At 34.5% G+C, this 55632-nt stretch overlaps 4 protein-coding genes and 1 pseudogene across 4 annotated transcripts; 4 read left to right on the top strand and 1 right to left on the bottom strand.

The window, feature by feature from the left end:
• The first annotated feature begins 442 nt into the window (after positions 1 to 442).
• On the top strand, positions 443 to 2475 carry LOC120149285 (annotated as a pseudogene).
• Positions 2476 to 15350: 12875 nt separating this feature from the next.
• Positions 15351 to 15958, top strand: LOC120149316 (putative glycine-rich cell wall structural protein 1). Its single transcript, XM_039162142.1, has one exon. The coding sequence runs from the start codon at positions 15384 to 15386 to the stop codon at positions 15837 to 15839; it is 456 nt and encodes a 151-aa protein (XP_039018073.1). The 5' UTR covers positions 15351 to 15383; the 3' UTR covers positions 15840 to 15958.
• Positions 15959 to 22576: 6618 nt separating this feature from the next.
• Positions 22577 to 23260, top strand: LOC120149333 (ethylene-responsive transcription factor ERF105-like). The gene has a single exon (XM_039162152.1). The coding sequence runs from the start codon at positions 22592 to 22594 to the stop codon at positions 23243 to 23245; it is 654 nt and encodes a 217-aa protein (XP_039018083.1). The 5' UTR covers positions 22577 to 22591; the 3' UTR covers positions 23246 to 23260.
• Positions 23261 to 26617: 3357 nt separating this feature from the next.
• Positions 26618 to 37411, bottom strand: LOC120149331 (ATP-dependent 6-phosphofructokinase 4, chloroplastic). The gene is made up of 14 exons (XM_039162151.1): positions 37061 to 37411; positions 31905 to 31951; positions 31752 to 31791; positions 31530 to 31592; positions 31316 to 31453; positions 30156 to 30314; positions 30030 to 30083; positions 29840 to 29908; positions 29178 to 29307; positions 29016 to 29056; positions 28591 to 28815; positions 27926 to 27974; positions 27226 to 27380; positions 26618 to 27025 (listed from the first exon to the last, which is right to left on the bottom strand). The coding sequence occupies exons 1-14, from the start codon at positions 37298 to 37300 to the stop codon at positions 26858 to 26860; spliced, it is 1578 nt and encodes a 525-aa protein (XP_039018082.1). The 5' UTR covers positions 37301 to 37411; the 3' UTR covers positions 26618 to 26857.
• Positions 37412 to 40161: 2750 nt separating this feature from the next.
• On the top strand, positions 40162 to 50251 carry LOC120149284 (uncharacterized protein At3g06530-like). Its single transcript, XM_039162126.1, is given in 28 exon segments — positions 40162 to 40463; positions 40569 to 40782; positions 40892 to 40987; positions 41077 to 41194; positions 41275 to 41448; positions 41591 to 41761; positions 42320 to 42375; positions 42481 to 42570; positions 42653 to 42801; positions 43059 to 43141; positions 43240 to 43368; positions 43446 to 43520; positions 44705 to 44873; positions 45428 to 45567; positions 45664 to 45756; positions 46422 to 46665; positions 46980 to 47074; positions 47163 to 47306; positions 47391 to 47571; positions 47878 to 48011; positions 48127 to 48208; positions 48291 to 48435; positions 48771 to 48846; positions 48984 to 49157; positions 49289 to 49310; positions 49313 to 49353; positions 49432 to 49536; positions 50090 to 50251. Coding segments are annotated over 28 exon segments (3522 nt in total). The 5' UTR covers positions 40162 to 40303.
• Positions 50252 to 55632: the final 5381 nt, after the last annotated feature.

Below are 55632 nucleotides of genomic sequence, written 5' to 3'. Positions count from 1 at the left end.
TCATGATCACTAAATGAAATATGTGTTACTATTTTATATCAATATGATTCATGTTCACTTTTTGGATCTTTCACTTTTGTACCTAAAATTTATAGGAAGTGGCACATAGACAGCAATTCTCTTTTGGAAGAACTACCGAAACAATCGGTTGAAGTTCATTTTGCCTAAGCCTCCACCTGAGGAAGCTCCTACACCTGCAGCCCGCCCCCTGCTGCTGCTCAACGTCAGCTGCCTTGTCAGCTAGCAATATCGCCATGACAACTGCTCCTCAGCTCCTGCTTCAGCGCCTTCTCCAATGCCTTTTGGCCTTCCATCTGGATCCGCTCTTGTGAAAAATGATATGAGGATAGTGGAATTGATCGAAGAAAAAGGAAGCATGTAAGTTTGTACCCACAAAATCAGCAACTTACTGTTAGTCAGGCGTTCAGCTAGCAATATCGCCATGACAACTGCTCCTCCAGCTCCTGCTTCAGCGCCTTCTCCAATGCCTTATGGCCTTCCATCTGGATCTGCTCTTGTGAAAAATGATATGAGGAATAGTGGAATTGATCGAAGAAAAGGAAGCATGTAAGTTTGTACCCACAAATCAGCAACTTACTGTTAGTTAGGCATTCGATATCTTTTCAAATAAATGTAAATATATATTTATATTGCTATCATTAACGGAGGATCTTAAAGACCCTCATTCTGATGATATCACTTTAATCATCACAGGAAAGAGCTTAACTGACGAACCATCTACGTTGAAGTAGTCGGATGTGTATTCATGAGGTAACACTTTTGTAATTAAACTGATAGCCTATTCTTATGTTCCTAAACATTGCTTGTTAATAGCACTGTGACCATCAAGTGAAAGCTCTACTCTGCTGAGTTAATACTTATATATGCTTTAGTGACTTGTAGCATTCACATGTGTGTGTGTGTGAACTTTTACATTACACCAAGGGCTTGCCACTAGGTATGTGTGATTTCTGCAATATATCCGTGCTGATCAATGGTCAAGTGAACACATAATCCTATTTTGTTATATCTGTGCTTTTGGTGTAGTGTTATTAGTGAAACAACGTTAACTATAGCAACTGCACCAAAAAGGGTTTAAAATCAATGTTGAAAGCCAAAAGGGTTTAAAATCGATGAAAAGAGAAATCATCTTCGCATATTAATAAGCCAAAGGATTCTGTAGACAAGTCGACGGATGAGTCGAGATCGGAGCTTCAGCTAGGAAGTTCGAGGACGGACGAAGGAGAATGGAACATGGGATTTGAATATGTTTGTTAGAAATGGTAGGATGGACTGGGATGGTGTGATTGTTGCAGGTGAGCTTCCATGAATATCTAATTGATATCTACACACTACATGTTGTTAGGCATGTAAACGAATCGAACGTTCAGTGAATCGTTCATTTATGTTCGTTTATTATTAAATGAACGAACATGAACAGATTTCTTGTCGTTTAATTAAATGAATGGACACAACAAATGGCTCGTTCGTTCTTTTATGTTCGTGAACGTCGTTTTGTGTTCATTTACATTCGGTAATCTATTCGTTTATGTTTAGTAATCCATTCATTTATGTTCGTTCGTTTAATTAAATTTATATTTATGTTCCTTTATTTATATTCTTTTAAGAATTTTTATTGATTTAAAGAAAGTTACATTTATGTTCGTTTATCATTTTTAACAAGGAACATGAATGAACACGCTACATTTCTTAATGAACGAACACAAACAAGATATTTGTTCGTTTAGTTGTTCGTGTTCGTTGTTTGGTTAATCATTTCTACGGTTAGAGTTAAACGAATGAACATGAACATAACTCGTTTATGTTCGTTCGGTTCGCTTACAGACGTACTTGTATATACATATGAGACTCAACTGCAATTTTCTCTGGTTTAATAGAAGCGAAGAGGAGAAAATACTTGGAGATATACCAGAAGCTTGTTCAAACCAAGAACCAGTCCACTTCAGAAGCTCAATCATACCCTGGGGGCATGGTTCATGCGAACATATCTTCCCGAGGCTGAATTGCTCAATGGTAATTTCCAATTCGATCGATCAAGTTAATTTCGGATCTGTTCGATTTGTGTTTTAAATTTTTTGAATTGCTTGCAGGTCAAGCAGCAATGATAGGGTTCTTTATGGCTTACGCGGTGGACGGTTTAACCGGGATGGATATGATTGGGCAAACAGGGAATTTGCGTGCAAGACGGGATTGTTTGCAACGGCCATGGTGTCGTGCTCTTGAGGAAATCCCAAGACTTTGACAACCTGAGGAAGCTAGCGGATGAGGCTTGTTGCTTAGAATGTAATCATCATTGTAGGTTTTAGAATTATTAGCTGAAAACAACAGTTGAGGCTTGTTGAATGCAATGCTGTCAATAAAAGTAATCTATATAAAGACGGTAGGGTTGTAAATGAGACGAGACATATCGTCAGTTACTCGAGATTAACTTGATCAATACTCGATTCGAATGGACTCGCGCTCGACTCGATTTATTAACGAATCGAAACGAACTATGATACTCGACTCAAAAAAAAATTTCAAACAACTCAAAAAAATTATATAATAATATTTATTTTAAAAAATAAATTATTAATATATAAATATTTATTAATATTAATATTACGAGGGAAGCTTCTGACTCGGCTGGGCTAACCGGTTTGCAAGAAATCCGACGATCCTTTTGATTGTCAAGAAAAAGGAAACAGTTGATGGCATAAAAAAGGAGTCAAATTCACTAGAAGAAAATCATCGGAAGCAAGTTCGAATTACCGGGAATTGGGAGGGTGAAGGAGAGAAACAGGAGGAGGAGGGAGAGGGGATGAGTGTGGCTCCTTCTTTTAGGGTTTTGATTTGGCCAGAAGATTCGGCGGAGAGGAGTCGCCGGAATCGGAGTCCGATGAGGCGTCACCTCCATATGTTGTTGTTGAGTTTGTATTCAGTTTTTCTGTTATAAATTAGTTAGAAGCAGTTTTGAGTTACTTATAATTCAATTGAATAGATTCTGGATTTTGGAGCAACTGACCATATTTTATCAGATTTTAAATGCATCTTAATCCCTTGCCCTGTACATCCACTCCTAAATATGTTCAGCTGCCTAATGGTAAATCTCTTTTTGTCTCACATATAGGTTCTGTTAGGTTTCCAAATGGTCTTCAATTGTCTAATGTTCTTCATGTACCTCAGTTTACTCACAACCTTATTTCTGTTTCAAAATTGGCCCATGAGTTAAACTGTGTTGTTTTGTTCTATCATGATCTTTGCAATGGCATGATGAGGGTTATTGGTAAAGAATATAGAGGTCTTTACATGCTCAGGTTTCCTGCAGATTCTGTTTTTTCTGTTTTTGCCTTAAATCATTCGGTTGCTGCATGTAATTCTTTTGTTCGTTCTGAAACTTTTCTCAATACTTGTAAGTATGTCGATGCAAAAAAAAATCTTTGGCATGCCGTTTAGGACATGTTCCATGCCCGTTTAGGACATGTTCCAGCTTCTCATTAAAAAATTTACCTATGTTTCATAATATGAATTTGCATCATGAATCTGTTCAAACTTGTTCTGTGTCCTTTAGCTAGACAATCTAGGCTTCCATTTCCAGTCAGCAATTCTAGGACCACTACTCCTTTAGGACCACTACTCCTTTTGCATTGATTCATATTGATTTGTGGTGGCCTTATCGAATTTCTACTCATGTTGGTCAACGGTTTTTCTTAACTATTGTAGATGACTACACTAGAATGTCTTGGGTGTACTTATTGAAGCTTAAGAATGATGATGTTTCCTGTCTTAGAACATTTATCCTAATGGTTCAGAATCAATTTTCTGTCTTATTTAAAATTGTTCGTAGTGATAATGGTCGTGAATTCTTTAACTCTGAGTGTTCTCCTTTGTTTGCATCCTTGGGAATTATTCATCAAAGTTCTTGTGTTCGTACTCCTCACAGAATGGAGTTGTAGAACGTAACATAGGCATCTTTTAGAGGTTGCTCGGGCTCTTCGTTTCAGTCTCGAGTTCCTTTTAAATTTTGGGAGAATGTGTGTTAGCTGCTTGTTATATTATCATAGGTTGCCTTCTTCGTTTTATCTTGGAAAACTCCTTTTGAATTACTATACTATAAACTCATTCTTATTATCATTTCGAGTTTTTGGGTGTCTCTGTTTTGCAACAAATCTTACTCTCCATGATAAGTTGATGTTAGAGCCTTTGCTTCTGTTTTTTTTTTTGGGATATTCTCCAACCCAAAAAGGTTATTTGTTGTTCAATCTTATTCTAAAAAATTATTCATTAGTATGGATGTTTAAGTTTCATGAAAACCAGTTTCCCTTTCACCAATCTTCTTCATTTTATGATTCTGATCCAATTTTTTTCCCATCCACTACATTTGTTTCTGATGATGATTTCTTGGTTCTAAATTCTCCAGTCCTCAACATTCTAGCTCCCTTCCTAATAATACTACTGAATTGAGTACTGTTACTGATGAACATCATTCTCAAATTCCGTTCAGTCTTCTGCTTCAATAAGTGCACCTGTTCCTTCTCCTCTCGAGTATCTAAGCCTCTCATTTGGTTGAATAATTTTGTTTGCTCTTGTCATTCTTATTCTCACCTGTCTATTCATACTCAAGTGTTTTTGTCTTCTATTCTCAAATTTCTAGCCTCAATCTATTCTGAGGCTGTTCAAAATCCACTTTGGGTTCAAGCAATGAAAGAGGAAATACATGCTTTAAGTCTAATAGAACTTGATCTCTTGTTCCATTACCACCAGGAAAAGTTCCTATTGATGTAAGTGGGTTTATAGAGTTAAGTACAAAGCATCAGGTGAGGTTTGAGAGATATAAAGCTCGCTTGTTGCTAAAGGTTTACAACCAAAAGGAGGGAATTGATTTGTTGATACATTTTCTCCTGTGGTTAAAATGGTTAATATTCGAACCATTTTAGCACTTGCCTCCATCTTCTATTGGCCATTATTGCAAATGGATGTCTTCAATGCCTTTTTGCAAGGTGATCTTTCTGAGGAAGTTTATATGCAACTATCTGAGGGTTTTTGCAGTCAGGGGGAGAGGATTGTGTGTAGACTGCAAAATTGTATGGCCTTAAGCAAGCTTCCAGGCAGTGGAATCTAAATTGACAGAGGCATTGGTTTCAACTGGCTATGTTCAGAGCAAATATGATTACTCATGTTTATCAAGAGGCAGAAGGTAAAATGGCCTTGATTTTAGTCTATGTTGATGATTTGGTAATCACAGTGATAGTAGGAATTGATTGTGAATTAAAGCAAATGTTGAATAGCCATTTTAAAATGAAGGATTTGGGGGCTGAAGTATTTCTTGGGAAGATATTGAGGTCAAAGGGAGGCATACTTTTGAATCAAGGAAGTATGCACTCCAACTAATCAAGATACTGGTTTGAGGAAGCAAAGTCAGTTGTTACTCCACTAAGCAGAATCTGAAGTTGGCTACTTTAGATTATGACAAGATTGTGCAGCAGAATAATGAAGATGACAATCTGGTTGAAAAATCAGTTTATCAAAGACTTATTGGGAGGCTGATTTACTTGACATATACAAGACCTGATATTACATATGCAGTTAATCTACTCAGTCAGTTCATACAGCACCTAAGAGATCTCATATGGAGGCAGCCTTAAGGGTAGTTAAGTATGTGAAGAATAACCAGGAAAGGGAATCTGCTGAAGTCTTCTTCAGGTTATCAAGTTTCAGCTTATTGTGACTCAGATTGGGATCATGTCCAATGACAAGAAAATCTGTGACTGGTTTTGCATAAGATTGGTGATTCACTGGTTTCATGAAAATCAAAGAAACTGAATGTTGTAGCTAGATCTTCAGCAGAAGCTGAGTATAGAGCTATGGCAGTTGTCATATCATAGCTGATATGGTTGCAAGGCTTACTTGCAGAACTTAGCATGAAGGGCTGGAAACCTGTAAAACTTTACTGTGACAATAGAGCTGCACTTCAAATAGCTGCTAATCCTGTGTATCACGAAAGGACAAAACACATTGAAATTGACTGTCATTTCGTGCGTGAAAAAATACAGGGGATGATTCAAGACATTTCAACACACGAACAGCTTGCAGACATCATGACTAAGGCTTTGGGAAGTCAGCAGCACAGTTATTTGTTATCCAAGTTAGGAGTTGAAAATGTTTTTCAACATCCACTTGAGGGGGAGTGATGAGTATTCAGTTTTTCTGTTATAAATTAGTTAGAGGCAGTTTTGAGTTAGTTAGGTGGTTAGTTTGAAAGGTTGTATAAATAGAGGAACAGATTGGAAGTTATTATTATTGAATATACGAGAAGTAATTTTTTCCATTTTCCTATTATACTTTAACAGCTCTATAAGGGCTTCCATTTTCGAACGCTTTGAAATGGACGCTTAGTGAGCACGCGCGGCGAAGCTGATAAAGATCCCCGACGAGGCAAGAAGGAGAGCTCTTTGTTTTCTAGGCTTTCCTTTTATTAATCATTGTATGGTAATTAATCATATATTTTAATTTAGGATAAATTACATTCGTAATCACTTAATTATTTTTCGATTCTATTTCATCATCTATTTTTAATTTTATCAAATCGATAAATTTTAAGTGTTGTCAATCAAATGTCAATTAGGAAAAATTGATGGGATTGTTAAAAATGATAAATTATCTATTTATACATAAACTATAAGTTTTAGTATCTAAAATTATAATTTTTTAAAATCATACCTAATGTTTAATTTTCATTTTATTTTAGTGCCTAAATTGTTAGTTTTGGTTCGTTTTTTACCTAAACTTTCAATTTTTCAGAATTTAACGTTGAATATTGAATGAGAGTACTAAAATGAAACAAAAACTAAAGTTTTGAACGACAAAGTAATAAAACGAAACAAAAACTAAAAGTTATGTATGATTGAAAAATTAGAAGTGTATATACTAAACAGATCAAAACTTATAATTATAATTTACCTTTAAAAATAGTATAACTAAGTTTTTAATCCTCAAATTAAATTTAATTTGATTTAATAAATTTAATCTACAAAATAATTTTAATTAATGCAAAATCATCAAGAATTAGAAGGATATCGAGAAAGCACTTGAAATCTAGGGATGGGCATGGAACCCAAAACCGACAGATTCTGACCCGACCAGATCCGATGTTTTTTAAAAAAGCACTTTCTATGGTTGTCGGTTTTTTTTAAAAAAAATTGGTTTCGGGTCATGTCAAATTCAGGTTTAGGATGAAAAATATCCGACCCGGAAAAATATAATTTTACCTTATATATTTAGTAATAATTTCAATAATACTCATTTATATTTTTTCAATTAAGTCACTATTTTTATTGAATAATAATAATAATAATTTTATTATTATTTCGGGTCGGGTTCGGATTTTCTCTCAAAAAATCATTAAATTTTTTGATCGAGTCGGGTTGGTCGAAACCCGACTTATTCCCATCCATATTGAAATCCCTAAATAAAACACGAACCAACACCATGTCACTATTGTTTTCAACAGCATTATGCTCCAATTTAGCCGAAAATATGCCATTGAGCACAAATACTCCTATTGTCATTGGACTCTAGGGTTTATATTGATTTTATCACTCAACTCTTAAATATTTCATTTTAGGCATTTAATTTAGTTTGCGTATCGTTTGGTCCAGACAAACAATTGTCAATTCCTCTCCACGTCATAGCCGGTCAATCATTGTCTATCGCATGTCATAATCATGACAGATTGGTACCGAAACATTCACATTTCACCCATCTTTTTTTTTCTTCATATCGATTTTATATAAACACACTAAAATCAACGAAAAACTATTTAATTAAATGTTTCGAAGAATATCGTTCGTCTTTTAAACTAAGGTTTCTCATTATTAGAATTTTCGAACAAGTGCCCAAAACCGAAACATGTAAGGCTGCATTTCATATGATCATGGAATAAGAACCGTTCCCTTAGGAATCATACATTACTTGAAAGGAAAATATGATATTGAGACTTGTTCTTATCACGTAAAGATAGTTTGTGGAAGTGGCAACGTCTTCACCGATGGTAAATTCGACCAGCTCTGTTTAATATCGATCTCGTAATTAACTTACCGATCAATTTAATTTTTAACTAATCGAATTAATTGATTTAAGTTCTGTTAATATTTTTAATATATTAAAAATATTTTTAGATTCGTGACCGATAGGTGCATTATTGAGAATTGAATATCAGGAACATCGAGTTTCAGCGTTGAAGTAATGGAAATTGGGTCCATTTCTTAGAGCAAACTGTGATTGGGAAATGGGGCTGTCGCCTGTTGCATAGCATGTTAGGTGGTCCGGTGTGTAGGGGTGGTTACCCTAAAGGTAGGGGTGTTTGGTTCAGATGTTCTCTCATTCCGTAATGTTTTATTACCAATAATAGATTTTTTGGGTATATTACCGGGAAGTCATACATCCCTTCCCTTAGGAATTGTAACATTACCGGCGTTTTGGACTAAAATACCCCTTAATTTTTATTTTTTTTCAAAAATATCATTCTTCTGTCATTGAATAATAAAAATTCTACGAAGGTTAATTACAAATTTATCCTTAAATTATTTTAGATTTACAAAAAAAAATCTATAATTAAAATTTTATATGAAGTTCAGGGGTTAATTTTTTTTACCCTTTCATAAACCTTTTTTATATTTTTAATTTTGTAAAAAAATTATATAAATATTATGAATTTAATTTTTTAAAGAATATATAAATATTTTACAATTTGTAATATTATACAAATATATACAATTTAGTCAAATATACATTCCAATAATCTTTTATTCCTTTAACCAAACACGTAATCTACATTCCTGCTAAACCAACCAAACACAAAATGCAACATTCCCAGTAATCTTATTCCCTGGTAATCTTTTATTCCCACTGATAATCTTACATTCCGTGAATTAAAACCGTTTAGGGTCACCCTGACTTTACATGTTATTCTTTCTTTAAGTTTATAATTATTTTTATATTCAGGTATTAATATCCTAAAAGGGGTCTCACTTATCTACACTTTCATACCCTAACCTCATCTTCTTCGTTAGCCTGGATTTTTTGTTCTATTATTAAACTTGTCCATTGACTTGCGTATCGAAAGTGTCCCAAAGTATAAAACCAACCCAAGTCTACTTGAAGATTCGATTCACATTGGGGACAAATATTTGATCGAGTTGAGTTAATTCGAATTTAAAAGTTCGAGTTAATCAAGCTGACGAAATATTTTTTGGATTTAAAATTTATTCTTTTTCTGAGTCGAGTCGAGTCAAATCAAATAGAATCTTCGTTTTTGTTCAAATTTAATTATAATATTTATAATGACATGGTGAATTGGTCCAATTTAATAACATTTTAAAACCATATAAATATAAGATATACATATATGTTTTTTTTATATTTTTTTTCATATAACATTATTTAATAAATCAATATCATCTAAAATTATAAAATATTTATAGTTTTATTTTTGGAATAATATTTTAACCACCAAATTTCATAATACAATGATTATTATATTTCAATTTTAATACAAATTTCATCAATGAATAATAATTTTAAAATCTATTTTTATATATATTTTAACATAATCAAAATTTTCTAGTGTATAGAAAATTAACGAATAATTTAAAATTTTAAAATTTAAATTTTCATAATACAATGATTATCGTTTCTAATTTTTGATTTTTTACTTTGTTGTTTAAAAATTTAAAAATTATTAAAATTTAATTAATTCAGAAACAATTTCTTTCATAAAATTTAATTCGATTTGATTCGATTCAATTAACGAAAATTATCTTATTTGGCATTTGTGAGGGAGTCCCACACGGATTGAGGCAGTTGAAGGTCAAGTCGAGCATGTAGATTTGGGCTCTCTATTGTCCTTACTTTTTCACCAAGTGGTGGTGGTGAATAGTTAGCTTTTAGTAGTTTTCGGTTTAACGAATTCATGAGAATTATCAAAAGCATTATTAGGCAAAAGGGTCATTTTCTTGTCTCTGTATTAGATGAATTTATCATTTTCGTCAATATCGTATATCATATTAATTTAACATTCGAAGTTGTTCAATTGCAACCAATGTTTAAAATATTTATTTTGTTTAGAGTTGTAAGTTAGGGTTTAAGATTTGTAGTTTAAGATCAAGGGTTATAGTTTAGGATTTGGGTTTAGAATTTAGGTTTAGGTATAAAATAATATAATTAAATAATTTTAGGACTAAATTGATGTGAAAATACGATAGAAGCATTGTCCTGTAATAGACTGAATTTATCATTTTCGTCAATATCGTATATCATATTAATTTAAACATTCGAAGTTACTCAATTACACCAATGTTTAAATATTATTGTTGTTCAGAGTTATAAGTTAGGGTTTAAGATTTGTAGTTTAGAGGTCAAGGGTTATGGTTTAGGATTTGGGTTTAGAATTTAGGGTTTAGGGTATAAAATAATATAATTAAATTTTTAAGGTTAAATTGATGTGAAAATACGATAGAAGCAAAAATGACAAATTGAGTCTATTATAAGGGACAAGTGGTCATATAGAGGTGGAGACCGAAGACATACATCTTTCATCCTTTGGTGGCGAGTACACAATCACTATTGAAGATGTTATACTATAATTAGGTCTCTCGATCAATAATCGTGTTCTGACCGATAAGATTATCAAAAGATATCATAATATGTGTCAAACTTAACTAGGAAAGCCCCAAAGATATTAAACCAAAATTATAACTTTGGTAATTATCCCTAATAAAAAAAATTGGAATGGGTAGGGTGGATTGGGACCAAATATGGCTTTTAAACTTATCCCACTTACTTCTTGTGGTCAGGCCCGTCCAATATATATTCTAGATGGACCTTAGCCCAGGGCAGCATGTTTGAGGGGGCATCAGTTTTCTAGTGCTTATAGTGTGTATATATATATTTGGCTCAAAAAAATTACTCCAAAACACCTGATCGGTTTTAGGTGATATTTGTAGCCTTGTAGGTTTTGGTTTGTATTAGTATTGATATTGTTTGACTATAAATTCTATTACATTTTTTTTTTAAAAAATTATTTAGTTTTATCTATTATACGGTACAAGTATAGGGGCATAAAATTATCTCGCCCAAAGGATTAAAACTCATTGGACCGACCCTGCTTATGGTTATATGCAACTTTTGGCCCCAAAAAAATCTAACCTAACCGGCTTTTAGGATTTTAGGTCAATGATCCCTACTATGTTTCTGCAAATTGATATATGTATTGGTACTTGAACTTCACTTCAAGTTCAATTAGGTACTTGAACTTCACTTCAAGTTCAATTAGGTAATTGAAGTTGACTTTAAAGTTCAATTCAACTTTTCCAGTTCAAACTTTGGTCATGAAAGTTGATTAAATAAACGAGATTGCAAAGCAAAGACATACATTTTCACTCGGAAAACCCTACATGAGAAAAATCATAGATAGAGAAGAGAAATTCACAATGTTGGCAACAAAAATAATAGGGTTTCGTAAAAAGCACGTAAAACCCTAGAATCCAAGTCTAGGGTGATTACAAGATAACTTTTCTTTAGATTTTTCTTAGTCTATTGACAACGCATATATACCATGCAGACGTAGCTACTTGAGCGCATGTACTCTAGGGAGAATAATATTCTTTTTTTACATATATATATTTTTTATGAACAAAAACCCCTAGTTTAATTCAATTGTACCGTTAATTTTTAGACCGGATCATACAAGATTTGGATCATAATTTAACAATTCATATCGGTTAAAATCGTACGTGTGAATTTGAATCAACAACTAAGTTCAGGTACCAGTTTCAATCAAAAAAAAGTTCAAGTAACTAAATTGACCATTAAAAAATTAGGTATCAAATTGAACATAAAGTTGAATTCAGGTTCCTGTTCGACCAAGAAAATCGAGTACCAAATCGAACATCCAAGCCGATTTCGAGTACCAAAATATATATTACCCAAAAAGAAAAACAAGGAAGAATGGAAGGTGGTGAAAGAGAAAATAGGATTCACCGTGTCAAGATCATGTCATTTTCGTGAAAGGGATGAGAATTCATAAATACAAAGGTGAGGAAGTCGAAAGTTCATCTCCTCCCACAACACCACAAGCGAAAAAGGTCAACATTTTCTCCTCAATCAACTCATCACTCACCTTCGGCTTGTGATTAGGCTGAGCAAGAAACTGAGAAAATTAAAAATCGACACGAATTGAATAAACGGTTCAATTCGTTCGTTTTTGGTTCGGTTAGGTTTCGGGTTGATTATGATACTCAAGTGTCCTAATTCGGTTCTGTTCAGATTTTTCATATGGAACCCACTTTCTATATTGAACCGAATAAACATGTTTGCACTTCAAACTAATGTACAGTCAATTACTCACTTACTCCTAATGGCCTAATATTAGCCCCAATTAAAGTATGTCTAATAATATTTTCGTTTTCAAAAACCGCATTACGAACCGAATCGAAAAATTCGGTTTCACATATTTCGGTTTTTATACTATTCGGTTTCGATTTTAATTTTAAAACACCGTTTATTGCGGTTCGGTTCAACTTTTATTAAAAACCGAGCCAAACCGAATACACCCTACTTTATTGCTTACGTATTTAGGGATGGACCAGGATGGCGAGTGGGCAATCGTCCATTGAAATTTCAAAATTTTTGTATATTTTAGATTTTTGTATGTATTTTCTATTGAAAATTTATTTCCGCTCCCCTGAAATTTTATAAATTCAAGTTTACCCCTCTAAAATTTTATAAATTTAAATTCGCCTCTTGACATAAAATACTACGTCGTCTGTCCATGTACATATTGTTATCCCCCATGTGCCCCTTTGTGGCTTGGCCTGTTAAAGATACGACCACTCAATTTGGTGCACCGTTGCCTTTCTCCATACCCTCCCTCACTTGCTCTACATCACACATCCCTCAAATTCAAGCACATGAAATATCTCTAGTTCCCCTAAATATCTTCTTCCCATTTGCAATGGCACCATGGGGTTTGATGGACCCTAGCATGACTTACACATGTGGACTTACACATGTGGTTCAAGCTTCTAAGATTAACATTTTAGAAGGATGTCATACGATATGGAATTAGGATTAAATTGTGAGGGCCTTAATTGTTTAACTTCGAATCAATCATCGATAGAGTCTTAATTCGGTTGACATCGTTATTATTACAATATCTTAGAAAGACACGAGTTCAAATGTGTAATATCAATACGAATCGAATTAATCGTTAATCTTTTAAATTTCTTCTCATCCTTCCAAGTAGGATTAGGGATGAGCACTCAACCCGAACCCGAAGGGTTCCGACCCAACCCGATCGGGTCGGATTTTTTTTAAAAAATTGGGTTCGGGTCGAGTTCGGGTTTAGAGTGAAAAATGTCCGACCCGAATCGACCCAAAAAAAATATAATTTTACCTTATATATTTAGAAATAATTACAATAATACCCCTATATATATAATATTTTTCAATTAAACCATTGTTTTTATTGAATAAAAATATATTTTTTAATTATTTCGGGTCGGGTCTAGTTGGGTTTCTAAGTCATATATTCGGGTAGGGTAGAGTCGGGTGAAACCTTGTTTTGATCGGGTCGAGTCTCGAGTGGAGGCTCTCTTGTTCTCGAGTCGGGTCGGGTGGACCAAAAATCCGACCCATGCCCATCCCTAAGGATCATTAATCATTTGTTTGGTGTTACTAAAGTGAAAGGCTAGGGACCTTTTTGTACTTACAAGTTCAAATTAGATGGACTTATAGTGGTTTAGCAACGGATCGAACCCATGTTGGAAATATAATTATTACTCAACCTTATTAGTCAAAAACACTAACATAATCATGAAACCTGGCCACTCTATGTCCATCTGTGGGAGGTTTTTATGTTATAATTTAGTTGAAAGGGCGGTGGTGCGGTTCAATCGTGGTAGTGCCTCTTCCATTGTGGCCAGGAAACACGGTCATACAGGGACGTGTGCACTCGCATAAAAAGTGGACGGTAAACTACGTATTTAGTCATCCACCTATTTTCGAGGTTTTATTTTTGTCATTCATCTGTTTTTTTCCATCAAAAAAGCTTAATTATAAAATAAGTTTCTAAACTATATCGTTTTTGTCAAATATGTGCCCAAACGTTTTTTCGAATCATCAATGTGTCTAACATTACAAACGTTATCATTTTTGGTGATCGAGTCGTAACTATTGTTAAATTTCTCGGTTAAGTGACACGTGTCACATTCTGGTAGTTTTTGAAAATTTTATTTTTTTAAAAAAATATTATATTTATTAAAAAAACCTAATTTCTCTTAAATTAAAAAAACTCAAATCCCTAAAAATCCTAAATCCCTAACTTTTAACCTAGTGACATCGTCCTTGTCGACCACGACCACTGCCCTCGATGTAGTCTTTGTCATCTTCCTAGTCATACGCCGCCATACTTATCGTCGATTGGTTGTCGGGATCGCGATTTGCTGTGTAGTTTCGTCGGGGTACAAAAGTCGATTGGTCACGATTTCATAGGGTTATCGATCGTCGGGTGGGGGTGTGATCGGGTGGAGGTGTGATGGGGTGTAGCTTCGTCGATGGCAAAGAGTGGTAGTTGACATGGGTTTAGGGGTTGAAATAAGGGATTTCAAAGTTTAGGATTTTTAAATTATTTCAAAAAAATTTATGTTTTTTAAACATAATTTTAATTTTTAATTTAAATTAAAAATTTTAAAATCACTATAAAGTGACACGTGTCCAATAACGACAGTGACAGCCGAGCTCCTAAAAGTGATAACATTTATAATGTTAAGCACCTGGATGATTCAAAAAAAAAGTTTGGGCACATATTTGGGAAAAGCGGTATATTTTGGACTCTTATTTTATAATTAAGCCTTTTTTAAAACATACTTAATGTTATATTTCGTTCATCCACCTTATGTTGTATGCTGACATGTTATCATACGGTAATGTCAAAAAAAATTATCATGTCAATAGTCTTATTAATTTTTTAACGACGTGTGATCAAAATGAAACCAAAATGTAATATTATGTATGATTTTGATAAAAATATTTTTTTGTACGAAGCAAACGAGCTCGATGATTAAAAGTGTGGTTATTATCCCTAGAAATTTCGAGTTCAAGATCAAGAGTTGTTTGAGAGTTACCTTATAATTGCTTGAGTGTCTAAAACAGAACTAAATAAATAGATGAGTGATTAAATACGTAATTTAACCGAAAACTAAATAGCATCACAAGTGGCCTTGATGTCAAAATCAGCACCCCCATGATAAATAACCCCACTCACGAACATCATCAACCATCCACGGCAAAGGAGCTTATTAAATCTTCAAAAAGTGAAGAAGAAAATGCAACTCAGTTCTCTTCATTTCTCCTTGTTTCTTTTCTTCTCGTTGGTTTCGTTTAACGTCGCTGGTGCTGGTGGTTCCGGTGGCCGGAAAACGCTGACGACCTCCATGGAGGGCTCTAATGCTCCGAGTGGTGCTACTGGTTCTGCCCATGGTCCTAACTGGGACTACAGCTGGGGATGGGGTTCGAGCCCCGGGAGTGGATGGGGCTACGGTGCGGGCTCGGGTAGGTCACCCAATGGGTTCGGGAGGGGTTATGGGTTTTGGTTTGGGTCCGGGACTGGGTCTGGGTATGGATATGGGTTTGGAAGTGGTGGTGCTCATGGCGGCGGCCACGGTTCTGGAAGTGGACAAGGGAACTCTGGGGGCGGCGGCTACGGTGGAGGAAGTGGTGGTTCGAGTGAGAACTGGAATGGAAACCGTTGGCCGTCTGTTGACAGAAACCACCATGGTTAATTGATCCAAATTCTTAGGCTTCGCTTGTGAGGAGACTGCGCTTGGTATGTAATATGTAAAATAGAAGGTGTGTAAAATTATATATATAATTAGGTCGTCTCTAACCTTCATTTCTACTCTACAACATCTCTATATATATATATATTATAAAAATAAAACAGAAATTCATCTCGTACTATCTCCAGTAATATCTTTATATATATAATAATAAAAAAAAAAATTACAAAAATTACAAAAAAAATACAGTGCAACCGTTTTATGCCTATGTACTTAAAATATTGTTATCTTTAGAGATTTTAATTTCGAACATCGAAAAGTATACGAGTGTTTAAAGCCCACAAATGTAAAAAAATAATATATATTATTCTTTATATTTTATAATAAATTTAAAAAATTGTAAAATAAAATAATTGTGTCTATATGACTTCATTAAAGTGTTAATTGTTATTAGTAAATTTTTATATTAATATTAATAAATTATTCAACTTATCATAAACTCTAATTTAATATTTCTTTCCTAATTTTTATTAAATATAAGTTTAATTTGGGTCTTTCCAAATTCCCATCATCAATTCATCAAATCTATTTCTCGATTTTCCATATCAATCAAAAAATTTCTTTCTCTTCTACTTTTCACAGGTCATCTGAAAATTATTACTCTCAGGTTTTAATTTCTTATATTTCTCACAAACACGAAATCACAATTGTTTATCATCAATTGCGTTGCTTAAATCATATTAAAAATTATTTTTAAAACTTTAGGTAGGTCATATTTCCATATTATTTCTTTTGTTTTTTTTATATATTTCTGAATTCTAGATAACATCGTTTTTTATTTCCAAATGATATGTTTCGAGAAAAAATATGTTGGAAAACATTGATGTTGACACTATCATTGATGATTTATATCTAGAAATGCTCGAAGGCAAAGTTTATTTTATAAGTATTTATATTGACACGTCAATATTAATGTTAGTTTTTTTAACGGATGATAACCAAAACGTGGCGATAGACTTGAATTTTCAAAAAGATAATAATTAGATGATCAAAATAGAACTACATGAATAGTTGAGGGATTAAATACGTAGTTTATCCTGAGATAAAAGAAAACGGGTCATTTGTACGTACCATTCCACTGTCAGAGGTTGGAGTGCAAAGAAACGCAATTAACAGATGAGGGAATTCAAGAAAATCAAATATTGGATGAGTGAACTACGAGTTTATCATTGAGAGTCTTGTCTGTCTTTGAACGGGCAAGGATCTAGCCCTAGTTGTGCATTTGAGATTAAGGACGCAGATTTTCCTTCGGAGGGCAAGATCGTGATTGAATTTGAATTGGGCGAGGTTGGGCAGGCTAATTTGGAGTCGAATCCCACAAATTCGACGCAAGATGTGTGCGTGAATTGAGGAGATCTAACAGGCAGAGGGATCTAATCCTATCAGCGCTGTTGCGATTAAGGATGCAAATTTCCGTTCTCTGGACGAGAAAGTGACTGAAGTCTACTTGGAGTTGAACTCCACAATGAATCAAACAATAGTGGTAAGTCATCTGACTGGAAGTCTTTGTTTTCAGTGAATTCTAATCAGAATTATAAACTGCGATTGGGCAATTTTTTGGGAAAATCTTCTAATTATAGTTTGTTCCAAAAAGTGGCTGATATGTTACGGGGAAGAGAGGATTCTGTAAATATAAAATTTATTGTTCCTAATGTCTGCTTAATTGTTTTTCCCTCCCAAAATGATTGGAGACTAGGTGCTGGAAACTAGACCATGGCACATCCAACATGAAGCGATTATATTAAAGGAAACGGGTGTCAAAAATATGACTTCAGAGGTTTGTTGATAGAAGATCGGTTGTTAGTGGTTCAGTTGTTGATGGAAATAAGTTTATTTTTCTCTATAGTAGGCTGTTCATTCGTTTTGGTTTGTATGAAGAGTTACATTTAGTGAGGTAACGACTGCTGGCCGATATTTCTCGATGAGAGAGATGAAGACATGAGAGGAAGATGGGTGTCTAGAAATAGAAGGAAGTAAAGAGAATCTCCTCTCAATCGTGGTTGAGAAATGAGAGGTATTTATAGGGGTCCTAGTTGATGGTGTTAGACTGTCATTAGGGCTACTTGTAAGTCAGCGATAAACAGATCTGACCGTTAGATCTTAGATTTCACTCTAGTACATCACATGAGACAGTTAGATGCCTTATCTTGTCTATGCATTATAGTTAGATCGGAGGCTATGATACTCGTGTCTGGAAGATATTGGTCCGTTGGAAACTTTGATAAATAGAAGATTTGTCCGAAGATGTCAGCCGACGGGGAACCGGTAGTTTCCAGTGGTAACCACCGGAGGTGTAACAAGATTAAAAACAAATAAGGTCCCTGTGTGGGTTAAACCTTAGTTTTCAAAAGCTTGTCTAGGTGAACAAGACTGTTGCTACTGATCAGGTTATTGATATGTTTAGTTCAATCTGGTGATGGAAAGTTTTATCTCTTTGCAGTTTATGATTGTAATGGTGCTGAAGAAAGGGAAAGTTTATGGGTGGATCTTCAGCATGTTTCTGGAATTATAGGACTTGTCCTGTCCACCACTGTAATAGCACCTGTTATATAACGGTCCCGTTCGAAACTATTATTGTTTGATCGTGATACTTGCAACCGCCGCAATAGCATTTATTGTCTGCAATCACAATAAACACAATCGAAAACGCTACTTCAACCACAATTTAAATCCAAGTTATATTGCTGAGTTTTTGTTCTCTTAACTTTTGGTTTTTTCCATAAAAGTTTACTAGTAGGTAAAAAATTTAAGGGTAAAGTACAAAAATGTTTCCCAACTATAGGATGTTACTTTATTGAGTCATCTGACTATGAAAGAACTACATGGAGTCGAACATTCGGATGAATGGAAAGATATAGAGATGAACTGAGGGGATTCTAGGGTATGGTCATACTCCTAGAAATATTAAATTTTATTGTATTTTAAGTATTTTAATATCTAAACTTTTTTTTAAATCATATCTAGCATTTAGTTTTTATTTCATTTTAATACATTTCCGTTGAAAACTTAATGCATTTAGTACCTAAACTATCGGTTTTGGTTCATTTTAGTATTTAAACTTTCATTTTTTTTCAAAACTTAATGTTAAATTTTGAAGGGGTATTAAAATGAAATAAAAACTAAACTTATGTATGCTTTTTAAAAAAAAAAAGTTTAGGTACTTAAATAAATCAAAATTGATAGTTTAAGTACTAAATGTGTCATTCACCCTTAAGTTTTTGGTGAGAGAAAAATTGCATGTTGCTTCGGAAAGCTCCTTTGCTTTAGTCTTGATATTTTGGTAAAGTAAGCAAATAACCTCTCGACTATAGTATGTTATTTCATTGAATCCTTCAATTATTGAAAGTTATAAAATGCTCCATTAACCAAAAAGATTTATTTTATTGAGTCCATCAACAATTAAAAGTTATAAAATATTATATGACTATTTATGTGTTCTAAGCTCGTCCTTATCCGTTAAAAAGTTGACGTTCATCTGCGTTGGACGTTAACCAGTTAACCTGCCCACTGGGATGTGATAAAAATAATCCCATAACTATTTTTTAGCTATATATTGTGGATCGAGTCTGTTTACATTATATCGTCGAGTCAATTCTTGAACATTACGTCATAAAGCCAATGTTTAAAAGTAATGACGCTATTAGGCATAATTAAAATATGAATTTATCATTTTCGAATTAGCAGGTTAACATCCAACTCAGACGACCGTCGACTTTTAACAAAACAATGACGGATTTGAAACATATAAATAATCGAATAATTATTTTATAAAAAACTTAACAAAATGATACTCTACGTCGAAAAATAATTTTGTAACTTTTAATAGTACACCAAATCAACGTATTTGCAAGCATCACGTTTCGTTGGTTGCACTATTCTTCTCATGCCCTAAGATAAGATAAACCTTTATCCAATCACATGAACTTTATAATATAGGGCAAATTATATCAACAGTCACCGACTTATTATTTCTTTTCTATTTCGATCATCAAACTGATTATTTTTACAAGAGCGTTATAAACATCATGGCAGATCCATGTTATGTTTAGGGTGCGCCAGTCCAAATTCCTTTCGATTAGTTATATTCTATTGAATGTGTTGAATTTTATTTTATTTACACGTCCGTGTATAAAAATCGTGTTATTAATATATGTGTATACCATAAATTACTTTTAACACTATTTTTTTTCCTATAGAGAGTGTCGAATCTAGAATTATTTTTTAAGGTTGACGCATAATATTAATAACATAAAATTTTTTTATAAGATGAGCACAAATAAAATTTTAGGTTTGACACAATTGGTAAAGTCAATAATTAGCCAAAGAAAATTTGAATTTCAAGTGTGCACGTGTCCATTATAATGCCTTAGTACATTTGCTACTAGGGGTGAGCCTTTGATCGAGTTGAGACGAGTAAAAAATTTTTGAGCTATTCGAGTTGACGAGTTCTATTTAACAACTCGAAGTTGACTTGAAATATTTTCGAGTCAAGTCGAATTTTTGAATTTCTATTTAAATTTAATTACATATATTTATAATATTATGATATTTTTTTATTCTAGTTTAATAGTTTTTATGACTATATATATATATAAAGTCGAGGGACTCGACTCAAACTTAAAAATCAATTCACTAATTACTAAAATATCGAGTATTCGAGTTGTATTTTACAACTCGATTTGAAGTACGTGAATTTTTTCTGGGTCTAGTTGAAAAATCAATTTTCGAATAGAGTTGAGTTTACCCGCCCCTATCTGCCACTATATATAAGGTAATATTTGTTGTAGTTATCGAAATAAGATTAACAACAAACAAATACAATCCAAAAAGAAAATTAAAGAACACCAAAGTTTACGTGGAAAATCTAAAAAGGATAAACCACACTTCACTATGTCAAAAGAGTACAAGATTTATTACAACTGTTCACACACAAACAAGAGTGGAGTTCGAATTAAATTTATTAGGTATTTAAACTCGAAATTCAGTATGAATAAAGCGACCTTAGTTCACAAGACAACTTCTAATCTATCTAATATTTAAACTTACAATGACATAAGTTATAATTAGACAAAAAATTTGAGATGTCAGACTTATCATTCTTTAGTTTAACTCTTTGATTAAATATTTAATAAATTTTTATTTTTTAAATTTAAATATTTATTTTTACATTAACAAAATAGTAAAAATATTATATCGAATATACAAATTTTAACAGGAGTCGGGACATCTTGGACCCTAAGGGAGCTCCATCCCTACACAAAACCCTAAACCTTAGTTCTTATTTATAGGAATAAGAAACAAAGGAAACTTGAATAGAAAGAAACTTAGGGGATGTTTGTCTATCTCAGAATGATTAAGAGTTGAATGATTCAAATGTTGAATGATTCATAAACTCTGTATGAATTAGCTCTGAATGTGACATGTTGTTTGATAATAGCTCTGAATCATTCAGAATGTACTTCTGTGCTGAATCATTCAACACTGTATTGCTGAATCAGTCAACACTGAATCATTCAGAGTTGCGAAACTAACGCTGAATGTTGAACGATTCAACATTCAGCGCTGAATGGTTCTATTAAGAGGCAAACAAACAACCCCTTCCTCTAACTGAATTTCTCGTTTTTGATCAACATAAAGACGAGAGAAGAATTGAAGTTTCTAAATAAATTATACTGCTCCGTATTTGTAGGCCTCACAATATTACCACTATCTTGATTTTAATTTCGTGGTCCGAAACTCTAACAATATTAGTGATGCTTTTATAAAAGAAATTAATTCAATGACCGAAATAAAAAGGAAATGATAGATTGATGGTTAATGATGGAGTTTACCCTCTTATATGTGCACTTTTATAAAGGTTACAATCAAAGCCTTTGAAATGTAGGCATGGAAGTAAAGCATGGGACCCAATGACAGTAGAGATAGATATGGATCGGGTTTTTGGTTCACCCCATCCGATATGAGATTAATGAATCCTTCACTCAAGACCTGATCTGATCCGACCAAAACAAGATTTCACCGACCCGACCCGATCCAAAATAATAATAAAATATTTTTTAAATAAAACCATTGATTTAATTGAAAAAAATATATATAGAGATGTATTATTATAATTATCCATAAAAATATAAGGTAAAATTATAATTTTTTTTAAGTTAGGTTATTTTTATCCTAAACCCAAACCAGACCTGAATATCATATTTAAAAAACCGACCCAAACCTGATTTAAAATAAAAAAAACTAACCCGAACAGGTCGGGTCCAGTCAGAACCTGTCATGTTTAGGTCACATGCCCATCCTTAAGTGACAGGTCCATTGATAGTTAGGTTGATATTGAAATTTGAATTTCTTCGCTTCGGTTCGGTTAGTTATTTATTGTATTGATAATGTCTATTTTAAAATTTTATTTATTTCTATTTTAAAATTTAAAATTTATTCAATTAATTATATATTTTAATGATGATACTCATCCTATTTAAAAAAAATTATATTATTAATATATATCTATGCGAAAAAAAATTATTATTAGATGAGCCATTAAGGTAACCCGTAGGAAAGTATTAAAGATGTAGAAAGCAAACGCAACCAGTTTGCATGGATACTTCCGGTGTGTATCATGGAAGCTCGTCTGCCCATCAACTTGTCATCTTCTTCCTCTTTATATGCCGCTCTCTTCTTTTCCACTCAATTCATCAATGGCTTCTCACGAAGAAACATCCGCCTTGGAACTCATCAGGCAGCACCTCCTCGCTGATTTTGCTTCCACGGAACCCCAGAAATCGTCGTCTTCTCTGAGCCAACGCCGTCCTTCTATCAACGTCACCATCCCACCACCACCACCCAAACAGGTTAACGTCACGGCGGCGGCGGATGCAGACGAGAAAAGGCGTTACAGGGGCGTGAGGAGGCGGCCGTGGGGCAAGTTCGCCGCCGAAATCAGAGACCCCAACAGGAGAGGTTCCAGGGTCTGGCTCGGAACATTCGACACCGCCATTGAGGCCGCCAGAGCTTATGATGGAGCTGCCTTTAAGCTACGTGGATGCAAAGCTATATTGAACTTCCCTCTCGAGGCAGGGAAATCGAGCTCGGCCGATGACTCGTTTTCAAAGAAAAGAGAAAGGGAGGAGGAGGAGGAAGAACCAGAGAAGAGCGTGGAGTGTAAAGTAGTGAAAACGGAGGAGTCGGAAAGTGTGACGGCGTCGGGGGTGTGTTTAACTCCGTCAAATTGGAAGGGGTTTTGGGATAGTGAAGATATGGAGGGGATATTCAGCATCCCTCCGTTATCACCTTTATCTCCGTTATTTAGACGTTTACTAAATCAGGAACGGTTTGCTGACGACGCCGGTTGAATTATAATCCACCGTTAACGGCCGTGAAGAAGGAAGTGTTTTGGATTGTTTATTATTGGTGAACATAGAGTGTAGGGTTCAAAAGGAATGTTAAAGGATAAATCATTATCCCTTTGTTGAATTAAAATTTCATTTATTTTTTTATTTAATGAAATTATTGTTATTATTGTTTGAAGTAAAGTGTAGGGGATTTGGATTTATAAAAATACAAACTCAACTTTAGATTGAAATATGTAGGACTGAAGAAAATTCGACTCGATTTGAAAAATCAATTTTTTGATACTAATTGACTTCGAGTTGTAATTTCATAAACTCGATTAGACTCGAAAAAAATTTCAAGGTCAAATTGAGTTGTGAAATTTTTAGTAATTAGTTGATTGATCTTCAAGTTGGAATCGAGTCTCTCAAGTCTATATGATATATGTACATCACATATGAAAATAATATGAAGAAATATATGTTTATTGTATATGATTATAAAAAAAAATCATTTAAATTGGAATAAAATAATATCATGATATTATAAATATTTACAATTAAATTTAAACAAAAACTCAAAATCGGACTTAATTCGAATTTTACAAACTCCACTTGAAAAATTTTCAAGTCAACCTCGAGTTATAAAAAGGAGTCCTCAACTTGAATAACTTGAATTTTTTTTTACCCAATACGATTCGACTCGATCGAGAATGCTCAACCCTAGGAATAATGAACCTTTTAACGTCCCAATTCATATTTAAAGCCTTAAGTTTCTATTGAATCTTTTTAGCTCTTAATTTCTTTTTCTTTAGAATTGAGGCAAAAATATATTGACACTATTAAGTTGACATTAATTACTTTATATTTTTGTCAAAAAATAAAAGAAAAATAATTATTTTATTCTTATTAAAATATTAAAATAACAATTTTTATATATTTTTTAATATTTTTTATGACAGGACAAAAGAATAACTAACGTTAACATTTCAACAAGAGCTTAATGCATCGGCAGATCTAGATGTGGTTGAGGGTCGATAACCTATATATATACTGTGACGAATATAAAAATATTTTTACAGTGAATACAAATATATTAACAACATAAAATTTTTAAATTGGTGCGTACAAATAAAATTTCAGGGTGAAAACCGTTAATAAAAGAAGTAACTCATAAAAAAACTCAGATTTTAGGATGAACACGAAAAAATTTTAAGGTATACACCTTCAATAAAATAAGTAATTAATTTAAGAAAATTTGAATTTTAAGGTAGGCGCATGCCCACCCTCACCAAGATGTGGCTTTGCCACTATATATATTAAGCTAAGTTAATTACAAAATAGTATTTGTTCTAAATACCCTTAGCCATTTGATAATGAATGCTCAATCACTCATTAGTGCTCGAACCTGAGACCTCTAAATATATATATATATATATATTAGTTACATGTTTTATTGGATATGTATATTTTAAAATTTTATTTATATACACTCGCATACAAAATTTTATGTTATTAATACATGTGATCACCTTAAAAATTATTTTTGTATCCGCCATTGACTTAATGATTCATTATTGTTCTATCGACTTAAGGTCAATTTGACAAAATATAAAAGTTTGAAAGCTAAAAGAGAGGCAAAAAATAAGTTTAGTTCAAATGAGTAAATTAATAAAGTTGGGGGCCAAACATTTTATTTTACGTTTTAAACTATACATTGAGTATTTGAATCTACATCAATCAAATATGCTAAAATTCTGGATCACCGAGGTTCAAATTCTCTTAAAATAAAAATGTTCTGTTGGGTTGGATTCAAATATCCAAAAATGTTCTGTTGGGTTGGACTCAAATACCCATTATTTTTAAAAAATTAAAATTAAAATTTTAAACCCATTCTTAAATTTCTAGATCCGCCACTAATTCGGCATAAACAAGGATGGAGTCAAAAAATTTAGGGTAAACTACACAATAGTACCTAAACTATCAGTTTTGATTTGTTTTAATACTTGAGCTTTCTTTTTTCCCCCCAAAACCATGCCTAGCATTTAATTTTTGTTTCATTTTAGTATCTCAGTATTAAAAACTTAACACGTTTAGTATCTAAACTATCAATTTTAGTCCGTTTCAGAAACTTAAACTTTCGATTTTTTCAAAACTTAACGTTAAATTTTAAACAATGGTACTAAAATGAAACAAAAATTAAACTTTAAGTATGATTTTGAAAAAATTAAAAGTTTAAGTACTAAAATGAGACAAAACTGATAGTTTAGATATTGACGTGTAATTTACCCAAAAATTTATATCACAGTGTCAGAATTTAAGAAAAATAACACATAATATTGTTTTTAAATAGTGTTAATATATATATCGAGGGTGTTTGACAAATAACTAATAGCTGGTAACAGATTCAAATAGTTAGTTTGACCAATTGATTTGAGAAACTTGTTTGATTAACTGTGTATATATATATGTGTTTGGTAAAATTTAACTGATAGTTGATATGGGTAAAATAACAAATAAGGGTATGATACATTTTATTGTTAAGTACATATATGTTTTATAATACTTTAGTCTTTATTGGGGTGAAATTATTTGGATAAAATGCTTTTGACAATAAATTAAAAATTCCTTAAGAAAATTAATGAAAATTTTTGAAAATTTTTAATACATTTTTTAAATTTAATATTTACAAATATTAACCTTGTGAAATTAATACATACTATTAATTTTGTATAAAATATCAACATTACATTTTTTTATTTTCATATTTTGCTATATTTTCATATTTTGCTATATTTTCTTAACTAAAATATATTTGAGAATCTACAACTAAAAAATAGAATAATAAAATAAAATTCCAACTTAAATAAATTAGGAGGAAGGGTATTTCATTATATTAGGTTTTATGGTAAGGATGTAATTATGAAAAACAAAATAAGGTCAAATATATCATTTAATATCTTATTTTGCAATATGCTCTTCCAAACTGCTGGATTTTCCAATGTTTTCAATTTTAACTTATTTTGCATAATAAGCTCTTTCAAAAAAGATATTTACCAAACACTAAAAATAGAGTGTTTGACTACCAATCAGCTATTTATACTCAAATAAGCTAAAAGCTCTTCAAAAAGTTGTTTGCCAAACAGCTTGACCGACCGATAAGTGCTCCTAATCTAATCTTACTTAAGAGGGGAGGGGAAGGAGGACTTTAAGAGAAGGAATGAGAGTGCTCCTAGTGGGTCTAAAATTCATAATCTAAAAGAATACGAGGAATCAAAGATGAGCGGCTTGACCAACCGACCCAATGTAATAGCTCTAGTGTCAATATTTTTTAGAGTAATGTTAATTTTTATTTTTTATATAAGATTTATTTGTAAAGTTTACAAATATAGTTTACAAACATATTGGCGGTGTGTCATGATGATAGTAAATTGTCGAGGCACAATCCGAATGGAGGAGAAACATGTAGCAACCAAGATATGCATAGCTAAATGGCAGGTGGTAAATCTACCAGATAAGAGTGTAGGCTAAAGAAAAGGATTTACCGGATAAGAGGCCGTCTAAGATCAATCCTTCCTGCCGAGTTTGTGGTGCAAAACAAATACGTGTTCGAGTCGGAGCATCGATCGATCGAATCTAAATAGATGTAATCTTCATGTTGTTGATCAAGTCGATTGTATCTTTACACACTTTCCCCCCTCTTGATTCATCACAGTTGAGGAAACTGGGTTGGTTTGTCGAAGCAAGAAGTCTAGCCCACATCCTATCAGTCAACTTCACAGTGTTATGAGTCTCGGTAACATGCTGAAACAGAAACACCGTAAAGAGCAATACCATGTCAGAGATCGACTCGAATATACTACAGAAACTTGATTAATTCGCTACCAGGCGACAACAGTGGAAATAACTAGTCGAGCTTCGAATAAATTAGTTCATGGAAAGATATTTTAACTTCAAAAGGTAGAAGCAATTAGACATCAAACAGTGCAAGAGCTAAAGCTTACAGAAATTGGAATATATGAATGTCTGCTGTTTACAGGTCCAACTGTGAACCCTGTATATCCAGCCATGGCCCCGTGCACGGCGCTTTGAGCAAGAAGAGTGCAGTAAATGTTGTCTGAGGCATTACTCGGGATAGCTCGTATCATGTATGTTGGATCTGGAGAATGAAAAAAAAATTAGTTTTATCGCAATGCAAGAGAAAAGAACAAGCACTTCCGATCTAGAAGAGAGTTAAACTTTGTCCACTAACTTCCACATTAGAACTGAAGCAAATGTTCTTAAAATGAAAAGATGTCTCGTATGAAATTCGACGTTCATGCAGGTAGATGATTTCAAACCACCTGCATTTATGATAAACACTTAATTTTGGTAAATGACACCGAGAAAAAAGGTTTCCAAGATGTTTGCAGACCGTCATCTCATGACTTCATGTTTGGCCATAGTATCTGAACAAGGAATCATTTAAAGTACTATGGATAATTAAACGGACAGAAGAATCTTATTTCATGAGGGGAACACAATCAAGTGCATACCATATCAAGCAATTGCGGCACTAACCATAGTATACCTAATTATTTGCAGAATATGGATTAAGAATACCTAAGAATTTTCTCGACTACAAAAGTAACTGATCAAATAAAATTACACCAGCCACAAGGACAAGAGTGGAGGTGAAAAAAATGATACTATGTTGGGACTCACCGATGTATTTCATATTTATTGCCATCTTCCGCTCCTTAGTAAAATGATCCTACATTAAGTGGTAATTATCAAGGGGAAATGATAAAAGCACAGGTGAAAACAACAAAAAGAACGTTAATCACCAAAGACCCTCGGTAACACAATATAGTTACAATATGCTCCAAAATTATCACCGTGAATTGTCATGTTAATACGCTAAAAACCTTTCGTTGTGGATCTCAAGTAAGAAAAGTATTCCAATAAAAAAAATCAGTCCATAGAAAGTTTTCAGCTCAGACAAAAATTGTTAGATTGAACATACTAGGACATTCTTGTGATTCACAAAGATTTTGTTTCATCTCATGGTATATATTTCAGAATGCATGAATGAACATTTCTGATTTCCCTAATCTATAGAAATTTTTATACTAAATTGCATTGATAAGTAATCATATAAAATGAAATTAAACACAGAATCCAACAAAGGAATATTAATTATGATTACAACCAACTTCATTGTACATTACTACATTTTCAACCAAAAAGCTTCTGGAGAAAGGTTGCTTAAGGAAAGGAGAAATCAAAAAGCTTTTGTTTGTTTTTTTCGTAAGGTATTGTGAAGTCTGTGATACCATTAGTTACTGGATTAAAAATCAAAAGCTGATAAGAGAGTTTACGCACCCCACCTTGATGTTTTGAGTTAACCAGAGACCAACATCGAGGAGAAGCCTGTTTCCAGATGCATCTTTCTCATCAATTCCATGCATACTCTGAGCAAGATATTCCTGACCAGCCCCTTCAGCAATAACAATAACTATATGCCCATTCTCTTTTAACCGCTCTTCAACAAACTCAAAGAGTCCACCTTTGCCCTCTAGATAGAATGGTGATTCTGGAATCAAGCAGCAATCCTATTGCATGTCAATGTTATCAGATCGTTAGTGACATCAGTCATGCAAAGATGAAGACACTTTACTCTTTACTTAAATTGAATGAATTCAAAGAAGATACAAAGAAGAAAAGAAAGGAGATAGTCATCGAATATTTAGTGTAGTTCATAGGTATTTATCATACGAAGCGGGTTGCATACAAAAAGGGACAAAGACCTTACCACATCTCGACTTGCCAGCGTTGCAAACATAGCAATGAAACCTGCATGATTAGTAGTTAAAAAGCAATGCCAGCCACACCCACACACACGCACATAATATATGCTACCTCCACATATAATAAGTAATTACTACGTAATATCTATAATATTGAAGACACTAACCGCTGTATCTTCCCATGAGTTTGACAATTCCAATGCCATTTTCTACACTTTCTACCTCCACATGCGCAGCATTAATGGCCCTTTGAGCTTCTTCAACAGCAGTATCAAAACCAAAAGATTTATCAATCACCTAAAGCCAGGAGAAATTATAATCATCAGTCAGTTTAAACAGAAGATTGTCTCCTTCATAATTGCATACGGAAATCATGTCTCTATAAGAGAATTTTTGAAGATATACCCGATCATGGTCTTGCAAAGGGCTTTTAATGATTACAGAGAATATAATATAGAGAAACAGAATAAATATGTAAAATTTAGCAGTCAATAGTTGGAAAAAGAGGCCCTCAGATTGACTAAAATTTAAAGTTGTGATACATTCCAATCATTTTAAAATCTGCAGATACCAAGAACTCATCTTTGATTGAGTTTACCCAGGATCAATACCCTCCTTGCTGGAAGTATTATAAGCTAAAAAGCTCACATGAGATAGGGCCATCTAAACCCAAATGATAGGTGGATGCATACATATAATCGAATTACTAAAAAACATACTTTATTTCTTTGAAGAGTTAATAAATTTGGTAATTATACGAGCACTGTAAATTGTAAAATACTACCTACTTCTACTCTTTCAAACAATATAATATTGTGTTTGAACTTACAGCAATATCATTATCGATTGTCTTGGGTATGCCAGCCACTGCTACTTTAAGACCACGCTTCTCAACTTCCTACAAGAAAATGTGCCCGTAGGAAACGACATAAAGTAAGAAATAGAAAAAGAAATTCCAAAAAGTTCAAGATGGATACACGTAAGTAAAAGGAATGATCTTATATTGGAAGATCTATTACCTCAAAAATCCGAGCTGCCCCCCGTTGGGTTCCATCTCCACCAATAATGTAAACCTGAAATCCATAGAGATTTTCATAAGCTACCCACAAGGACCTTTTGTCATGGACAAGAACGCAACCGCTTACCTGATTGATTCTCCTGTCCTGGATGTTATCAACAATCTTTTGGGTATCATGACCACCTCGTGAAGTGAGAAGAAAAGTACCACCACGCTTGTGGATATCGTTCACAACTTTGGGCGTCAATGACAAGGTGTTTTTCGAATAAAAGCCTCTATATCCTCCCTAGAAATTTCAGCAGTATAATGACAAAACAAAGTTGCAAAAAATTAAAATTTAATACAATGGATGGAAAGGATGTAAATTAAGTTTAAGAGAACCAAGAAACATTAGCTATGTTAGATGGGTTGCTAGGTCACCCAATGTTGAGGCTGATAGTTTAGCTAAGGCTGGTATTGGCTAGTTTACCGTTGGGATTAGCTATGTTAGTCTTTGGGTTGGTTATTGTAAAGGGAGTGGTTATGTTTGTTTTTAAACATTATGTATATTTCGGTTATTAATGAATCCTAAGGCACTTTTTTCCTCCTTCCGCTGATTAAGGAGCACCTTCTGCTCCATTAATCATGAAGGGGGTTTATAACGAGGCCTACTTTCCTATCAAAAAAAAAACCAAGAAACATACACAAAATAATAATAAATAAACAGAAGGTGAACTATGTCAAAGCGAACTATACAATGAACTACGGGATCTACAAAAACTATAAGCTCTTCATACTCTTTTCACAAAGACAATCTTATAAAATATGAGAATCATTTAAAGGAGCCACCAAAAAGATTTTTCATGCAAAAAAAAATCATGTGCTGAAAATAGATGCACTAGTCATTTGTTAATCCAGTTGACTATGAGCCATAGCCCAATATTTGGGGCCCTGTATCGACCAATAACAAACAACATGCAGCAACCCTCCAAGCTTGAATAGTTTCTAGTAGTAGTAAACATTAACTCAGAATGATAGTTGCCATGTTGCATGTTGCCATACGATATCATGAATATGTAAAATACAAATTGAATACGAAATAACCGGCTAAGAAATCAATAATTAAAACTGTTAAACTAAGCTCCAATATTAATATTCCCATATTAAAATGGTTAATACAATTTTGGACTTCAAACACCAGGTTCATGCGCAAATTTTAATTGAAAATAAGAAAGATGAACACTAGATATATTCAATGAATAAGAAAAATCACATGAGCAAAGAAAACGTAACATCGAAGGAACTGACCTGAATGCCAAGTATATCACTGACACCATACATATAGTTTAAGCCACAGACTATCTCCCGAATGACTGTATTAATCCCTGGGCACAAGCCACCACAAGTTACAATGCAAGCACGCACTTCCTCTGATGTGAAATAGACCTGCAATAAAAAATGCATTGAATAGGCTAATGATCCCATTTCAAGAGCATGAAGGTGTCTCTAAAAGATGATATACCTTTTCTCGGGGCCCTGCACGCCGGAAATGTTTTCCTCGGGAACTATCCCTCTGAACAACAATCTAAACAAGACAAAGGAAAATAACCAAGAAAGTGAACAGATAAGGCAATAGCCCAGTGATAATTTAACCAATCTTGGATTAGAATCAAATTGGATATATTTATCCGGACAATGTTTCGAGTTGTGTTTTTCTTCTTTTTCTTCCTTTTTGTTTACATACCTTCTGAGCAACCACATCTTCTGGACGAACAAAAGTTTGCCTGGCAAGACAGAAGATTAATAAAGTATAATGATCATGAAACCAAAATTAATTGACCACAATGAAGATACACGGAAATATTTAAGAGAAGTACACCAAAATCAGTGGACTTACTTGACAATAGCATATGCTTGGCTATTTTGCAAAGGATTTGGGTACGACTGAAATTAAATTTAAAAAAAAGGATATGATTTATATAAGAAATACAAAACCAATAGGTTGGAAGAAATTGAACATGGCCAAATCCAGATGAAAAAATACAGCACGTTACTCAACAGTTTAGCCAACAGAAAAATTGCAAGTTCAGATGGACAAGCAGAGAAGTGACATTGAGAAATAACTAACAGAATAAGTGAAGGCAAAAGAATCCCAACGTTAGATTTAAGGTGATACATTTAATGTATTTCACTTCTTAAGTCCCTACAAAAGTTTGAAATTTTTAGAAATCCAGGACTCTACATATTGATACTTATTTAAATACTGTCCAAGTTCTTACATTGATAGTTCCCAAAGCAACTCAAGTATTTCATAACCATGATATTCGTCTCATTTTCATTCCGAACCACTCTTAATCTGTTGGAATTCCTAAAATTAAGGATAAATTACTTACCTTATTTCTAGGAGTTCCCTTGTACAATAGGATCTAATCTTAGTCTCTAATTCTTAAGGAGTTACTGATTTTTAGAGATTGTTTCCTTATTTATACTTAAGACTACTCTATAATGGCCGTAAACTATTTAGTAAAAAATAACAACCTTCTTTCTAAGTTTGTTCATGGCATCAGAGCTATAGGAATCATTTGGTCTTGCTCATTTCGTCTTTATCTTCTTGTCCCTCTCATTTATCTTTCCTACCTCTCCGGTTAAATCCATTTTCCATGGGTGACAATGAAACTCTATCTGAAACTAAGACCTCACAAATGACTCAGACTTTTAACCAAGGAACCTCTCAAGGTGACCTTAATTCCTCCCTCATAATCACCAATCGTCGTCTAGATGGAAAAAATTTCCTGCAATGGTCCCAATTGGTCATTATGGTAATTCGTGGCCGTGACAAATTAGGTTACATCAATGGAGAAATTTCTTGACCAGCCCCAACAGATCCGAGTTACGCGACTTAGGAACTCAACAACTCGATTCTAATGGTTTGGCTAATTAACTCAATGGAAGGCCATATAAGTCGCACCTATATCTTCTTCAAAATTGCAAAAGACATGTGGGATACAATCAAAGAAAACTACTCGGATCTGGGAAACGCCTCCCAAGTTGCTTGGAACTTCTATGGCTGGTGGTTCTCTAACCACCCAAGGTCAACATTGCCATTGAACCTAACAAATCCTCCTGAATACTCGATTCAGGTGCTTCCGATCACATGACAGGTAACCCCACTTTGTTTCACACTTATACACCTTGTCACGACCAATCCTGAATCAGTATAGTTGATTGATCCCACTCACTAGTGGCTGAAGTTAGAAAAGTAAAATTAGCAGAAAATTTCTCCCTTGATAAAGTCCTACATATCCTAAAATTATCCTGTAATTTACTTTCAATTAGTAAACTTACCAAGGATGAAAATGTTCTTGCTGAATTTTTTGCAATTGGTTGTGTGGTACAAGAGCAAAAATCGGGGATGATGATTGACACTGCTAAAATTGATGATGGACTTTATGTTTGGAATAAAGACAGTACACAAGAAGGATCGACTCTATCTACTTCAAAAGAGGACACAATTATGTTATGGCACCGTAGATTAGGACATCCAAACTTCTTGTATTTGAAGAAACATCTTCCATTGTTATTTCGCAATAAAAGTGTGAGCTCCTTGAAATGTGAAAGTTGTCAATTATCCAAACACACCCGTGTACCATACCCATTAAAGTCTTATATCCAGTCTCAACCTTTCTCGTTAATACACGGTGATCTATGGGGAGCCAGTCGTGTAAAGAATGTTACGGAGGCTAGATGGTTTATAACTTGCATTGATGACCACACTAGGATTTGTCAGGTATACCTCCTTAAAGAAAAATCTGAAACACCCAAAATCTTCCAAAACTTTCACTCAATGATTCGAACCCAATTTTATTTTACCATACATACTCTCCGAACTGACAATGGAAGAGAATATTTCAACTCTGTCCTAAACCCTTACCTTTCTAATCAAGGCATCATACATCAAAGTTCTTGCCTCGACACACCTTAACAAAACGAGATATCCGAAAAAAAACCGACATCTCCTTACTGTGGCTCGAGCCCTAATGTTCACCATGGGTGTCCCAAAATACTTGTAGGGAGAGGTTGTCCTCACTGCTTGCTACCTCATAAATCATCTACCATCAAAGGTATTAAATTTTCAAACACCTCTACATACACTTCAAAAGGTCTTTTCCTTATTTCGTGTTCCCAACCTACTAACAAAAATATCCGGTTGCAAAGCTTTTGTCCACAATCATCAACCCAATCAATCCAAACTTGATCCTCGAGCCCACACATGTGTCTTCATTGGCTATTCCCCCACACAAAAGGGCTATAAGTGTTACTCAACAACCTTAAACCGAATATTTGTCTCTCGGGATGTCACCTTTTTTTAGAATGAACCATACTTTGCAACATCTCATCTTCAGGGGAGACTCTCAATGAAGATGAGATCATTAATACCCTTCTCATTATACCTCATGATCCTACCTCTACTATCACAAACAAACCTAACAACCCAACAGCCATTGAATTCTAGATTTAGGGATTGATTCTCTTGTGGAGCAACATGAAATTAGCATAATCAATCACAACACCGATGAACAACAACCTGATCCAGGAAGGCAGCAAGAACAGGCCCCAGAACTACGGGTATACTCTCGACGACTTTATTCTCCTGAAACTGAAACAGCAGTGCTAATTTCATCTCCAACCGAGGACTGTTCTAAAACATAAGTCTCACCTCCATCACCATCCATCTATCTTCCAATTGTAGTTCAAAAGGGAACAAAGAGTTGCCCTCACCACCCTATTTCTCGGTTTGTGTCCTATGGAAACTTATCTAAATCTTATAAAGCCTTTGTATCTAATGTTGATACCATAGAAGTTCCGGAAAACATAGAAGAAGCTCTTAAATCAATTGAGTGGAGGCAAGCTGTGATTGAAGAAATAAAAGCTCTCAAAGACAATAAAACGTGGGAAGTCTCGGATTTACCAAATGGGAAGAATACCGTAGGATGCAAGTGGATCGTCACTACAATATTTAAACCTGTGGCAGTATCGATTGATACAAGGCTCAGCTTGTGGCTAAGGGCTTTACTCAAACCTATGGCCTTGACTACGACGAGACGTTTGCACCAATTGCCCAGCTAAACACTATTCGAGTTCTCCTATCCCTTGTTGTCAACTTGGATTAGCTCTTGACCCAATAGGACGTAAAAAACGCTTTCCTCGATGGAGAATTAAATGAGGAAGTGTACATGGATTTCCCACCCGGGTTTAAAGAGAGCAAGGGCCAAGTGTGTAAGTTAAGTCCTTTTATGGACTAAAGCAGTCTCCAAGGGCGTGGTTCAACCAATTTGCCAAAGCTATGACTAGTAAAAACTATATTCAAGGACAAGCTAACCACACCAGGGTTTTAAAAAACGGTATGCGACCGCGATTTCGGCCACGATATAGCGGTTTAGCCGCCGTCCGAGTTACCCGCGACGGCCGCAATAGCATCCGCGGTGGCCGTAATAGCGCCCGCGACGGCCGCAATCACGGTAAATCCGAAATAATCGAAAACGCGACCGCGACCGCGATTTGAAACCCTGGACCACACCATGTTTTACAAACACTCGAAAGTGGAAAATGTTGCATTCTCATTGTCTATGTGGACGATATAATATTAACATGGGATGATTCAAGCGAAATTGAAAGGATAAAAGAGTTTCTTAGTGCTGAATTCGAACTTAAGGACTTGGTGAATCTTAGATACTTTCTTAGAATGGAGGTAACAAGGTCTAAGGTAGATATTTGCATCTCTCAAAGAAAGTATGCTCTCTATCTGCTTTCTGAAGTTGGTTTGTTGGGCTGCAAATCAACCGAAACTCCTACGGAATTCAATCTTAAATTGGGAACTAATCAGGATGGAGAAGAAATCAACAAGGGGAGATATCAATGACTATTATGGAGACTTATCTACCTATCTCACACTCGTCCAAACATAACTTTTGGTGTGAGTGTTATCAGCCAATACATGCATGCTCCAAGGGAGAAACATCTGGAAATTGCTAACAGGATATTAAGGTATCTCAAAGGGACTCCGGGAAAAGACATGCACTTCAATAAAACTGCCAACAGAAGTGTAGAAGTATACATTGATGCAGATTGGGCAGGTGCCGTTAACGACAGACATTCTATAAGTGGTTACTGTAGCTATGTTTGGGTAATCTCGGAACGTGGAGAAGTAAAAAACAGTCCGTTGTAGCACGCAGTAGTGCAGAGGCAAAGTATCGAGCACTATCCCATGGTATATGCGAAGGAATCAGGATACAACGACGACTAGGAGAATTAAAAGTATCCTATACCAGACCTATAAAAATGCATTATGACAACCATACAACTGTCAACATAGCACATAATCCTGTTCACCACGATCGCACCAAACATGTGGAAATTGATCGCTACTTCATCAAAGAAAATTAACTCGGGAGAGGTTTGTGTTACCTACCTACCTACGAGACAACAAGTTGCAGGCTTGTTGACCAAAATCTTGAGCAGAAACATGTTTGAAGAAATTATTGGCAAGGTGGGTTTGATAAATATCTACACTCCAACTTGAGGGGGAGTTTTGGAATTCCTATGAGTTCCCTTGTACATTAATATCTCATCTTAGTCTCTAATTCTTAGGGAGTTAGTGATTTTTAGGGATTGTTTCCTTATTTATACTTAGACTAAGGTTGTAAACTATTTAGTAAAAAATAAACAACCTTCTTTCTAAGTTTGTTCATAATCCAAGTGCTTGTCAATTTTTTTATAAGGAAAGTTCATCTATCCAACTCAAATAAACATGAAAGGAACTGCTGAACCAATTATGTTTCATTTATACTATTTATTTTCATTTCTTTTCTCTGTTGCATCAACAAAAACAACTCAAGTCTAAAATTATTACTCATTACAATTTTCATTTTCTCTACACTACTCCAGCTGAAACAATTCCAAACTCTTTCTTTAAAAAAGAAAATTATCAACAGCTCGGAAGGAGAATAAAATAAAATTTAATATAATATAAAGGCTGGAAAGTGAAGTGATTACCAGCAAATCAGGGAGGAAATTAGTCAAGTGAGGGACATCGTCAATGACAAAGTCATCGTCGACCGGCGCATCCGAGACCTGAGCTCTAATCGGAAAGTATTGGCGGGAAACTAACGGATTGTTGAGGTAGGAATTCCGAGGCTTGAAGGAGCCAAAAAATGGAGATTTGGGAGCGAGGATTAGTGCTGAAGTTGGCGCGGGAAAAGCTCCGGAAAGAGGGCCGGAAATCGATAGATCCATGGCGGAAAGTAAATCCAAAAACTTCACGCAACTTCGATTTCTTCGCTTCTTATTGACGACGATGAGGAAGTAAGAAATCCGCAGCTTTGAATGTTAGTGTTGATTGCTTGTAAGAGGCAGTTAAGTCAAAATAGGCCCATGAAATTGGTCATTCGTTTGCAACTTTTTGAATTCCAGATAACAACGCAACTCGAATTTTAATTATAAAGTACACAAATGGTTGAGATTATATGATATTGTTTTATCGATTATTAAAAAATATAAAATAGTATATTAATTATAGATTGTCGTTTTATTAAATTTCTTGATTAATTTTTTCGATTATTAAAAGTTATAAAATTATCACTTAATTATTTATTTTGTTCCAAATTCATATCTTTCTATTAAAAATTGGTTGTTGTCAAATTTTATCATATCACAATCAATAGATTAAGTTCAACTCAGAATATCGTCTATTTTTAACAGAAAATGACGTGTTTGGAACATAATAAATAATTGAGTAATTATTTTATAACTTTTAATAGTTGAGAACTTAACAAAATAACATTATATGATTAGATAACCGTTTTATAACTTTTAATAGTTTTAAGAACTTAATAAAATATTATCATATAATCAATGAATTATTTGTCTATTTTACCCTTCGAAATACTATACACTTCATTTGATTTCATTGTATTTATTTAATTCTATATCTTATCTAATTCGATATAGAAATCATTTATTTTTATTAAAAAATTGAAGTTATATATAAATCCAAAATAAAAAATGTTAAAACAAAATTAAATTTCGAAACAACAGTGGCGAGGACCAATAAATCTATCGATAATAAGAGGATAAATAAATAAAAATGAAAAAATGAGAATGGGAGAAGAAAATATGGATGAAGAAATTAAAGTTTAACTTAAATAATATATGATAATTTTTAATTTTTTTATTAATTAATTTTTTATATAAAGTCGTTAGTTTTATTAAAAATATAAAATATCCACAGTTATAATAAAAATTTAGAAATATAATCGTAAACCTAAAATATAATTATGATATTTTATTATTACTATTTAGGCAAAAGTTAGTCTCCTATATTACATAAGGACTAAAGAAGAAAAATGTTAAAAAACTTAACCAAAAAACTCGAATAAAAAAAAGATGAAACTACTGAAAGATCACTGACAAATCAAAAATCAGAGTCAAGACGTGAGAAAACTATCCACGAACGTAAAATGCATATCCAAATCAATCAGAGGGTCCAAAGCAAGGAAGATCATCATGATAACAAGCAAGCGCCATCTTGATCAGTCGTGACAATGCCAAATCCAACCCTGAAAAAAAAAGATAAACAGAAACAATGGCAAAAAAATCGTAAACAATGACAAAACGCCGTAAACTACCAAAAGACAGAGAAAAACATGTCACATAGGCATAAGTAAACATGCCATAAAAACATAAATAAACGTGTCACAAACACATAATTATTTTTATTAAAAATATAGGTCAATTTTACTTATCAAATATGATAATTGTCATGATTTTACATAAGATATCATTTTTTTTTAATCTGGATTTTAATAGGTATACGAACAAAAATATCTCATAATGTCTGAATAAATATTCATTTTGACCTATATTTTTAGAGCATATTATCTCCTAATATTTCAGTTTGGGGTAAAAAAAATTCTAACGTGGATAAAAACTGTAATTTGACAAATGATTAATGTTCTAAAATAGAGGCATTTTTACACTAAAATAAAATACCGGATGTTAAAATGCTAAAAAAAAAGGTGCTAAAATTAGGGATGGACATGAGACCCAAATTCGACGGGTTCTGACCCAACCCGATCGAATCAGGTTATTTTTTTAAAAAAATTAGGATATGGTCGGGTTTGAGTTTGGGGTGAAAAATACCCGACCCGATTTTTTTTATAATTTTACCTTATATATTTAGGAATAATTATAATAATACCCCTCTATATATTATTTTTTTCAATTAAGTCAATATTTTTATTGAATAAAAATAATATTTTTTATTATTTCAGATCGGATTTTTAAGTTATATATTGGGTCGGGTCGGGTGAAATCTTATTTTGATGGGGTCGAGTCGGGTCTTGGGTGGAGGATTCCTTGATATCAGGTTGGGTGGACCAAAAACCCGACCCATGCTAATCCCTAACTAAAATGACTATTTAATCCAATATTAAAAACCTTTTTATCATAAAATAAAACATTACAAGTTAAAATGCTGAAAATAAGAAAGTAAGTGAATGTTTAATGAAATATGAGATATATTTTTTGACATTTTATTGAATAAATGAGGATAAAAAGTATAATCTCACATCCAACCCAATTCTCACCACAAAAGTTAAAATTGTAAAAATAATATGCTCTAGGGTTGAGGGGAAAATCGATTAAAACCATTATATTTAGACGGGTTACTCGAATTGATTTAGATTATCTTATAAAAGCAAACAAAATAAAAAAAATTTAAAATTTAAAATTGAAATAAAAAGATAAATTAAAATAAAAAATTAAAAATTAATGAAGTAATAAAAGAAATTACCAAATCGTATACACAGCATGTTCTACGGTCAATAAATACTATTTTAAATTTTGAAAGTTTTTATACAAATTAACTTAATTCGATGGTTAAAAGGATGATTATTATTATTAGAGGTTACGGGTTTGAACGCTAATGACTAAAATAAATTAATTGAACGTTTATTATTAAATAATTAAAAATATTTAGAACATATAATATTTTGTAATCGCTTGTTTAATAAAAAACCTTTGAAAGTTTTTTCTTTTCGATATAAAAAAAGGCTATTTTAATATCCCATATTTTTTTTAGAAGGAAGCTTGAAAAAGCGGTTAAGCTTAAACCCCAGTGCGGCGCTTTAGGGTTTTGATTGGGGCTTTGGGCTGACTTCTGCTGTGTAGCAGTTCCTCTCTTTTTGATTTCTAAGAATCACAAATCTCATTCCCCTCTTTTGATTTTCAAGGAACAGGATGGCGAGCTCGATAGCTTCGCAGTTGCAGGCGATTAAATCGTTTATTCAAACCGACAGTGAACCTCAGAAGCGACCTTTCACTCGCCCTTCCGTTTTATTCAACCCTAAAGAGGCTGCCGACATCGATATCGACACCATTCTAAACATTGGATTGTCAGGTTAGTTTCCGTTGTGTAGTCCTTATGTTTCACAAAAGAATCTCTGTTTGGGTTGTTTTTGTTCGATTTTTCTGTGGAAAATATTTTGCTTCATGCTGTGTATAGGGCTAGAGATTCTAGTAGGCCTCGACGAAAGGTTTAGAAACTACAAGAATGATTTGTTCAGTCTCAAGAGTAAGGAATTGGATAGAGAATTGATGGGAGTGGATGATAATAACCGACTTAATTCCTCGATAAGTTTGTATTTGCGGTTACTATCCGGACATCTTCAGCTTCCTGCATCTCTTAAAACACTCGAGTACTTGATACGTCAATATAAGTAAGTATTCATTTTTTTTGCCTTTTGATATTTTTTTTTTGAATGGTGAATTTATTATGTTTATTTATTGTTGTGATAATGTTGATGTGATTGGCATTTGCATTTTCAGGATTCATGTTTACAACATTGAGGATTTGGTTTTGTGTGTGCTTCCATACCATGACACACATGCTTTTGTTCGTATAATTCAGTTAATCAACTCAGGGTACGGAGAACATGAGGTTTCCTTTTTAACCCTTGATTATGATGAATGGTTGTTTGTAAATGATGGTTTATATTTCTTGACTGGTACAGGAATAGTAGATGGAAGTTTTTGGATGGTGTTAAAGCATCCGGTGCACCACCTCCCAGGTCTGTTATTGTGCAACAATGCATTCGGGATATGGGAGTTTTGGAGGCCTTGTGCAGCTATGTAAGTTACTGCTGTATAACGTATGTGTAATTTGGTGGCTATCTCCCATTAATTCTGACATGAATTGCTATCTCCTGTAGGCATCTCCAACAAAGAAATTTCAGGCATCAAGACCAGTGGTTAGCTTTTGCACTGCAGTTATTGTTGAAGTTTTGGGTTGTGTCTCAACCATTGACAGTGATGTTGTGAAGAGAATCCATCCATTTGTAGATTCTGGTCTTCGAACTGGTAAAAAAGGAGGTTCTGATCACAAGGTACTTTAAAGGCATGAATGTAACCATTTGATAATTGCTTATACTATTTCTTCTGTTTTGTTTTAGGGATTCTTTACACAACATTGATGTTGCTGATTGTAAGATGCAATTGGTATGATTTATATACATTTTTTTAATGTAGGCTGGGGCTTTGATGATTGTTGGATTACTAGCAAATAAAGTGGCATTGTCTCCCAAGCTTGTGAATAGTTTGATTCGAACAGTCACTGAGGTTGCTAGGGAAGATGTAAAGGAGTCTACTGATTTGCAATGGTTTCGGTTGTCCCTTATGGCTTTGATAAATCTTGTTCAGGTAACAGCATCCTACTCATGCCAATTCTGTATTTTGCAAAAAGCATCTCATCCTAAATTCCTATTGTTTATGAATTTATAATTTCAATCATTCTCTATTGATGTGGTTTTGCCACTTCTCATTTGAGATTTACGTGCATATCACTTGTGATTTTGATTTCAACTATTTTTCTCTAAAGAGAGACTTGGCATCACTCTCGTGGATTTGTTTGTTTCAACTTCAACTGTTTCTGCATACTGTGAACAGTTTCTGCTGCTTTTCTCATGATGAACATGTTAGTTTGATGCAAATTCTCATATGGTCGCTGTTATAGCCATTCCGTCTCTGCTAAATTACTAAATTGAGATCTTCCTTAATACTTCTTTTCTTTTAAGGATCAGTTTATATGATAAACGGATGCTTTTGAACAGGTGCTCAATGCACCTTTCTTACAAAATGGGTCTAGTTGAAGTCACTTCATTTGAGAATCTAGTCATTCTTGCAATAAATGTTAGGTTCTATGTTATCAGCTTTGTCTTGTTTCTATTTTTCTTACTGCATTTTGTGTAAATTTTGCAGTCACAGTCTGTTGACATATTCCCAAAGAAGGCCTTGGAAATTTTGAGGGATATCAGGTTACTCCTTGTTTCTTTAAACATTGTTTGGAAATTTAATATAGTACTGCAATTCTATTGCCACCAGGTTTATTTGTAATTTAACTTTTTTGCATGCTTTAAAAGGGATATTGGCGCGGTTCTTTTGGAACTATCTGAAGAGTTTAATATTGATAGATTCATTGCCATACTGTTGGAAGCTCTGATTAATCAAAGGTTTGAATCTGATTAGATTTTCCTACTTGTCCTATTTTTTTGGCACACTTGTTGCTTCTAAGCTGATTTTTGTTTATTGCAGTTCTTATGATGACTCATATCATCCTGCTTTAATATCAGTCATAGAAACAGTTCCTTTGAGGAATTTAGTGGATCATATTGTCTTGAAGATTCTACTAACATGCATGAAATTATCTGAGGGTGATGGAAAAATGGCAACTTCTGAATCAGGTATCTCTTATGATTTATCAACATTATTATATCAATTTAAATTTTGTTCCACAGGTGCACATGGTATTATTTATTTACTTTGATATCTTTATTTTTTTTATTACGTTTGAACTCTGTTGGCGAACTTCTTTTCTAGTCATGCTTTTTCCTTTTTAAATTCTAAATATCACTTGAAGGAGAACTGTATGTTTACTTTTAACATGATTACTGGTTCTAATTATGCTATATTTCTAAATCATCTGTGAATTCTGTTGCAGTAACCTGGGTCAAGAATGTTTTAGCCGCTGTCAATAAGAATTATCCATCACATTTTCGAGTTTCTGTTAGCAAGTTCCTAAAGGTCAGTTTAACTGTTACTCCATCATATCTTTGCTTGTTTGTAACTTTTTCATGCTTCTGGTCTTATGTTTTTGTTTTGATCCTTGTTTGTTCTACTAGGACGCCAAAGTACAATCCAAGAAAGAAGACACCGTGTGTGAGTTATTGAGTAAAATTTTGGATGGGAATTTGGATTTATCATCAGCCTTTTCAGAGTCCAAAATATGGTTTGCATCACACCATCCTAAGGTATTATTTAGTATCATATTGTTAGGATCCGCTGAATATATGTTCAAGGCTTCTTATGCTTTGGTGCTGTGATGTAGCCCGAGGTTCGGCGTGCTACATTTTCGGGGCTTGACCGATCTGCTATTCTTAAAATCAAGTCTCTTGATGCACAGGTAATTCATATGCACCATACATATAGTTTTCCTTTCTGCATTGTACTTATTTGCTGCTTCATGCATCTAGTTTGACATGATAATGTTTTTGTGGGTGCTGCAATAATTTTATGCCTTTTAAGAACTATATTTATGGGGCTGTTACTTTTGATAGCACTCCTCCATACATATATTTTTCCTTTAAGATGAATGTTGATGGGGTTGTTACTTTTGACTGGAGAAGAAGTGGTATTGGAGGAGTGCTAAAGGATGCTGAGAATAAGAAGTTGGTTTACTTCTCTAGAGCGACAGGACCTTGTACTCCGATTCTTGCAGAGATTTTTGCTATCAAAGCTGGGTTAGATTTATTTTTTGATTCAGTTTGGAGGGATAAGGGGTCCATGATTTTAGAAAGTGATTCACTTCTTGCTTTGAAGTGGATCAACAACCCGGAACTCTGCCCGGTTCTTTACGTTGATTTGATCACAGAAATTCAGAAGTCTGTGATGCAGTTTAATGTTATCACAAGGCATGTCAATAGATGTATTAATGGGGAAGCTGACTGTTTAGCTAAATCAGGAGTAGGTTAGTGAGTGATGAGCTTCTGGTTTGGTGAGATTGGGGTCGGTGGGTTGTTGAAATGGAGGTCTTTTGTATTGAGTGTTTGCTTGGTTTTGGTTGTAATTCTTATGTTTGGTAATAAAATATGGGCACCCTTTTCCCCCTTCCAATGATTATTGTGTTTCACAAAACAATAATTATGAAGGGGGTTTTTAACGGGGCCTAATTCCTATAAAAAAAGAACTATATTTATTATATTTTTGAGTTTATTCAGTGTTGCTTTACTCTTCCTGAATTTATCTGATCTGGTGATTTTTTATACCTTCTTGCTGCAAATGAATTTGATTCTTCCCATTATTTGTGTTTTGTTCTTCTTTCGACTTCCTCATGACGTTTTCTGCTCCTTTTGGTGTTTTTTCTTCAGTAAATGGAAGTCTCACTTATTTTTTGTATCCATTCAACTTTTTTAATATGACTTAAGTGCTAATTGTAGTTGCAGTTTTTTTAGATTGGCTAACAAGTAAATTGTTTCTTTTATTTTGCAAGAAGATATCATGTTTTCTTTTATTTTTTTATATACTAGATTATGTGTACATTAGATTTTTTTTTTTTGACTGTTGTTTATTCCATGATTCTGTTGTCAGAGGTTCATGGCTATTAGAGATGCCATATTTTGCCAGCTTTGTGATGATGATTTAACTGTGGTTCGTGCTGGTCTGTCTGTGGATGGATTGACTGAAATAATTAGTCCTTCAGATCTTCTCGAAGCATTACGTGATGTGCTTAAGAGATGTCTAAGTTTTCTGACATCAGGTCAGTAATTAGAATTTTGAAATCTTAACTGTTTCCTCTACTGCCTTTAAACCTCCTAGAGAAACAGAAAAAAGCATCAGTACTCTATTGATTTATTTCTAATTTGCCAATTTACATCCTTTTCCAAAAAAAGAGAAAATAAATAGGTAAATGCTTTGTTATGAGGCAGTATGTATATTCCTTCTGCTTCTTTAGTGTATTTTATCAGCATTGCTCAATGATTTAATTGTATTAGATTTGAGAGTTCATTTGTTTTATATATTCCCCTATTATTTATGGTGGATATTCAATGGTTGACCTAAGCAGATTATCAAGTATTCAAAATCGGAGGACACTCTTGTAACGGAAGTTCTTGAGTGAAGTCCTGCAATAGAAGTCCCTGGGGTTTATATGTTGCTCTTGAATTAAATCTGGTCATGTTATATAAAAAGCAGTGGTAAAAGTTTTTATCAACTGGCTGGAATTTGTCCAATTGAATTTATAGAATAGCTGGGGATTAACCCATCAGGATTGCAGAGGCATCATTTCTTTCTACTTATGCTCCTGATTTTCAGGTTCATCAGTCAATTCTACTTTGTCTTGTGATGTTGCTGTTTCATTCCTAGAGATTGCCGTGTTCAGCTTCCATGATGAGATAGATTATTTAAAAGAAGTTGCTTCCATGATATTCTCATTACTACTTATTCTGCCAGAGGTGCTTATATTACTTGATTTCTTAAGGTGCCACAATTGGACCGATTAAGCCGTACTTCTGTTCTTAATTGATGGGTGTTATTTCACCTGTATGCAGACTCATAGGTTGAGCTTAAGGGTTTTGGATTTGGCCAAGAAAATAAATTGGCCATTTTTCCGGACTCTCGCAGCTGCATCTGGGAAGGAAGTTGTGAGTCTTGACTTCCTTTTATTTATTGCCTCTTTTTGTTTCTTTGTAATTTTTAACTTTAAGTTAGGCATCCCTCCTAAAACCAACTGGTAATAGATAGACGGCTCACCTTGAATATAAGATCATAAGAAACCCCGAACTTAATAAATGTTGGATAACCCCACTTAACACACCCCTCACCTGTAGCTCAACAAGGGCTTTCACATGAATAATCTCCACTGGTGATCATCAACCTCACATGAGATTAGTCAGGAACAACAGAACAAACGTTGAATGTTGATATAGTATGCCAGATACCTTTTATGTTTATCAAGGAGGGAAAGCAAATATAAATTTGGGTTGATGAAGATCATATTTGAGTGTCGGATTTGTGTTATATTTGGTCAAATCTTAAGTTTGAATTTCCAAACTGGAGCAACCTCCCTGTGGTAGTTTGTAAAGATCTTCTCCTAGTATATGAAATTTCTATATATTTTATCCCTGAGGGATTGATAACTGCTGTCAAAATTTTAGGGGGAATGGTAACATTTAATTTAGGTGAAAGTTTAAGGTATTTGACTACTTTTAATTGCACTCTACTTGTTCTTGCCTTTAATTCTCAATTATTTAATTATAGTTCACTTTTCAGTTTATATTGGAGCAGAATAACTTTGAAATTTTAAAAGTTGCAGAAGTTGCTCTCTGGATCATCAGTTGATGTGGAGGCTGTCGGCAGGTTTGAAAGAAAAATGCAGAAGCGTGGAAGTGTGTCTACAGTTAATATGGAAATTGTTAGAAGTTTATCGGAGGAGTTCTTGGTGCAACCTAATGAGTATATGCCTTGGCTTATCAGAAGTTGCAATAGCTTTAAATCGTCAAAGACTCTTCTCTTTTTGGTTCTGATGGAGTCATTTTCTATGTCAATGAAGAGTATGTTTTTTTTACTCTTCCATGGAATGTATAAGTCTTTGGACTTCCACTGTTATGCTAAAATTTTTGTTTTAATATATTTATTATGGATGATTGAATATGCGCTCTTTGATGCTTCTATCTTCTAACGAATATGTTGGCTTTTGGTGGGTGATTTAATGTCAAATCAACTTTTTAGTGAGGAAATTTTGTATGCAATTTTATTGAACTATTTGCATCATCTCTCATCATAATTCCCTTTCTTCTTCCCTGGTGTTGGTTTCTGCACTTTTTCTCTTATACTAAGTGCTTGTTCTGTATGATTTGTCTATTAGGTGGCAACTTTTTGGTACTCTTCGATTCTTGCTTTCCAGTTCTGAAGTCCGAGTGGGAAGCTATTGGCTCTATTGTTGGCATTTCTCTACAAGAGGTTAGAGTCAATTTGGATGCTATTTGGTGTTAAATTTCTCCTTTTTTCTGTTCAAATTATTCAATGCTGTGTTCTTTTATTTTGTCAGTTCAATGAAGAGATGCTTGATTGGGATTGCAGAAAGTTGCTAGATCAGCTATTTGATGCTGATATTGATACTCTAAATAAAAATATTCTTACATGCGTATTCTGGAGGTTACTTGATTCAGCAGTCAATGCTGAAGTCTTTTTGGTCAGTGACCCTTTCTCTTGCCTTTTGTGGCCAATTTGATGGATGAGTTGCAATATCCTTACCGTTTCTTTTTCTTTCTTTTAGGATGATAGTGAGGAAAGCATAACCCGAGTTCAGGATTTCTTCATCTTTTTGTCGGGTTCTAGTTTGAAGAATGCATTCAAGAAGCACCTCCAACAACTTGTTGAGAAGCATCTGCATGACTTTCTTAGAAAGTGCAAAGTTTCACCAGTTCGATTTCTGTCTAGGTTTTATACAGCCGAAGGTGTTTTTCTGGTTTCCCCCTTTTTTGTTTTTCAGTTTTAAAAGGTGACATACTGACATATGCTTTATGCCTGCCCAATTCTATCATGTCTCCTGAGACCAAGTAATCTGGATTCTTTGCTAAATGAATCTGCCTCTCTCTAAGTTTCTTTACAAGAGTTACTATTGTAAAACTGTAATGATAATTAAGGTCTTAGTATTTTTTGTATAATATACCGTGCAAAGTTACAATGTAAAATGAATTCGAGAAGACTATACCTGATTCAATGATTACTGGTTGCTTATGCTTATGTCATTGATTTTGCAGAAGTTCCTGCTGCAGTTCAAGTAGAGAGCCTTCATTGTTTCTCATTTCTTTGTTCTCAGCTAAATGATAGATTACCATTTGAACTTTTGGCTGAATTTCCCTCACTTCTTCTTCCACTCGCCAGCAACAATAAGGTTTACCATTTTTCAAATTCTTAAATGCTAGCTTAGCATCGTTTTAGAAGCTCATGATGGTGCCCTCATTTTTTAGCTCTTTGTTGTGTATAAATTTGTGAGATTCTGTTTTTAGGCTGCTAAGATTGCTGCCATGGACTGTGTTGAAAAGCTTTATAAATTGTGGTGTCAAGTGGACTTCTCCTGCAAGAAAAATGGTATGATGGATGATATTTTCTTTCATATGGTTACATTTATTAGTTTCTTTTCCCTGATTATAACAGAATTGGATTATAACAGGGAACACTGCAGTTTGGAGCCATTTTCTTGATGAACTTTTGGGCTTGATGGTTCAGCAAAAGAGGCTTATACTGTCAGACAAAAGTTTTCTCCCTTCTTTTTTGACATGTTTGCTTAGCTCGTCTTCCGACAGCATTGAGCAGAGGTATTGATGTGCTTTATTTCTTCTCTAATATAATTTGTTTATGGGCATGAACCATAATTAGTTCTGATTCTTTGTAATCATTTAGACAGCTCACTTATTGCTAAAAAGGATATTCCTCTAGCCTTTTCTTGGAAATGGAGTTAACAGTCTACATTATAAGTGCAATAATCAATTTCCATATGAAGTTGCATCTTGTATATTTAATAAATCTGATAGAAATAATATCATGACATACGAAATTGAGTTTTGTGTCGTCTTTGGCAAAATTCTTCTGTGCCATCCATGCTGTGTTGTTTTTAACGAGGATATTATCATGTTTCCACATTCAATTTCAGATTTAATCAATCTACCAGGGAGAAGATTCTTGCTTTCATATTGAATACTGCTCTAAACCATTCTGAATCTGGAAAGGTTTGCCCTTTTAGTTGTTTCCTATGTTTCCTTCCTGTTTAAGAGGAGGATCTATTCTCCTATGGATTATTGTTATTTTCATGCGTGAAGAGTGATAATGAGTTGAAATTTTTTTACTGGCTTAATCTTGGTGGCAGCTAAAGGTTTTATCATTGCTCCAAGGATTAGGCAATGCGATTCTTCATGTTAAAGAGGTTGAGTCATTATTGTCTCTACTTCTTAGAAAGCGAAGCCAATGCTATTTTGACCTAGAAAACTCGTCACACAAATTGTCAGAAACTGAAATTAGAATTCTGTGCTTGCTTTTGGAGGTAAGGGTTTTAGTTGTTGTTTTTATATGGCTTTTAGATAAGCAATCTTCTCCATTCTTTCATCATTGAATTTAAGTACGGTTTTATTGTCATAGATGTTTGATGATGATTTTGTCCTCTGTTTGTCCTAGATGTGTTTTATGCCCCAGCATCTCCCGGTGGACAGTTTTCTGAACATGTATTCAAGGCATTGCAGGTATGAACCTCCTCGCAATTTGTGTCGTTGTATTGCGATATTGGGACATAATTCTAAGCTTTTTTTTTCTTGTTTCAGTTGGACTCTAAGTCTCCAGAAGACCCTGCCACAGTAGAACCCTGTGTTACTGTTTTACGGAAGCTCAGAAGTCAATTCTACATTGGCTTGACAAATGAGGCACAGGTTATTATTATTAACTTCTAGCACATTTTGTGGGACGGGTTACTTTAAATTTCAATGTTTTACCTACTTAATATATTGAAGTATGATACTTAAAATGGAAGAAAACAAATATGTATGTTCTTGTGCCATAACCTGACGAGCATCAGAGTTTGTATTATGTAAGTGGAATTGTTTTGGTAGATGTTAGATTGATAGTCTGAACCTGGGGCACGCCAGATCCTTCTTGAAAAAGTTTCTCATATGAAATCCATTGACAATCCCTTTGTGCAATTAATTAATAACTAATCCTGTATGGAATACTGTTTTTTCTCTGAAGTGAAAATGGTAGTTCCCTTGTGTTCTTTGAGTTCATTGTGTCTACCTAGGGTGGATGATTGTGGTTCATGATTTTTTATTTATAGTTGATGGGTGTCATCTGTATATCACGTAGGATGGATGTTTATCAATCTGTTTGTGCAATGATTGCTGCTGTTCATCATCTCAAAATAAACCTAAAATGCAAAGTTCATCTTGAGTGATGGTTTTTAATTAATTTTTTTGTTTGTTCTGTCAGGGTCATATGTTCCGGCAACTAGTACTTTTGTTTCGCAACAATAATGGTGATATTCAGAGTGCAACCAGAGATGCATTGCTGCGTTTAACTGTTTGTTCTTCTCTCTTCTCTTTGCATTTCACTTTCCTTTCTCTCTTGATGAATCATAAAATTACTTCATGAATCTTCATATTGTTATAACCGTTATATTTGCTCTGCCAAGATTTTTTTTGATAAGAATGACAGGCCTCCTTAAAAACCTCCTTCTTGATCCAAGAAGGAGGAAAAGAGTGCCTTAGAAACTTTATTACTCCTCCGAAATTACATAAGATTTAACATAAACACCATACTGAAAAAACACAACAGACTAAGCTACTCAACAGAACCAAAAACCTAAACTCAAACGATAAAACGACTAAACATCAACCAATTCCCATCTTTGCTAAACTATCAGCCTCCCCATTACACACCCTTGGAATCAGTCTAATTGAGTGCACCCTGTCCGAGATAAAAGATGAAATCTCTTTAACTAATGGGAGGATAAAAACAGGGGCCAAAGCTGGGGTATGAACCATTCCACAGCCGACTTACAGTCACTTTCCACAATCAAACCCAACAAGAAGACATATAGATTTCAATGCCTCTCTTAATAGCCTTTAACTCAGCAACCGGCGGGGGACCCTGACCTACATTTTCTGAAAAAGTCAGAAGGGAATTGCTATTCCAATCTCTCAAAATACCTCCTATACCTCCATTTGAGCCATCAAGTCTAACAGCTCCATCGACATTCATCTTCAAAAAATCCATAGGGGGTGGAATCCAGCGAGAAACCTGAAAATTGTAAATGTTGAGAGCTTTAATACCATCTGCAAGAGATGGATCACCAATCATCACATCCTCCTGAATAGGACACTTAGGATACTTGGCTAGAAACCATTTAGATAACCTGAATCTAGCAATAAAAAACAGACATCCTATCCAAGGGGGAACCTTCGAACACCATTGTATTCCTAGCTTTCCATATCGACCAAAATACTCTCCCGGGATAAATTTCCAAATCAACGATTTCCCCCTCAGCTCACCCCAAGAACATAGCAAAGAAGGTGGATCCTTTGGAAGGACTAAGGCTATATCCCAATAGCTTGCTATCTTGTTCCAAAGTTCCCAAACAACATCACACGAAATAAATAAATGCTGAACTGATTCCACCTGTTTTTTACAAACGAACATAGAATTCATCCCCTAGCTGCAAACCTCTTTTCACTAACTCCTCTCTCACTGCCATTTTCTAATGAGCTAGCTGCCACAGGAAGACTTCAACACGAGGAGGAGATAAACCCTGCCACACCCCTTTTACCCATAAATCGGACTCCCCAGACACCTTGCCGAGTTCCTTTCTACAAGATTTCACTGAAAACAGTCCATCCCCGCTTGCAGACCAAGAAAGAAAATCTTCAACTGAATTAGTCAGTTTAAAGTCCTTCAGTTTTTTGTCATTAAATCCAGCCACTGATCCAACTCCCACACACAAATCCTTCTGGTATCGATGTTCCACCCCCCAACCGTTCGAATCTGAACTTCCAAACTCAGCGACCATACCCCATTTATTTGTTGACAACGCATATTCTAGGGAAAAGATTTTTTAAAGGAGACTCATCAGCCCATGAATCCGTCCAAAATGCAATAGACTTTCCATTTCCCAGTTTCAACATGGAGTTAGATCTGATACGTTCACCCTCCGAGTCGTTCTTCAAGAAATTGGTGGCTATCCCTCTCCAAATCCAAGAAGATTTGGGCGAAAAAACCTTACAAATAGACATGGAATTACTACTTACCTTGTGCCTGCAACATAACACTTTTCCACAAAGTATTTTTTTCATTGGCGAACTTCCACACCCATTTTCCCAAGAGCCCGATTAGATAGGTTCACATCAAGAACACCAAGGCCACCACAATTTAGAGGCGTGCAGACTGATTTCCAATTAACCCAGTGTATCTTCCTTTTGTCCTCATTATCCCCCATAGGAAACTGGCCATTAAAGAATTAAGCTTCTTACCAATTTTACAAGGCATTCTAAAAAGAGATAAGAAGAATATTGGTAGGGATGTTAACACCGACTTTAATAAAACTGTCCTGCCCGCCAATGAGAGACAATTAGCTTTCCAACCGGCTAGTTTGGAACTAAAATTCTTGAAAACTGGATCCCATAAGGCTTCTGAGTTTTTCTTAGCACCTAGAGGAAGTCCCAAGTAATCTGTTGGAAGAGAATCAATAGAACAGCCCACCGAAGATGCCCATTCTGAAAACTTCCTCTTCCACATTAATACCAAATAGCTTACTCTTAGCTAGATTAAGATGCAACCCTGTCATAACACTAAAAATCCTCAATACTCTCTTGACATTTTTAATCTGGGAGAGAGATGCTTGACAGAAGATGATCAAGTCATCTGCAAATTGTAGATGTGTCAATCGAACAGAATTTTCAGATTCCCCAATAACAAAGCCTTGAAACAGACCCCTGTCCACTGCTTTAGATATCATCAAATTAAGCAGCTCACCTACAATGTTAAACAGTAGCGGAGATAAACTGCACCCTTGCCTAAGTCCTTTGGCCATGTGGAACTCTTCCGATGGAGACCCGTTTACGAGAACTGAGATTGAAGCTGTTGAAATACACTGAGATATCCACGACAACCATCTCTTACCAAAACCCATCTCTGACATTATTCTGATTAAAATTGGCCATTCCACGTAATCATAAGCCTTACGAAAATCTACTTTGAAGGCAACCCCTTTTAACCCTTTTTTCCTCCAGTAATCAATCCCTTCGTTTGCTATAAAAGCACAATCCAGCAACTGTCTCCCTGGTATAAACGCAAACTGAGAGTGACTAATATCACCAACACAACAACTCAGTCTCTTCGAAAGAACTTTAGAAAGTATCTTGTATAAGCTGCCTACAAGGCTGATTGGTCTAAATTCCTCTACACTGTCCGGATTAAGCTTCTTCGGAATAAGTGTGATAAAAGCATGGTTTATACCGTGCTCCCATTTCCTTCCAAAATAGAAATCTTCAAAAAATTTCAACACGTGCTCCTTAAAAATCGGCCAGCAGTTTTTTAAAGAAACCCATGGTGAAACCATCTGGTCCTGGAGCTTTAGAGCTGTCTGATGAAACTATAGCTTGCCAAATTTCCTGTTCTAAGAAGTGCTCTTCAAGCTTCTTAGACTGATCCCCTGATAGCTTAGCAAAATCCGTAGTAAATCCTCCGTTTCCAATGTTGAATTGGAATTATAAGCTGCCTTGAAAAATTCTGAAATATGTACCTTAATTGTTGAGGATCTGAAACCACACTCCCATTTATCTTCAAGCTTAAGATTTCATTTCTTTTGCTTCTGTTCAGAGCAGACAGATGAAAAAACCTTGTGTCCTATCCCCCTCCTTGATCCATCTCGCCCTTGACTTCTGAAACCAGATACTTTCTTCTGTCCTATACAACCTCCATAGATTTGTCCTACACAGCCTCAACTGATCCCACTCCTGCTTCGAAAGAATTCCACCTTGAGCTTTAAGATCCAATTCATTAATATTCCTCTCTAAATCAGAAATCGACTCAGGGATCCCAATAAATTTACTGCTGGACCACTTTCTGATTGAATTTTTAGTACCTTTTAAGATACTGAAAATACCCCTTTTTTTTTCTCCCCCTCATAGCAAGCATTGAGATTTAACCAATTCCTCAAATCCTTCCTCCTCTAGTAAATAATTAAAAAACCTGAATGGTTTCGGTCCCCAATTAACAGCTTTGTCCTCTAATGAGACTGGATTATGATCAGATAGGGATTTAGGCAAGAGACTTTGCACTACATTTGGAAAACATGACAGAAACGTCCCAGAGAGATTAAGAACCTGTCTAGTCTTTCCCAAGTCGAGTCTTCTCTATTATTGCACCAAGTATACCTTCCTCCACCAAAGGTAGATCAATTAAATGTGATTGTTGTAAGAAGTTTCTAATAAATCAATAGAATGCCAGTTTTGTGATTTTCCCAACTTCTCGTCCGGATCAAGATACACATTAAAATCTCCCCCAATACACACTAACATATTTTGAGCCGAAACAAACTCCCAACAATTCCCTGAAAAATCTTCCTTTTCTGCTTCAATTGATGGACCGTATACATTGATAATCAGACACTCTTCACTTGAATTTCTGAACTTCCCAAAGACTGCTATGAATCTGCCTTAAGATGGCTGTTCGAAACTTCAAAATTTTTCATCCCACATAATCATCAATCCACCAGCAGATCCCACTGCTGGCGCAACAATCCCTCCTCTAAGGAATCTCCCCCCTATCCTTCTTCTAAGAGCCAAAGAAACAGTTTCTAGTTTTGTTTCTTGAATTAGAATCAAGTTCGGCTTATTCTTCTTCACCAAATTAGCTACAACTCTTGACTTTTCCTTTTTTCCAAGACCCCTTACATTCCAAGAAATAATGTTGACATTTATCATAACAAGAAGATCTACACCAAATCCTTATAGCTAGTCAACAGAGAAATAGAGACTAAACCCCTGACTTCCCCTCTCTCTTCTTGATAATTTTGTCCAAAAAAGCCTTCTTCCCATCTTTGAAAGAATCCTAGAACTTTACATACTTCCCATGTAACCATCGCTTCCTCAACCGCCTTCGAGAACTGAGGAGTAAAACAAAAGGAATTAACCATATCAACTGCTTCCCTTGTTAAAACTCTTCTCTCCCTTCTTTTAGACCTTCCTGACCCTACAACAGAGAAAGGAACTACTGCCAAGACCTCCGAAGAACTATTACAATTATTTGGTGCCACATAAGGGTTCTGATCATCAGCTGCACCATTTAAAATCACTTCCCTTCCACCTTCCATATTTATTGAAGGAGGCTGCAAATCCTTTCTCACCGGAATACCTTTGTTTATTCTCAAACCAGTTAATTCTCACCCTCGACCTGTATAATGTCTTTTATAGCTGGCCATTCTCCTCCTCTCTATGGGCAAACTTTTGGGACAAAGTTTTCTTCTCTGCTGGAACAACGATCTGTCTCTATCCCTAATCAGTTCAGTTCCAACCCCCCTACAATAGTCATTTTCCAAGACTACTACTTCCTCTAACAGATCCTTATTTGGCTTATTTGAGATCCCTTCAGATTGAGACTGTACTCTATCCGTGAACCCACCCTCAATCGAAATATGTTTGTAACCTGACAAATCAGTATTCGAACTCTGCAGTTTTGAGTCTACCAAAACAGAATGCTGAAACTCTCCTTGAACCTCCACCCTACTTAATTTAACATCATGCCCCCTGGAATTAGATTATTAGCTGGTGAATCATACTCCCTATTAGATTGTGAAGACCCAGCAGGCAACAAATTTGGATTTAAGTCTGCCGGGACATTAGCCCAATTCTGCACCTTTAGTTTATCCGAATCAGATTGCTGCTGAGAACCTGCCAATTCCACTCGAGACTCCAAACGGTTACCATATCCCAGTTTTAATAATTAACAGCTGGCCCAGAAGGTACTATTCTGTAGAT

This window comes from Hibiscus syriacus, unplaced genomic scaffold (genome assembly GCF_006381635.1).
Source record: "Hibiscus syriacus cultivar Baekdansim isolate YM2019G1 unplaced genomic scaffold, ASM638163v2 tig00111000_pilon, whole genome shotgun sequence".
NCBI lineage: Eukaryota > Viridiplantae > Streptophyta > Magnoliopsida > Malvales > Malvaceae > Hibiscus > Hibiscus syriacus.
This window is presented reverse-complemented; position numbering and strand designations above follow the sequence as displayed.

Bases quoted from the DNA above. Each gene is read 5' to 3' on its own strand.
- LOC120149333 (XM_039162152.1), top strand. From the start codon at position 22,592: ATGGCTTCTCACGAAGAAACATCCGCCTTGGAACTCATCAGGCAGCAC.
- LOC120149331 (XM_039162151.1), bottom strand. From the start codon at position 37,300: ATGGATCTATCGATTTCCGGCCCTCTTTCCGGAGCTTTTCCCGCGCCA. The intron at 27,381-27,925 runs GTGAGTCCCAAC...TTCATTCTCCAG, and splicing joins AATAAATATGAAATACATCG to ATCCAACATACATGATACGA. The intron at 27,026-27,225 runs GTAAGCTTTAGC...TTTCTGTTTCAG, and splicing joins ATTCATATATTCCAATTTCT to CATGTTACCGAGACTCATAA.
- LOC120149316 (XM_039162142.1), top strand. From the start codon at position 15,384: ATGCAACTCAGTTCTCTTCATTTCTCCTTGTTTCTTTTCTTCTCGTTG.